The sequence below is a fragment of the Talpa occidentalis genome, unplaced genomic scaffold (assembly GCF_014898055.3).
Source record: "Talpa occidentalis isolate TD23 unplaced genomic scaffold, MPIMG_talOcc4v2.1 talOcc4.10, whole genome shotgun sequence".
NCBI classification, from domain to species: Eukaryota; Metazoa; Chordata; class Mammalia; order Eulipotyphla; family Talpidae; genus Talpa; species Talpa occidentalis.
This window is the reverse complement of record NW_023600993.1, coordinates 8903663-8975540: the sequence shown is the minus strand read 5'-3', so window position 1 is coordinate 8975540 and position 71878 is coordinate 8903663. Positions and strand designations below refer to the sequence as shown.

The 71878-nt window shown below is 43.8% G+C and overlaps 1 protein-coding gene across 1 annotated transcript; it reads left to right on the top strand.

The window, feature by feature from the left end:
* Positions 1–20771: 20771 nt before the first annotated feature.
* Positions 20772–70434, top strand: RAB7A (RAB7A, member RAS oncogene family). Its single transcript, XM_037524035.1, has 6 exons — positions 20772–20958; positions 57028–57088; positions 58802–58928; positions 63790–64008; positions 64995–65123; positions 69929–70434. The coding sequence occupies exons 2-6, from the start codon at positions 57036–57038 to the stop codon at positions 70022–70024; spliced, it is 624 nt and encodes a 207-aa protein (XP_037379932.1). The 5' UTR covers positions 20772–20958; positions 57028–57035; the 3' UTR covers positions 70025–70434.
* The last annotated feature ends 1444 nt before the right edge of the window (positions 70435–71878 follow it).

The window sequence follows — 71878 nt, the reverse complement described above, 5'->3', positions numbered from 1 at the left end:
AATGTTGAAAGCACCTAATAATAACAAGGACTAATTTATTCCTGTGTGAAATGTGAATAATAGTATTAATCTCTGGGTTTCTTTGTGGGAACAGTAGAAGAGTAAAGGCTCACTTCAGCAGCAATAAATGTTGGCTATGATGATATATAGTCCATGGGCATGGAAAAATATTCATAATATGCCACTGGTTTCAAAAAGGAACTTTTGTATAAGTTGAAATTTATATTAAAACAAGTGAAATAAACATCAAAATATGCAAAATAAAGTGCAACTTATAGGGAAATTTTATGCACACAAAAAAGATATTTTTATATAAAAATATTAATCATGGTTACCTCTGGGTGGTAGAATACCATACATTCTCCTTTGATATTTTCTTGACTTTACCAAGTTTTTTGTTGTCATTGATGTTGTTTTGAGCATGTATCTGTTTATTGTGGAGAAAAAACATTAATAGTAAAAAGTGAAAATCTTGAGTCTAATAATTATCCAATAATTGAATCTAATAATTTCTACTAGAAACATCTGAGAACTTCCATGAAATCAGGTTTTTTGTTTTGTTTTTGTTTTTTTTTTTTTGTTTAAAGATTTATTTTATTTTTTTTTTTTAAAGATTTATTTATTTATTTATACAAGCACTGGGTACAGTCAGAAGCGCGGGAGGGTGAGAGAATTCACCAGAGCCAGAGCGGGGAGCAGAGCAGGCAGATTGACGAAGTACACTGCTGAGGGGGAGCAGCGGGAGGCAGGAGAGGTCTGCGCGCCATGTGGGACCCTTGCCCGGAGGTCGGGGAGCAGCCAGGGATAGAACTGGCGCTGCAGAGGCTGCGGGCAGCTTTGCAACCCAGCGCTCAACCACTGCACCACCTGGGAGGCCCTGTTTAAAGATTTAGAGCTGGGGTGTCTGCCAGAGGTGCAGAGGGTGGGGGGTAGCAGGAGGTGAGAAGATTCACCAGAGACAGGGTGGGGAGCAGAACAGGCAGATTTACTGAAATACACTGCTGAGGGGAGCAGCGGTCGAGACAGGAGAAGTCTGCTGTGCCATTTAGGTCAGCGGCCTGGCCCGTCATAGAACTCGTGCTGCAGTGACTGCAGATAGCTTCACACTGCTGAGACTTAACCCCTTGCTCCACCAGGGAGGCCCTGAAATCAGGTTTTATTAAATGTCCCCTAGGTTGCAGGAAAGGGCATGACCGCAAAGCAAGGATGGGTACAGCAGCTGTGAGGGCTCACAATCTCAGTGTTGGCTGGACCCTTTCTACAAGATTGACAATGTCTCACTTCAGAACCAAATGAAATGTTTGGACTAATGGTAGCTCAAGGTTTGCAAGGGCTTTAACAATCACCACACCTGACCGGAGAAGCTCCACTGACCTGGAGTTGCCAGAGTAATGAAAAGCAAGTTTAAAAGGTTAAACAATTTTTGTTTCATGTATGGAGTATTTTACCACAATAAAAAATAAATTAAAAAATTTAAATCTAAGTACTCAGGTTGCAATAAGATCATTTTAAAAACTGGAAGACCTTTGATACACTGTTACCTAAATGGTGTTGAACACAAAGAAAATCAAAAGGGATCACCAGAAAGGAAAGGTAACCGTCCTGCACTGCTGGGTTGTGCAGGTAGTGCCATTTACGAAGCCCTCATAAGAGAGCCATATTTATTGATGTTCCAGCTGTTGGAATCCATCAGCAAGGCAGTAGGTCATGGTTATAGAACAAAGCATTAGTATGATCAAGTGTGGCCACGTAAAATTAAAATCTCGGATCACAGCAGAGAGGTGGAGATGAGGCTCAAGCCAGAAGAGCTGTGTCTCACAAAATTGGGCTCAGGCATTGTCTAGTGCTGGTAAAACAGTAAATAAAACTTTAAAACCTAAAGTTAGAAGAACTATAAATAGTGATTTAAAACTCTATTGGAAAGGGTGAGAGAAGGCAAGGCATAAGTGAATAAATGCTCACATACAGAACAGTAAGCCAATACATCCAGAAATAGGAGAGTAAACATGATTTCCATGGATGTAACTACCAGAAGGACAAACAAACAGCTCAAAGAGTGACCGCTTTTAGGAGTCAGGAGGAGTGGCCAGTTAACTGTTGTGCAAGACCTTCAGTACTACTGTTTTGTTTTTTTTTAAGATTTATTTATTTATGCATACAAGAACTGGGGTACAGGCCAGAGGTGTGGGGGTGAAAGGATTCACCAGAGACAGAGTGGGGAACAGAACAGCTGGATTGACTGAAATACACTGCTGAGGGGAGCAGCAGGCGAGTCAGGAGAGGTCTGCCGCGCCATGTGGGTAGCTCCCTGGCCTGGGATCGAACTTGTGCTGCAGTGGCTGAGGATAGCTTCACAGGCTGCCTCTTAACACCTTGCACCACCAGGGAGGCCCCAGTACTATTGTTTTTTAACCCTATGTGTGTATAGTTGACTTTATAAACTATTTAAAAACTTAAATTGCAGAGTAACATGTAATCTATGACCCATTTTTAAAAAGAGACCCAAACCCAACACACCACACATCTGTGTGTATGTTTTTATATGTTTTTATTTACTCGGGCACAGTCAAAGATGTAGAAGACCGTGCATGTGCTGGGGACGTGGCACATCAATGGCTTGACTCCAGGAAGGCTGACTTGGACCTACCCTTCTTCCATTTGCTGCCTCACACAGTTCTCGCCCTGGGTTCTCACCCAGATGAGTCAGTAGCTTCTAAATAGGAACTCTCAACCTGCGCTCAGACAGCACCCCAGGCCTTCCTGCACCTTCTCAGTTGCTCTTTCTCTTCTGTTTTCCTAAGTTATACTCAGCAGCCCAGAGATAGGGGCAGGAGACCTAGGCAAGAGGTAGAAACCCTCCCTCCACTTTGGCTCTGAGCCTGAAGGCTGCTGCATCTTTCCAGCTGTACCCTAGAGGAGGTAGCCCTGTTGGATGTCTAACCCAAAGGCCTGGCATCAATCCTGAACTCTTTCTGCAACAGACCAGCCCCATCAGAGGGGAACTGGAATCTGGTGGATGACTACAACCACAAAGAAGAAGTGGGCTGGAAGACTTTTTCACTTCTCCAAAGTTATTCTTATTGGTAGCTTGAAGATGACAAATAAGGTAAGAAATGGAATGGGGTGAAGAAGATGCCTGCCAGGAATGAATTCCAGCTTTGTCATTGACCTAGCAAGCATGTCATCTAAAAAATCATTTCAGTTTTTTAACTCTCACTTTCCAATCTAAAGTGGAGGCAAAAAATAAACAATTCCCGTAGATGTCACAAGGACTAAGTGATCCTGCAGTGGGCTTTCCAAATATTAGGAATTGCATGCCATCTGCATGACTTTGAACTCTTACTTACCTAGTAATTTCTCCTTTTTTTTAAGATTTATTTATTTATTTATTTATGTATACAAGAGGTGGGGGTCGGGTGAGAGGATTCACCAGAGACAGAGTGGGGAGCAGAACAGACGGATCTACTGAAATCTACTGCTGAAGGGAACAGTGGGAAAGACAGGAAAGGTCTGCTGTGCCATGTAGGTCAGCTTCCTGGCTGGAGATCGAACTCAGGTCATAGTGGTGATAGTACTGAGACTTAAACTGGAGGCCATCAGAGAGGCCCCTGTGATGATTTGTTTACAAATTTGTCTCCCACACAAGACCAAGAGGGTAGAAACTAGGTCTCATTCATCTTTGTTTACACAGCTGAGCAAAATCTGGGCTAATTCCTTTTAGGTCCTGGCATATAAAAACAAACAACAACAACAAATCAGAAACAGAAGACAAACAGGATAGCAGAACTTCTGGTACAGTTTTAAGGTTTACATTGATCAACCTCATACTTTTAACATAAGAATGAAGCACAGTATAATTGGGATATTTTCAAAATAAATACAGACACTTGTTAAATATATAAGTTTGTGGAAAGTGGGTTTAATCCCTGGCCAGGGAGCTAACCTATATACGGTGCAGCAGACCTCTCCTGTCTTACCCGCTGCTCCCCTTTGAAGTGTATTTCAGCAGATCTGCCTCTTCTGCTCCCCACTCTGTTTCTGGTGAATTCTCTCACCCCTCACACCTCTGGCCTACACCCCAGTTCTCCTACAAAATAAATTTAAAAAAAAACAAGATGTAGAACATAAAGTATCAATTCATTAAAAAGGCATTGAGAACTATTTGAGAGAATGTTAATTTTGCCCCAGATCACCTCTTCTCTACTTTTCATATCATCATGACTTGGTAGCTATGTGTGGACAAGTGATTAAATCTGGCCTGTAAGAAGTGGAACCAGGTGGTACATTGAACCTCAGGTGCTATAAAAGGGAAAAGGCCTTATTCTACTCCCAATAGACAGTTGAGACACAATATCCAGAGGCTAGCCCCCTGATCCTGCAGTGCTGGGCTACTAATAGATGAAAAAGAAACATCTATCTCGTCAAATGCACAAATATTCCCAGTTCAGAATTTCAGATTTATATGTGAGCACTGTTGTCATGCAGGTATCACCTCATTTAGAGACAGCACTAAAATTCTAAATTCAGGAGCTTTTGTGAATGTGAGACCCAGTGCAATGTTGCTTTTGAGTTCTGTAACAGGTACCAAACTAGAGCACGGAAAATACACTTCTATATAAGGAATTCACAATCTTAGAGGTCATTTGTGTTTATTGTGCTCTTTTGCAGTGCGGCCTGTCCCCAGCTTTAAAGAAGTTCTAGCAAGATACAGAAAGCTCATTACACAGAGATGCCCATCACTCTTAAAACATCAGAAATAACCTAACAATAAATCAGCATGGGAGGGATTAAAGAGATAATGATTCATTCATTCAAAGGAAAATCACAGCCATTAAAATAACAACAACTATGTGTCAAGGTATAATAAGCGTTGAAATTATGCTAAATTAAGAAACATTATAAAATAGTACTCAGATTGGGATTCTAATTATGTCAAGAAGCATGTGCTCAAAATGAACAAAAAAATCACAATCCTGCAGTCCACTAGGCCTTCTCCTAAGTATTCAGGAGAAATAATAAATAAAATTCACAATAAATAAAATGGAGTTCTGATGCCACTCCCTTTTATGTCTGTACCAGTGATGTGTGCCTAAATGTTTAATAGCTGCCTATCAATGAGGAGGGGGGAAAATATTTTGTGCTTTTGCCAGATTCCATGGTATAAACATGTCCACCATGGCTGAGTTCAAGTCGCCATTGGAATTTCACTGAATGGGGCATTGGGAAGAGATGAGCACAAGTGGTTCTTGAGCCAGTGCAAGCTGGCTCTAGCAGATTCTCTGAGTCTCCACCAGTCAATGTCTAACAGTGGGAGGCAGCTGTTAAATAAACAATAATATATTCATAGGATGGAATGCTAATCGGTCATGAGAAGATCATGCTTTAGAATAACTGGTCATATTTGAAAAAGTTCAGGGTTTATTTTCAAGTTTAAAATACAAGTAGCGGCCTCCCTGGTGGTGCAAGTGTTATAGGGCAGGGAGAGGGGTACCCTAGACCCCGCAAGCCTGCCTGCTCTAAATAGGTTCTGCCATCTGCTGCAGCAACACAACACAAATGAGACTTTAGTGAAAAGGAACTTTAATACAATTAGTAAACAATACAGGAAAGGCAAAGAATACAGTTTCTAAATCAAGTACCCAAAGTTACCCATCCCCTCATGGGTAAAAGTCCACCTAAGCAGGATTGGCCCAGAACAAGACCCCAAAGCCTGCCACAAGTCTAAAGCATTTTCCAGAGGGAACCCACAGAAAAGGATCAAAAACAACCAGACAAGTCTGGGAGGAAAAGAGCAAAATCAAAATCAAGACAAAAACCACCATTGTCACCTCCCCTAGAGTCTCTCATCCACATCTGTGTCACCCAGTCCACAACCAAAAGGCAAGCGCAGTTTCTGCCCTTGTCTCTCGGCTCCATGTGCTTCCTCCAGGTCTCCTTCTGGCTCTCCATCCTGTTTCCTTCCTTCCCACATCTCCTCTATAGCTTCTTCTCTCCCTGCTCAGCTCCACCCTTCTATTGGGTGGGGCAGGAAACCTGGAACCTCCCCCTTTCCTGGGGACCATCCTGTTACACAAGGGGTTAACATGCAGCACTATGAAGCTACCAACAGACACTGCAGCATGAGTTCAATCCCAAGCCAGGGAGGTGACCCACATGACGCATCAGACCTCTCCTATCTCACCTGCTGTTCCCCTGAGGAGTGTATTTCCGTCAATTGGCCTGTTCTGTTCCCCACTCTGTCTCAGGTGAATCCGCTCACCCCCCACACCTCTGGCCTGTACCCCAGTTCTTGTATGCATAAATAAATCTCTTTTTTAAAGATTTATTTATTTTTATACAAGAACCAGTGTAGGCCAGAGGCGTGGGAGGGTGAGAGAATTCACCAGAGACTGAGCGGGGAACAGAACAGGCAGACGGACTGAAGACACTGCTGAGGGGAGCAGCAGGCGAGGCAGGAGAGGTTGGCCACACCATGTGGGAATATCCCTGGCTGACCGGGAATCAAATCCTCACTGCAGAGGCTGTGGACAGCTTCACAGCACTGCGCTCAACCCGCTGCGCCACAGCAGAGGCCCCCAAATAAATAAAGCTTAAAAAAAAAAAATACAAGTAGGTGCAAGTGATGTCAGTGAAAATGGCAGAGGTAGGATTCCAAAAACTGACTCAATAGAGACAATCAGAAAACTGGCAGGAATGGTCAGAATCAACTTTTTTGAGAAGTGTGGAAATGAGCCAAAGACTTGAAACAACCTGGGGGACATTTATTTAAGAATAAGGGTGAATGTCAGAACAGCGAGTTTTGGGACATTCTAACTTACCCTAGAACCACCCCTGCTTTCCGGGGCTACCACAGCCTTCAAAAATTACTACCTGCATTCCTGGTATAACATGATAACTACACCAGGAATAAGAATGGAGCTAGAATTCTTTCAAAGACTCATTTCCCAGTGATTGTCATTATCTGACCTGCCATTGTTTCTCCCTGAAAGACCTCAGTTGCAAGTTGTTCATATTTGACCTGACTTGGAGCTCACCCCAGGTGCAAAAAGCCTTTTCTCTCAGAGACATTACATATAAAAAAATTATAGGCAAGTGGTTTAACTTGTGAACCTGAGAGGCCGAAGGTAAGTTGGTCAAATAACATACGGGGGTGGGGGAGGGAACCTTAGAAAGGAAAGTTAGGGGATAGATATGCACAGGGTCTTTGAAAGTTTTGGCGTTTTCTGGAAGTAGATCCTACAGGAGCACAGATCTGTATCCCCCACCGAGTACAAGTGGTCAGGAAAGAATCCGAAGGCCCTAAATCCTCACCTTTGGTTGACCTTGAATCACTGCATAAGCAGGAAAGAAGGCTAAGGTGATTGTGAAGTGCCTGTCTGAGCATTGATAGCAAGACCTGACACACTCAGAACCCCAGGGCAAAGACTAGGAGAGAGAAGGGTTCCAAGAATTTATTTTTTTCTTTTTTCTTTTTTTTAAAAGGTTTATATATTTATATATACAAGAGCTGGAGTACAGGCCAGAGGTGCGGGGGGTGAGAGGATTCAGCAGTGACAGTGGGGAACAGGACAGGCAGATGGACTGAAATACACTATTGAGGTGAGCAGCAGGCGAGACACTAGAGGTCTGCTGAGCTATGTGGGTAGCTCCCTGGCCAGCCTGGGATCGAACTCTTGCTGCAGAGGCTGCGGATAGTTTCACAGTGCTGTGCTTAACCCCTTGCGCCACCAGGGTGGCCCGATTCTTCACACTGAAAGTCTGAAGAATATATAGAATATACAGAATGGAAAAGAAGGACCAGCAAAGTTCTCAGGCCAGTGTGCTAGCTTTGAAGTGACTGTGAAATTCAGTTTCCTTCACAAATGAGAATTCCTTCAAGGTGCGGAACTGAGGAATAATCACAGCATCAAAAGCAATCTCTCGGGGCCTCCCCGGTGGCGCAGCGGTTGAGCGCTGGGTTGCGAAGCTGCCCGCAGCCTCTGCCGCGCCGGTTCGATCCCTGGCTGCTCCCCGGCCACCGGAGGAGGGTCCCACATGGCGCGCAGACCCCTCCTGCCGCCCGCTGCTCCCCTCAGCAGTGTACTTCGGTCCTTCTGCCTGCTCTGCTCCCAGCTCTGGCTCTGGTGAATTCTCTCACCCTCCCGCGCTTCTGACTGTACCCAGTGCATGTATAAACAAAACAAACAAACAAACAAACCAGCAAACAAATAAATAAAGCATGCCTCTATTAAAAAAAAAAAAAAAAAAAATTGCATTCAAAAGCAATCTCTCAAACTGGGGGCATAAAGATTTGGCCACAGTGTCTCCAGATGCTCATAAACATGCAGGATTTATATTGTACTACTGATGAGACCCAGCAGAGGCCAAGAGGTGAGCCCCTGCCCTGTCCTTCACGAGGAGAGGCCCTTCACGAGGTCCTGGAACACAGAAGGAAGGACAACTTCTCAGATCTCCCTGTGCAGATGGGGCCAGCCTTTCCTTTCCTTACCTCATAGCATTAGGCCTGGGCAACCTCTGCTCTTCTTGAGGAGCTGCTGTGGAGTTCCTCACTTGTGGCTTGCATGGACGAGCCTCAGAAACTTGGCCAGCCCTTGATTACAAATCTTCCATGGTCAAATTTCCTGTTTCTTGGTCCTCCCTGGTGGCGCAAGGGGTTAAGACGCAACCTATGAAGCTGGCCACAGCCTCTGCAGCATGAGTTCAATCTCCGGAACCTGTGGGAACTGTTTAATCTCCGCCCTCAACTGGCGGCCTCCACTTCCGACCCTCTGACCCTCTGGTCAGACCTACAGGCCCCTCAGAGCTCACAGCAGGGAGTGGTCAGGGCCCTTAACAGAGTTCCCATTCAGGGCATCAAAATACATATTTGCATCTTAAAGATAACCTTCCTCTAAGTCTCCCAGTCTCCTGAAGACTTTGCTTTGCTTCCCTTTAAATGCTGGAAAGCATTTTAAAAAGTGTTTACATTTAGGGCCTCCCTGGTGGTGCAAGGCGTTAAGACTCAACCTAAGAAGCTATCTTCAGCCAACGCAGCACGAGTTCGATCCCCGGCCCGGGGAGCTACCCACATGGTGCAGCAGACCTCTCCTAACTTGCCCACTGCTCCCCTCAGCAGTGTATTTCAGTCAATTCACCTGTTCGGTTCCTCACTCCCTCGCTGGTGAATCCTCTCACTCCCCACAACTCTGGCCTGTACCCCAATTCTTGTATGTATAAATAAATAAATCTTAAAAAAAAATTCCCGTTTCCTGCCTTTCTCCTCCAGCCGCAGCCCCCAGCAGCAGTGGTTGACTTCCTCTGATGCTGACTGAGATCCAAAATAGACAATTTTAACCTTGATCCCAAGTCCATTTTGTGTGACAACGAAACTATGCAGTTCTCTGCAGTCACGACTCCTTCCAGCCTAGAGCAACCCAGTGTAATGAGAATAAAGTGTGAAATGTAAAAAAAAAGGAAGAAGAAGAACTATATACCATGACCAACTGGGATTTGCAAAGTTGGCTCAATATATGAAAGTCAATTAATATAATACACCAAATTATTTTAAAAGTCCAACTTTCAACCAAAAAATTGAGACTATTTTCCAACTCATTCTATGAGGTCAGTGGCAAAAAATATATATAATCATGTTCAGGAAAGCATTTGACAAAACCCAGAACTCTTTTATGATTAAAAAATTTTTAAATAAAAAATCAAAATAAGAATAGAAGGGAACTTCTTCAACCTGATAAAGGGCATCTAAGAAAATCCCGTTGTTATGGTCTCACTCATAGCAGGAATCTAGAAAACTTAAATAAGGGACCAGGAAAATGAATAACTGTAAGAAAGTGAAAATCAAAATCAACAAAAAACTATGAACCAGAGACACTTTTTGGGGGTGGGGGGCAGGAGGGGAGGGACTGGGGTCAGAATGGGGGGGGTTGAAATTGTATGGGGAATATAAAAATAAAATTTATTATTAATTAAAAAAAAAACCAAAACAGAAAAAAAAATAACTTTTTATTCTAAATCTCAAAAAAAAAAGAAAAAAAAAAAAAAAGAAAATCCCGTTGTTAATAGTGAAAGAATAGACATTTTTCCAAGGAAGCTCTACAGATGGCCAATAAGCACATGAAAAGATGCTCCAATCATTAGTCACTAGGGAAATACAAAGCTAACCACAACAAGAAACCACTTCACACCACCAGGATGACAACAATTTAAAAAGGACGGTAACAAGCATTGTCTAGGATGACAAGAAATCAGCGCTCTTAGACATTGCTGGTGGAAAAAAAGTGATGTAGCAGTTCCTCAAAAATTTAAACATAGAGTTACCATATGACCAGCTGGCTTTATACCCAGGAGAATCTAAAATGTATGTCAACAAGAATGATCACAGCAGCATGATCCATTATAACAACAACAACAACAAAAAAATAGTCCAACAGTCCATTTGCAGGTAAACAAAATGTGGTATGTCCATATCAATGGGATGTATTTGGCCATAAAGGGAATGCGTGCTGCTACATGCTATGACATGGATGAGCCTTGCAAATGTTTTTGCTCAGAAGCCAGAAACAAAAGATCACATCATGTAAGCAATTCATGTGCAAATATATGCACTATCCGGATATTGCATGTATGCTAATATGCAATATCCAGAATAGGCCCATGCATGGAGACACAGAGTAGGTTAATGGGGGCTTAGAAGAGGGGAAGAGAAGTGATTGCTAATTGGCAGAGTTCCTTCATGGGGTGATGAAAATGTTCTGAAATAAATGGCGATATTTCCACAACCTTGTGAATATATTAGAAACCACGATGTATACACTTTAAAATTGGTGAATGATAAATTTTGTGGTATATGAATTATATCTCAAATTAATAAATGAACAAAGTAGGCTACAAAATAATATTTTATTTAAATGATAGTAGGCTGTCTCAAATGACCCCTGTGGTTCTTACCTTCTGGCATTCATACCCTTCATAATCTCTGCTTCTTTGGTGTGCTTGGGACTTATTTATTTTTTTCACAATTTATTTTTATTTATTTATGCATACAAGAACTAGGGTGTAGGCCAGAGGTACAGGGGTTGAGAAGATTCGCCAGAGACAGAGTGGGGAACAGAACAGGCAGACTGACTGAAATACACTGCTGAAGGGAGCAGCAGGTGAGATGGGAGAGGTCTGCTGTGCCATGTGGGTCAGGTCCCTGGCCAGGGATCGAACTCTTGCCACAGTGGCTGGCGATAGCTTCATAGGACTGAGACTTCAAGCCTTGTGCCATCAGGGAGGTCCTGTGCCTGGGATTTAGTGACTCACATGTGACGAACAATACAGCAGAAGTGGTGAAATGCCACTTCTGTTATGTTAAATTATAAAAGATTATAGTTGCTGGACTGAAGACTCTCCCTCTCTCTTCCCCTCACTTGCTTTCCTCACGCTGGGCAAGCTCTGAAGAGATCCCACGTGGTGGGGAGCTACAGCCTCCAGACACTAGCTGAGAAGACCAAGGCTTGCCAGCAGCCAGAGCTTGAACTTCAGAGCGGACTCTTGGCCAGGCAGCCTTGAGAGGACTGTCACTTCAGCCAATAACTTGAAAGAGTCTGAGCCAAATACACGGAGTGAAGTGCTCTTGAATTTCTGACCCAAGAAAGCAAAATATGATCAAAAAATGCTAAGTTTTCAGGTGATTTTGACATTTTTTTAAAGTTAATTGGTACAACATGTTATATCAGATATAGACGGGAAAAACATAAATGAGATATGTCCCATCTTACTGGTTATCTCTAGATGGGGATATTAGTGCCTTATTTTCCTATTTACAGATTTCCTGATTTTTCCAAAATGTTCAAGAATGAACATATATTGTTTATATATATTTGTGGGAGAAAATAAACATATATATTTGTGGGAGAAAATAAAAGTGATAGCTACTTTTAGCATGCTTAGGGACAGTTTGGTAGCATAATAAATGTGTTTGATATAACACTGGATAAAATAAGCATTATAAAATCACACATGTACTGTTGTTATGATTGCACAAAATTTCTGCCTGCATTTGGGCAAGACCAGGAAAGCTCAAACAGTTAATTCTTTGGGCTCTCCCTTGAATATCAAATTCGTTGTTGTCATGTTTTTGAGTTATGAAGTTCCACTTGGTTGGAGCACTGAAAAGAAAGAAAGAACCCCCAGGCTGAGTGGAGACCAGGTCCTGGAAGGAGGGACGCTGTGGTGCCATATGAGAGGCTGAGGGTGAGCCCAGGAAAGGGTCAGGAGGCCAGACGGGAAGATCCTGGTCCCTGGCTTAATAATAGGGGAGAGAGATGAGCAAAATAATTGTCCCACACCTGAGATAGTCCCCAAAGAACCCCAAGATGGAAATTCAGCCTTTTCTCTCACAGTGCCAGCGTTATTTTATTAGGTCATTTTGAAAACTTTCCATAACTGTTGGTATTCTATTTGCCTAGTTTCCCCCAAGAATGGGTTAGAGACCTGGCCTTTCAGGGTGTTCACCACTGAACAGGTGGGAGAAAGTTGAGCCAGTATACGATCATTAGCACATATTCAATACTGTTCGCGAATATTCATTCTTCCCCTGTCAGGGGCGGAGTCAGCGTGTGTTTTCCTGCCTGCTAGAGTGAGGTGTGGCCCAAGACAGGCTTGGAGGGAACGTGAAGGGAGGCCACATGTTTCACGTCTGGGCGGGGAGCTTTAAGGGCCAGGTGTGACTGTGACGTGCAGCACGTGTTGTGCCAGGTGGCGGAGGCCATCCCTAGCAGCTTGGGACTCGGAATGAGGACAACCTGGAACAAGATAGAATGTTAAGAACATGAGTCTGCGGTGGTGGTTGCACGAACTACACCCAGGATCCAATTAATTGTACGGTGCTTTGTATGCACACAAATAAGGGAAAATAAAACTGAGGTCCTCTGAGTAAGAGCAAGGTGGGCACCCTGGCAGTGATGTGCCACGCCTTAGCAAATGTCTCTGCTGGGGGGGAACTGGCAAAGCAGACTAATGATCTCTATTATTTTTTTGTACAATTACACGCAAATCTACAATTAGCTCCCCACAAATTGACAAAATGATCGCTTGTTCAGTTCCTTTCCAACCTTGCTGACTACCTCAAGGAGAAATTCTAAATAGGATGGTAGTGTATCTTTAATACTCCTCTGATATTTGCAAGTAACTTTTCAACAAAGGGCAGACTTCATCCTCGAAATCCTCTGGCAGACAACATTTAGCTATAATCCAATGTTTGTTTTCATTACGCTTATTTTGATCGTTATCATCTATACATGTCAAGTGAGTCTCATTATCCCCATATAATGGTGATACAACGTTTTCCTTTAAAAAAAAGCTAAACATTTTTAGATAATAGATTCCCTCTTCATAAATAGCAGTACTGATGGTGTGGGCTATGTCAAAAACAATGACGGTGGAATTTGAGGAAACACAGACACCACCCCCCCTCGGAAAAATATATTTTTTTAATCTAGTATTAATTGGTTGGAGAATTTCAATGTCTTGGAATACAAATATCTGTAGCAGATTTCTCTTTTTTTTGTAGCAGCTTTCTTAATGACAGTCAATATTTTCTGAAGTGTAACATACATAGAGGAAAGTATTCAAATAATCAGTGTACAACTCGCTAAAATTCTCCCCAAGTGGATCTATAAATGACTTGTAATTCCAGTGGTATATTTTGTGGAAATTGACAAGTGTATTCTAGAATGTATACAGAAACGCAAGAGGCCAACAAAAGCCAGGGCCATCCAGGAGTAGAAGAGCACTAAGGGACCTGCCCGGCCAGATGTCAGGACTTACTATGTAAGTACAGTGATCAATACAGTGTGATATTGGCGTAAAGACAGGCAAACAGATCAATGGAACAGGACAGAGTCTGGAGATAGACCCATAAAAATACAGTCATCTGACTTAGGACAAAGGTGACTCTGGGGGCAATGGGGAAGGGTGATTTTTTTAATAGATGCTGCAGGGTAATGACTCCTTCTCTGGCTATGCTCACCGGTCATCAGCACCTTCTGTGGGACCCACATTTCCACACCGAGCACAGAGGAGTTATCCCCCAGGAGGCCCTTCCACAGCTCAGACCCTGATAAAGGAAGTCTCAGCTTGCATCTGAAGGTCCCTCTTCCCTGGCGAGCCATCCTGGATGAGGAGCCGATACATGGGATGTGGCGTCTGACCTCCATGTTCGCCCCAGTGAGCCTCACCTCCTGGCACGCCTGTCCTGAAGTCTCATCTTGCACTGAGTCAGGCTGACAGACATGACTGGTAGAATTCTGCAGAGTGACAGTGCAGCATCTGACACTTCGTCAATCAGACATTGCAGCATCTGCCTCCGTCCTTCGGAATGTTTTCTCAGGGAGTCAGCTGTGCCACAGAGAGGCCGGGGAACTAATTTGCCAGCACCAGTTTGCGGGCTGCATGAGTGAGTCACGTTGCAAGCAGATTCTCCAGCCCCAGGCAAGCCTTCAGATGATTCTAGCCTTGGAGGCTTTCAGCCGAGGCCCCAGATATCACCAAGAGGAGCTAAATCATTTGTGAAATGTTGTCTGAAGTGACCCACAGAAATGATGAGGTCATAAATGACTGGTGGCTTAGGCACAAAGTTTTAGGGTATTTTGTTTTGCGGTAATCAAATAGCTAATGCAGCGACTCAAGTCTGATCCCTTCTGCACCTCCCCTTCATGCTGGGAACCTCCTGTGCAGTCGCTTCTCTGAGAGCACAGCAGGGAGTTCCCCTGCAGCATCCTCCATCTCCATGTCTCTCCTGTCCCCGCTCAGGAAGGCAAAGGGCAGGATCAACACACCTGCTGCCTCGTCAAGGTTCCTGGGACTCATCAATCCTGCCTGTAGCCCCGCCCCACCCAGCTTTAAGAATAAGTCTCAGAGACGCTCCCTTAACTTTGCTGGTGATGGGGTAGGGAAGACGTCCAGGACTCCTCAGTGGCCTGGTGACTGTGTGAACTCCCTCTCCTGCTCCCACGCCTTTGCTCATCCTTGGGGGTGGAGGGGAGGGAGCATGAGTGATGGCGGTGGAGCCAGTCTTGCCACTTCTCTGTACACTCCCAGGGCGGGCCTATTCTTGCCCTGTCTTCGCAGTTGTCCTTAATCATCCTAAAACATGAGGTCCTCAGTGCTCTTTGTCCTCAGTTTTGGACCTTGATTTGCCAATACAGGGAAAACAGGAAAAGGCCCCATCAACATCCAGATCAAAGGCATTCACGACCTACCATGACCTGGTCTTTCTGCTTGGGTTTCCTTGCTGCTTCTGCTTCCTTCCCTCTAACTGTTCTCTCAGAATACTGAACTGTCAGCAGTTTCTGGAATAAGTTATGAAATGTTCTCTCTTCTTTAAACTTTTGCACAGTTGTCCCTTTGCAGGCAATAACCTCCTCTTCCTTTGCTCAGGAGATTTTTACTCATCCTTCATGAGTCACCTTAGTATTGCCTCCTCTGGGAAACCCTCCTCGACTACTTTGTCTCCTAAGCTACATCCGGTGTCTCTCCTGGGCTACCCTAGCTCCTTTGCTTGCTTTCTTTCTTTCTTTCTTTTTTTTTTTTAAGATTTATTTATTGGGCCTCCCCTGGAGGCACAGGTGATTGAGCGCAGTGCTGTGGAGCTGTCCGCAGCCTCTGCAGCATGGGGTTTGATCCCAGCCAGCCGGCGAGAATCCCACATGGCGCAGCAGACCTCTCCTGTCTCGCCCGCTGCTCCCCTCAGCAGTGTACTTCGGTCAATCTGCCTGTTCTGTTCCCCGCTTTGTCTCTGGTGAATCCTCTCACCCTCCCGCACATCTGGCCTGTACCCTGGCTCTTGTATGCATGGATAAATAAATCTTTTAAGAACCAGGGTACAGGCCAGATGTGCGGGAGGGTGAGAGGATTCATCAGAGACAATGTGGGGAACAGAACAGGCAGATTGACCGAAGTACACTGCTGAGGGGAACGGGGGTGAGTCAGGAGAGGTCTGCCGTGCCATGTGGGCTGCTCCCTGGCCAGCCGGGAATCGAACTCATGCTGCAGAGGCTGTAGATTGCTTCATAGTGCATTGCTTAACCCCTTGCGCCACCAGGGAGGCCTGCTCCTTTGCTTTCTTTATCTAGTATTTCTCATGCTGTATTTGTGGCAGGGGCAAAAAGTCGCCTACCAGCTTATACCCTGTCCTCCATCGAATATAGGTATTGTTGGGAGGTAGTTACCTAACCCACTGCCCAGTTCCCCAACCCCCCTTGTGAATAGGTGTTCCCTATGACTGGCTCTTGCTGATGTAATGTGAGCAGAAGTGACAGGTGTGACTTCCACACCAGACATTTAGGAAGCAGATATTCTGTCTCCACACAATTTGTCCTCTGCCCCCAATATCCTTGGAGATATTTCCACATCAGTACATGGAGAATTCCCATTCCCTTTCACAGTTGTATAATATTCCATTGATTGGATGCATCATACTTTATTTAACCACTGCTGCCTTGATGAAAATTTGAGTGAAATTTTCATTTATATGCATGCGTGCATGTGTTTAATTATATGTTCTCTATCAAACAGGACCTCTATACCAAACAGAGTCTTGTTTTTCTTGTTTTTTCAGCACCTAACAATGCCTAGTATATAACAGATTCTTAATAAATAATTTATTGAAAGAATGAAACACTTTCTCTATGGTGATCTTATCCATATCTATTCCCATTACTTTCATTTCCACCTGCTCTCAAATCTCTTAGGCTACTCCAAGGAACCCAGAAATTCAACAACCTCATCTCTGCCTCAGCCCATATATCTAACTGTCCCCTCTCCACTTGGATGTCCCACAGAGACTCTTTCTCAGTATGTCCAGAACTGAACTTCTCACTTTTTGTCCCTCTGACCTCTCAAGTTCATTCTAACAGCACCAGGTTCTGTGCGTGTCCCATTCATGTGACAAACTCTTGAGTGAGTTGTATTTATGGATCAACGTCACAATTCCTGCCCAGACTCACATACAGTCCCAGTTTAGGTTTCCTCCCTTCTCGCCTCCAACAAGACAAGTTACTAGTTGACTCTTAAAGCTGTGGTCATGTCATTCCTTTTACCAACAACTCCATAAGATCTGTTCTCAACCCAAACTTATTCTACTAAAGTTCTTTTACATAACTGTTCCTCTCGCCTTCATTTTTTATAGGCCCTATTCTGGTTATTTACTGTGGTGTAACAAAGCACACCAAAATGTAGTGGCTTAAATAAAAATTTTATTAGCATCTCTTGGTTCTGTACGTTGGCTGGATTCAATTTAGTAGTTCTTACTTGGGACTTTCACACTGACTACAACTGCTTTTGGTTGGGACTGCAGTCATCTGAAGGTTTCATACTGGCTGGATGCTCCAACTGGCTCAGTTACAAGGCGGTAGTTGGTTCTTGCTGCCTAATGGGGCTCAGCTAGTGCTGCTGCTAAGAACACCTACATGGTTTGGGCTTCTCACACAATGGGGGCTTGCTTTTGAGGAGGTGCTGGCTATTGCCTGAGATTTCAAGAGTTATGGGTGCAAGCTGCTCCCTGTAAGACTTTTTTATCATCTAGCAATGAAAATCAGACGATGCCTCTTGTGCTACATTTTAGTGGTCAAAAAGTCCACATGACAACCATGATTCAAAAGGACAGAAAGTAGATAGATCACATATCTCAAAAGGAAAGAGGAGTAAAGAATTATCACCATGTTAAATCTACCATAGTCCATCTTTGGACATAAATTACATTTGTTTTGTGCACAAAATAGACTCACCTCCTTCAGAGGATTCTAAAAGTCTCATCCTACTACATCCTTGCGTCATATGGACCTGTGAGCTACAGACATATTTTCTGCTCCCCACAGGTCCAACATACAGAATTGACATGGAGAAGATAGCCAGATCTGCACTTGTGTCAAAAGGGAGAAAACAGGGGTGACATAGCTATCACTGGGTCATAGCAACTCTGAAACCCAATTGGGTACATGTTTTTTCATTAGTGATCAACCCTGCTCCCTGGGAATGATTCTTAACTCCTCTGTTTTGGCACATGGGTTTCTTCTGAGTCATTATTTCTTGTCCATTAAAAAAAAATACATCTTTGTATCTGAATAGCCTCGATATGTTTCTAAGAGGTGGGAAGGCTCACAGATCTCTATTTTAATGTTCTGCCTTCTCTTGAATTCTTTAGTTGATACTTTATCTTCAACCTAGCATATTTGAGTGGTTGCAGAATAGGATAGAATTACTATAATTTTTGACCCTTGAGACTATTTCCAATTTCCATTCTGCTGAGTACTCAGTAAACTGTACTCATTGGGCACCCACTGTGCCCCAATACATTTTTAAGTATCAGCGCTACAATAATGAATGAAACAGACAAAAAATACTTCTCTCTTTGGAACTGTTGTACTAGTAGGAGAGAGGGACAATAAGAGAATAAGTGGGCAATAAAAAGAAATAAAATTGTAGTAAAGGAGTAAGCAAGCAGGTGTTTTACGTGTGCTATTGATAAGAAAGGGAACTTAAGTTTAAATAAGGAAGGCTATTTTCACTAAGGAGATGACATTAAAGTTAAGACCTAAGCAAAGCGAAGGAGTGGCCCTGCAATTATCTGAAGGAAGAGCTTTCCAGACAGAGAGATACAACTGCAAAAGCCTGAGTTTTATATATACATAAAAATGTGTGTGTGTGTGTGTGTGTGTGTATACACACACATTTTTATTTATATATATATAGTATAAATATTATATATAACATATATATTATACATACACACACACACCTTCTTTCAAACTAATACAGTTTGAGCAGATTGATCAGAAGATGAGGTCAGTGAGGTATTTGGGGACCAACCAGGATAGAACTTTTTCCTTGTAAAGCCTTTTACAGGAGCAGGAGAACGACATGATTTTCACATTTTCATAGAATTACTCTGGCTGCTGTTTTGAAAACTGGTGGGACAGAATGGAAGCAGGAAACCAAGGTTGCTATAATAATCTGGATGAGAAATGATGGAGGTACAGACCAAGTTGTAGCAGCAGAAATAGTCAGAAGTTATATTCTGGGTATATTTTGAAAGCTGTGGATGAGGGGTGCAAGAGAGAGAGAAGGGAGTTAAAATAGTTTCCTAGGACAGGTAAACAAATTACCACAAGCCTGGTGACTTAAAGCAACAGAAATATATTGTCTCAAATTGGAAGTCCAAAATCAAGATGTCTTCTCCCCCACCTCACCTCCCCTTCCAGTTTCTGGTAGCTGTCAACATTCCTTGACTTGTGACTACTGATTCCAATGTCTAAATTTATCTTCTCATGATCTCTGTGTCTCTCTTGTAAGCACACATGTCAGGATTTAGAGTCCATTATGACAAACCAGAATGATTTCATCCTTGAGACCCTTAGTTAGGATATCTGCAAGGAGGTATCTGCAAATACCCCTTTTCCAAATTGAGTCATATAATCAGGTTCCAGGATATTTATCATTTTGGGGGCCACCATTCAACCCAGTATAGGAGTAAAGAATGATTTCAAGGTTTTTGGAGCATACAATTGAGAGAATGGTATTTGTATGAACCAAGATAGCAAAAACTATGAGATGAAAATGGCGTTGAAGATGGAGATAAAGCTATGAGTGGATATTAAAGAATTCAGATGTGGCTGGTGCTTGGTAACGTGCCCCACCCTCCTAAGAGCTCTGCAGGGTGCAACTTTATGAAAGTCTTTGAGCTCTTTTCCATTGTCTTGGACTATCTCTTTTCCCAGAGGAAGTGTTCTGCTAATGTGTAACTTACCTCTGCGTCTCTAGCACCCTGCCACAACATTTGTGCTGTTACATGCAGTGTACTGGAAAGATCACCCACCTTGGCATTAGACATTTGTTGCATCCTCTACCACTTACTGTGTGAACTAGGTCAAGAGACCCGTGCTGGATCTCTGTTCCCTATTTGCAAAATGGCAAATAACCTTTCCTTGCAGAAAGAATAAGTGGAGGGCATCCCTGGTGGTGCAAGGGGTTAAGATGCAACTATGAAGCTGACTGCAACCACTGCAGCACGCGTTGGATCCCCAGCAGGGGAGAAACTCACATGGCGCAGCAGACCTGTCCTGACTCGCCCACTGCTCCCCTCAGCAGTGTACTTCGGTCAATCTGCCTGTTCTACTCTCCACTCTGTCTCGGGTGAATCCTCTCACCCCCAGCACCTCTGGCCTGTACCCCAGTTCTTGTGTGCATAAATAAATAAATCTTTAAAAAAAAAAGTATAAGTGGAGATGATCCAAAGATGCACAGTAGATGCTCAGTAAATATAGGTATCCTTCCCCACCCCACTGTTAGGTTTGTCAAATAACCACTCTTCTCTCTCACTACTCACTACTCAGGAGGTCGCCATTCCTACAGCAAGCTTTGTTGATCCTTTAGAACGCGGGGCACCCAGTAGCACCTCTTGGTTGACTGATCAGCGCCTTCTGGAGAGGAACACTACCGGAAGGGCCAATTTACCTTCGTCCTCTCGGCCTGTTATTTCGGGGGAAACGGGGAACAGCTGAGGTATCGGTCTGTGGGTACAACATGGCGTCGTCCTGCTCCTTGTACGGGACTCAAAGATGGCAACCACCACCTGGGAGCAGACATGTTTGCACCACGTGACGCAGGCCCAGGCCGCGGGCGACCGGAACGTGACGCCAGCGGAGGCGGGGCTCTTCCCCCGCAGCCCTGGCGTCGAGCGTCTCGTGACAGGTACTTCCGCTCGGGGCGGTGGCGGTGGCGGAAGTGGGAGCGGAGCCCGAGTCTTGGCCATAAAGCCAGAGGCGGCGGCGGCGGCGGCGTTGGAGGCTTGGAGCGAGTCGAGGAGTCGGCTGGACCCGGAACTTGGAGTTGCCCCGTGCCCCGGCCTCCCTAGCATCCCCTCTTCGGCGGCAGCCATCGCGACGCGCCCGGCCAGGAGCCCCAAGCGGAGCGGCCGCGGTAAGCAGCGGGCCCAGCCCGGCTGGCGGCCTGGTCCCATCCCCCTCCTCAGCCCCTCGGGCGCCGGGGCCTCTCGTCGACCCTCTCTCGGGCAGGCGCTGGGCCCGGCTCGGGCCTCGCGGGGAAACTGGCATCACTACGGACCCTGGAGCAGGCCGGCGCCGCGCCTGGCCGGGGAGAGGTCAGAGGTCCCCGGGGTAACCTTTGGCCGCGCTGCCGACCCCAGGCCGCGGTCACCGACGCCTTGTTTACTGGTGGCGCCCGCGGCCGGCCTCGGGGGGGGCGGTGCTTTTGACTTGGGTGACCGCTGGGCGCCGAGGGCCTGCGCCGCGGCGGGACGCACTGGCCGATGAGTTCCCTTGGGGTGTCGGAGCCGACCCCTCCTTCGGCGGGGTCGGGCTCGCCGGCCCGGGCGCCGCCGCCCTCCTGGGCTTCGGTGACAGACTCCCGGGCTTGAGCCACGTCCCCATCTGCCTCTTCAGTGGAGCAGCCTGACCCTGTAGCGAGAGAGGCTCCCTGAAGGCAACTGAGTCAGGACTGTGAGTCAGGTCACGTGCGCTGGACTCGCCTCAAACATTTGGATGGGAGTGAGACGCCTCTGGCTCTGGACACAAGGAGCTTTTTTGGTCCTAAGCACGTATGGTAAAGGCTGGAAGAAGTTTTCAAACTTGTTGCGGGAAGGTCGGCGGTTGACTGTCGAGCTGTGTTTGAATATCGTTGCTCTTGCATTCGTTTCGCCTTGGTGCAATAATGGTTCGCAAAAGTGGGAATGCTGAGAAGAATGATAGTGACATTTCAGCGCCTGTTGTATGCTGGGCAGCTTAGGAAGATCTTTACACGGATTATTATGTTTAATTCTCAAAGCAATCTACTCAAGTTCCATAATTGCTCAAGTTCCATAATTTCCCTAACATAGTTAGGGAAATAGAAGAACAGAGAGATAAGTCGTTTGTCCAAGGTCACACAGCTAATAATCACAGAGTGGAAGAGTCAAGCCCACTCAGTCAGACTGGACAGCTCTGCTCAGTCTCTAGCTTGTATTACTTTCAGATGCCTCTGAAACTTGTGATTTAGCTTTTGCCACCCAGTATCTGCTCCTCTCTTCCTCCTTTCTTTCCAGTGATGTCATTTGAAAGCCTCTTCTGGTAACATTAGTTCTACCTTAAGGGCATTAGCTATTCTGTTTGCAGTTGTGACCTTTTTTTTTTTAAGATTTATTTATTTTTATACAAGAGCCAGGGTACAGGCCAGAGGTGCGGGAGGATGAGAGGATTCACCAGAGACAGAGCGGGGAACAGAACAGGCAGACTGATGAAACACACTGCTGAGGGGAGCAGCGGGGGAGACAGGAGAGGTCTGCCTCGCCATGTGGGATTCTCAACTACGGGCCGGGATGGAACCGGCGCCACAGAGGCTGCAGACAGCTTTGCAGCGCTGAGCTCAACCTGCTGTGCCACCGGGGAGGCTCTGTAGTTCTGACTTATAACATATTTTTGTTGTGCACTATTAAACTAAGAACTCTTGAATTCAGGCAAAGTACTGAACTGAGGTTGAAATTTTTTGTTACCCAGATCTTTTGTCAAATGATTTAGACTGGGCAGTCCTCCCATGTGAACCTTCCCTAAAACCTCAGGGTGTCCAGCCAGTTGGTTTTTTGCTGTTGAAAATACTGTATCTTCTCTTTGGATTTCAAAAGAACAGGCTCTTGTCTCTTCCTTGTGACTTAAGCAGCTGATTAGCCGCATGACTTCTCATCCATGGATTAATAAGGTCTCCTATTAGTATGGTTCTCTTTTTAGACTTGGGAGAGTTTATTCAGGTTTGAGTCTTAGAACTGGAAAATGAGTTGGAGTACTTCTGAAGAAACAGCCCATGCTAAAATACAGCTTAGCGCTTGCAACCCTGTTGTATTTGATCCCTTTTTAAATTTGCTATCTGCTCTGATATATGTGAGTAATAAGTATCGGAGTCTTAGGTAGCCTTATGTAATGTTTGAGTTTAGAGGAGAGTAATGATGAGCACCTTTTTGTTCATCAAATGTTTTGAGTAGCTGCCATGTATCAGGCATTGCTGAATATTGACTCAGGGAGATAGGCTTGGTTTCTGTCCTCAAGGAATTTAAAAATGGTGAGTGATCATGGCCAGGAATCCTGCTGTGGAGTGACTTGGAGGTCCAACTTGAAGCTTTTGCTAAGAGAAGTTATTTCTCATCTTTGCGAGTGAATCCATAGTAATCAGACAGTTTGGTGTTCTGGATACTTTAAGGGCATTGTTAATTTTAACAACATTTCTATGGTTTGTGCTTGGAAAGAGTTTAGAAGATAATAGTACAGATTCTAATTGATCATGTCTTTTGAAGAGTAACCTTCAGCACTAAATTTGTTCTTTTGCTCTGGCAACATTTTTTTGTTCACTCAAGAGGGAAGGTGTATGATTGCCAATTTGTACCCCAAATGTTAACTGTTGTAGGGCTGTTGGAGCAAAGGCACATTCAGCATGCTGGAGATTTTTCTTCAGCTGATGAAGAAAGTTTAATGTATGGTCTACCAGTCACAGTACCAAAACCATCCTAGATAAACCCCGTTGATGTCCATCTCCCACAAAGGCTCTCGCTCCCCTTAAAAAGTGGGTGTGTTTTGCACGCGATGCGGAACTGCATGTCATGAGTAAACAAACAAAAGGGTGGAATGTAGAAGACACCTAAAAATAGTTTTATTAGTATTCCCCTCCAAGTTATAGTTAGCAACCTCTTGGGACTGTGTGTGTGTCTGCATGTGTGTGCACGTGTTTGGGGGTGCACCTGTGCCAACTGTGCCTAAACCCCCAAGCCCTAATAGAGCACTACTTTATAGTAAAGTGTGGCTTTGAATCAGATTCCTGTCCACATGCCAAGTGAACCAAATGTTTTGTTTATATGATTAGCTTTTAATAAATCTCCAGAGATATTATACACTATTAACATTTTTGCCCTTACATTTGGTGCTTGCCTTTCTACGCAGAGGCGCGGCAAGCTGAGACCAGTCTGTGATAGCAGTCTCACATACTGCACTGTTCCTCTCTGAGATTCGGTGCAGATATTTAGCATCAACCCTGTGATAAATTGTCTAATTCTCCTTATATGTAATTCAAGAGATATGACTGAGATGACTTGGACTGGGATTTGTCGGCAAGGTTTTCAGGATTTGTCCTGAATAAGGCTAAACACTGGTACCCTTTGGCACTCACGTCACCCTCTGAAGGAAACAGAAACTCTAGAAATTAATTGCTTCCCCCTCCCCTTCCCATAGTCCTCTCAAATTTGAGGCTACTGACTTTTTGCTGACTCTTGTCTCCCTTGTAAGGTTGCCTTTGTATTCTCAGGCATCTATTCCGATGTGTAATCAAACACTTATCTGTTACTATCATCTAATAGAGCTCTGTGTTCCTGTCTGCAGTTTGCTGCAGAAACATTTTGCAGTAAGTTGAGCTCTTCAGTTATTTGTTCTCACATCTTCCATCTAGTCTCTGTTTTTTCCTTCCTGCATAGGATGTCAAAAATCGAAAAAGTAGTTGCATTTTATTTAAAGATTTCTTGAGGGTGATTGTGGTCAGTATGATTTCTGAATCAAAGGTAAAAGTGATGTGATGTGGTAAGTGAAATTAGAACAGGCTTCTTAGCAGTGTCTCTGACTAGTTTCACTTTTAGTACTCCCAGGCTGTGATTTCAAAAAACAAATTTAATAATAGCTACTTGCAAAATGTCTCTGTGGGGGAGGAAGAGAGCTTGGGAGTTGGTCCCCATGGGTACAGTGTTGAGCTGGCCTTGCTCGCATGCCTGAAGATGCGGTGCTTGATGCAGGGAACCTCAAGCCTCGCCCTGGCTCTTGTTTTGGTGATGTCATCACTGCTGTGGAGATCAGGCTGGCTGAGTCTGTTGTCCATGGCGCCGGGGACTGCTTGCTGTGGGGACAGAGCAAGATTGAGGACGCCTATGAAGGGAGCCCTGGGAAACTGGGCAATGTAGGAATTAGTTGTTCGTGTGCTATGAGGGGAAGGGGCTTTTCTGTTTTCCCCGACCCTTTCAAGTGAAGATGGCTGGCTTCTTGGCACTGACTTCCCTGGAGTTATCCTGCTCAGTCAAGGAATCATTTAAAAATTACATTGTGAAGTCAGTAGTACAGCAGTGGTTTCTCGTGTTTGTGCGTGATTTTAATTAAAATTTCATTTCTTTTATAGTGCGCTGTTTGAGAGTACATGACACAATTACTATGAATTAACCTTTAACAAACCCCAATCTTAACAACATAGATTTTATGAAAAATAGCACCTCCCGTATGGTAATAATGAGTATGGCATTTAGTCAGTGTACTGACAATTTTCCAAAACTTCAGATCTGGGGACCCCTCCCCCCAAATAATCCTGGGTCTTCTAGGCAGACCTCTATTAAATCCTCTGACCTGTGCCATTTAGTTGGCAGTTATTAAAGAGCATTAATGTTTTATAGAAACCTTTCTACACAGTATTTGCCTTTAAATGTCTTTTAATATTTGTGTAGTGCTTACAATTTACAGAGGATTTTCATTGGTGCTCACAACAACTCTTACCCTCAAACTTAGAGGATAACCAGTTGTTTATTTCTGCTTCAGATGGCTGAGGCTACTGAGAGCTCCAGCTACTAGGACTAATCTAGGTCTTCTGAAACACAGCGAGGTGCTCTTTTTGAAGCTCTTTTGAGTACACATGATGGCCTTTAAAAATGTGTCTTTCCTCCACTACCTTTATTTAAAATGACATTTCTCTTTTGCTGATTCCATACTACCCAGAGAAACACCTCAGTGCTAACTGGTTGTTTTCTTTTCTTTTTCTTTTTTGTTGGTTTATTTTTATTTTTATTTATTATTTATTTATTTATTTTTTAATTTAAATTTTATTTTTATATTCCCCATACAATTACAACCCCCTTATTTTGACTCCAAGCCCTCCTTTCTTCGCCCCCCACCCCCCATAGAGTGTCTCTCGATCATAGTTTTTTGTTGATTTTGATATTTTCTTTCTTATAGTTATTCTTTTTGCTGGTCCCTTATTTAAGTTTTCTAGATTCCTGCTATGAGTGAGACCATCCGGTATTTTTCTTTTTCTTTCTGGCTTATTTCGCTGAGCATGATCCCTTCCAGCGCCATCCATGTTGCTGCAAATGGCATGTGTTTATCTTTTTTGACTGCTGAGTAATATTCCATGATGTATATGGACCACATCTTCTTGATCCAGTCATCTGTTTTTGGGCATTTGGGTTGTTTCCAAAGCTTAGCTATTGTAAACAGTGCTGCTATAAACATAGGGGTGCAGGTGCTCTTTGGAATGGATGTCTCTGTGTCCTTTGGGTAAATACCTAGGAGTGGAATTGCTGTATCGTATGGAAGCTGTATGTTTAGTAAGTCAAGAAATCTCCACACAGCTCTCCATAGTGGTTGTGTTAGGGGGAAAAGGATGTCCAAAAGCTAATTCCATACAGGCTTTGTGGACTGCGCCCCCACTCCAGACCAAAGCCAAAAGACGCTGGGAACTCCAAATCCCATCACCACCAAAGGGAAGGTTTCTGGAACCTGAGAGTGGGATTAAGCAGCCAGGTTTGGTATAAAACCAGACACGTGGGCTTTGGGGGATTCCCCCATTTTGGCTCTCCGCCAGCTCGCAGCGCAGGCCAGCTCTGAGAGTGCCTTTGGGTTTCCAGGTCGGCGGATCGGGTAGGACGCATTAAAGACTATTTTTCCCTGTTTTCTCCCTGAGTTGTACATTTCCTCAATTCCTTTTCCCTTTTTTTTTTTTTTAAATAGAGGCATGTTTTTTATTTATTTATTTATTTGTTTGTTTGTTTATACATGCACTGGGTACAGTCAGAAGCATGGGAGGGTGAGAGAATTCACCAGAGCAGGGAGCAGAGCAGGCAGAAGGACCGAGGTACACTGCTGAGGGGAGCAGAGGGCGTCAGGAAAGCTCTGCACGCCATGTGGGACCCTCCTCCGGTGGCTGGGGAGCAGCCGGGGATCGAACCGTCGCGGCAGAGGCCGCGGGCAGCCTCGCAACCCAGCGCTCAACCGCTGCGCCACCAGGGAAGCCCAATTCCTTTTCCCTTGTAAATAAACCTTTTATTAACCTTTTGTGTGTGCCTGTAGTGGAGTATTCATAAATCCCTTTTTAAGTGCGTGGGTGAGGACCCACAGCCAGGCAACCCGTTTTATATCGGGGCTGCTCCATAACAGTTGAACCGGTTTGCACTCCCACCAGCAATGCAGGAGAGTTACTTTTTCTCCACACCCTCGCCAACATTTGTTGTTGCTAGTTTTTTTAATATGTGCCAGTCTCACTGGTGTGAGATGGTATATCATGGTAGTTTTTTTTTTTTTTTTTTTTTTTATAGAGGCATGCTTTATTTATTTGTTTGCTGGTTTCTTTGTTTGTTTTGTTTATACATGCACTGGGTACAGTCAGAAGCGCGGGAGGGCGAGAGAATTCACCAGAGCCAGAGCGGGGAGCAGAGCAGGCAGAAGGACCGAAGGACACTGCTGAGGGGAGCAGCGGGCGGCAGGAGAGGTCTGCGCGCCATGTGGGACCCTCCTCCGGTGGCCAGGGAGCAGCCGGGGATCGAACCGGCGTCGCAGAGGCCGCGCGCAGCTTCGCAACCCAGCGCTCAACCGCTGCGCCACCGGGGAGGCCCATATCATGGTAGTTTTGATTTGCATTTCCCTGATTACAAGTGATGTTGAACATTTTTTCATATGCCTGTTGGCCATTTGCATTTCCTCTTCAGAGAAGTTTTCTTTTTAGCTCTTCTGCCCATTTTTTGACTGGATTATTTTCTTTGTTTTTGTTGAGTCTCATCAGCTCTTTATAGATTTTTTTTTTTTAAAGATTCAGAAGACTTTATTTATTTTTTTTTTTAAGATTTTATTATTTTTTATTTATTTATTTATACAAGGACTGGGTACAGTCAGAAGCGCGGGAGGGTGAGAGAATTCACCAGAGCCAGAGCGGGGAGCAGAGCAGGCAGAAGGACCGAAGTACACTGCTGAGGGGAGCAGCGGGCGGCAGGAGAGATCTGCGCGCCATGTGGGACCCTCCTCTGGTGGCCGGGGAGCAGCCGGGGATCGAACCGGTGCCGCAGAGGCCGCAGGCAGCTTCGCAACCCAGTGCTCAACCGCTGCGCCACCGGGGAGGCCCTCTTTATAGATTTTTGTAATCAGTCCTTTATCATTAGTGTTGTGTGCAAAAATGTTCTCCCAGTCGGTGGGGTTTCTCTTTGTTTTGGTTATTGTCTCTTTTGCTGTGCAGAAGCTCTTTAATTTGATGTGGTCCCAGCTGTTTATCTTTGCCTTCACTGCTTGGGTGATGTGTCTGTAAAGATGTCTTTGATGTGCATATCATGTAACGTTTCGCCTATATTTCCTTCTATGTATTTTATGGTTTCAGGTCTTATGTCTAGTTCTTTAATCCATTTTGAGTTGGTTTTTGTGCATGGTGTGAGGTAGTAGTCAAGCTTCATTCTTTTGCATATAGCAACCCAACTAACTGGTTGTTTTCTTTCTGTGAATGTATACTTTAATATTTTCCTTTAATGAAATTGAACCCAATTTCATTGAGAATTTAAGTGTGGAGTGGTGTGGATTCTTTGACCCGTGAAACTTCTCGTAATTGACTCTCAATAATGAGAAGCTGGAGATCATCTCCTGGGAATCATGAGACTGACTGCATTTTTCAAATGTTTAATGTCAACAGGTAAAGAACTTGATGCATTCGCTTTCAGAATAAGGTTTATTTGCCATGTTGACACCAAATTAAGTGTCCCCATATCATTATTATTTATTTTTTATTCATTTATGTTTGCCCTTATTTTAAACTAATTTGTCATTTCTATATTTTAGTAAACTTTGAATTTGAAGTAGAACGTATGTAGAAAAGTGCGTGGATAAAGGACAATTTGGAGAATTGCTATAAACTTAGATGTTCCTTTGTGCCTCCATCAAGTTGTTGCAGCCCCTTCTCCCCAGGGTAATGGGTCTGCTGATGCTATAATTTTGCCTGATTGGGATTTTGTGTAAGTGGAATCATATACTCTTTAGTACTTGTTTTTGTTTTGACTTGTTTGTGAGATTTTGTGTTCAGTGCAGTTACATCCGTTTTAATTGTTCAGTAGTGTTCCGTTATGTGATATACGGTAATGCATTTATTGAATTATTAATGGGCACTTGGGCTGATAGCTTGTGACTGTTAGAAATAATGCTGTATGAATAGTCTTACATTCTTGTCTATGTCTTCTGATGTGTACACATTTCTATTCAGTTAATACTGTGGCGTGGAAACACTGAGTTACAGGGTATGTATCTGTGAGTTTGCTAGAGCTACTGTTTGCCACAGATTGGGTGAATTAAACAACAGAAATTTAATTTTGTCATGATTTTATAGACTCTTGAGTCTGAGGTCAAGGTGTTGGGTGGGGTGGTTTTTCCCCCAAGGCCCCTCTCCATGACTCACGGATAGCATCTCTGTCTTCTCATGGTTCTTCTCCTGGAAATGTTTGTACCCTCATCCTGTCTTATAAGGACATTGGTCGTATGGGTCAGGGTCCACCCTCATGGCCTCATTTAACTTCTTAAATGGTCCTGTCTGCAAATACAGTCCACATTCTGAGGCACTAGGAATTAAGACTTCAACCTGAAGGGGCGTAAGGGGAGCAGTTTGTCCTGTAAGACTGTACACTTGGTAGATACTGCCAGTTTTCACATGTACCAGTTTATACTCCCACCAACAGTTTGAGAATTCTTAATATTCCACATCTTTGCTAACACTTGTTATTTTCTGTCTTGCAGCATATTTCCTTGAGGTGAGGTTTTCTCTGGAGCCAAATGTGCCATAGTTTGAGACTATCTCCTGTAAATGTTATTTTATCTGTTGGAGTTGGGAAAACAGATTGGCTTCAGGTTAAAGTCAGCAGTTAGTCCTCCATAGTTGCCCTGTGCGTTAGTTTTTGTATTTATAATCTGGGCCCATACCTAGTGGTGGAATTGTCCCGAAAGTATCTTTTGTGAGGTATAAATCTAGCCATACAAGATAGTGTTTGCATTCAGACAGTTCTTTGGCCTGACACTTGAGTCCTTAAGATATTGGATTTCTTCATACATGTGCTAGAAATAGGTCTGTTTTACATGTTCTGAAGGACTATTTGGGTATCGGTTGGTGTTTGACCTCCAGCTTTTTCGCTGAGTCATCTTCAGCTTTGTATATCCACTTTAGACCTTAGTTTGGTGGGAATAATCATACATGACTTTCTCCTCTCCTATTTTAAAGTCTTTGAGGGCAGGGATGAATCCTTATTCTACAATAGATCTTGAAATATTATTTAGTATATTTAACAATTATTCCTTTTTTTTTTTTAAGATTTATTTATTGATGCATACAATAGCTGGGGTACATGCCAGAAGTGCGGGACGGGGGCGGGGAGAAGTCACCAGAGACAGAGTGGGGAGCAGAACAGGCAGATCTACTGCAATACACTGCTGAGGACAGTAGCGGGCGAGACAGGAGAGGTTTGCTGGGCCTTGGCCATTGATCAAACTCACTGCTAATAGCTTCACAGTGCTGATACTTAACCCCTTGCACCACCAGGGAGGCCCAACAATTTTTCCATTTCTAACCTGGCTCTTATTAAGTGTGCTTCTGGATCATGATTAGTATGTATAGCTTTCCTGAATGATAAACTTTATGTTCTGTATTCATTGGACAGATTTTAAGTTTCCGGTATAAGAAAACACTGCTGGGGCCTCCCCTGGTGGCGCAGCGGTTGAGCGCTGGGCTGCAAAGCTGCCCGCTGCCTCGGCAGCACCGGTTCGATCCCCGGCTGCTCCCTGGCCACCGGAGGAGGGTCCCACATGGCGCTCAGACCTCTCCTGCTGCCCGCTGCTCCCCTCAGCAGTGTACTTCGGTCCTTCTGCCTGCTCTGCTCCCCACTCTGGCTCTGGTGATTTCTCTCACCCTCCCGCGCTTCTGACTGTACCCAGTGCTTGTATAAATAAATAAATAAATATTAAAAAAAATAAAAAAATAAAATCTTTAAAAAAAAAAGAAAAAGAAAACACTGCTGGCAGCTGGGGGGACAATAAAATGAGAGCACTAGAGGTTTAAGAATAATTGTAAAAAACAGGGCAAATGAGTCATAAAAATAGCTTGAAGAAAATGCCAGAGTTGTTCAGCAACTGAGTTATGTAGGTGCTGGCGGATTTTTGGATGAACTGATAGGAAGGGGAGACTTGGACTTGGAAAAGCCTTTGTAGTCACAAGCAGCTTCATAAGCAAATGCGTGGAGGTAGGGAATGGTAAGGTGGATGAAGGGACTGGTGTCCTTTAATTTGGGAATGACTTTATGTTTGGGGACTGGAGTCGGGGGAGGAGAGGCGGGCAGGCTTCCCATGCCCTGTTGAAGGGTCTGTGTTTCCCGAAGCGATGCTTCACTGGATGGTACAAGGATGCATGGGGCATAATCCTCTCACTTGAACCTCCCAGCCCTGTTGAGTAAGGTAGATGGTATCCCCAAGTGTGAATAAGGGATGGCATTGATGTAATTTGCCTAGAGAAACACACATTAAGAGAAGAGTGGGAGGGTCCTCCCCTGGCGGCTCAGGTGGTTGAGCACAGCGCTGTGAAGCTGTCCACAGCCTCTGCAGCGTGGGTTCGGTCCCGGCCAGCCAGCCGGCGAGGGTCCCACACAGCAAAGCAGACCTCTCCTGCCACCTGCTGCTCCCCTCAGCAGTGTATTTCGTTAGTCTGCCTGTTCTGCTCCCCGCTCTGGCTCTGGTGAATCCTCTCACCCTCTCACGCATCTGGCCTGTACCCTGGTTCTTGTATAAACAAATAAATAAATTAATATTTTTAAAAGAGAGAGATCGATCAGTGGGGCTACCAGTACTGAAATACAATTGTTACGCTTAATGTCTGTAAAGAGGTACTTCTTCAGAAGTGCTTTTAACACACGGAAAAAGTAGAAGCTGGTCTTGGGGGCTGGGATGAGAAAGAGCAGTTAGTTTGGTTTTCCTCTTTAGCCAGCTAACCCATTGTGGGCTCCTCTTCACAGCTTGCGGGCAATCTGTTTCCCTGGGCAAATGCTTAAGATAGTCCAGGGTTGATATCAGAAGTGTAGACCTGTGGAATATAATGCTGTGTAATTGTCTGTTTTGCCAACTATATGCCCTCTAGATAGCTAAAGAAAATAAAAAAGAAAAAAGTCACCATCTCCTTGGTCTCTTACTAAGGACTCTTACTTGGGTACTCTTGCTTGGGTACCTGTATCTAGAAAGCTTTGAGAATATCATATTCAAGCATCTTGTTGATCTGGGCTGCAAAGTTCTCTTAAAAAGAATTGCTCTTCAAGGAGGAGGCCAATGGTAAATGTTGGTTTAGTTTTTTGCCTGCCTCCCATGAATGTGATGCCTGAAACAAAGTATATGTATGAGCAATCTCTTTACATATTGTAGCTTAACTGCTAACTTGCTTAAGCATCACACCTCACACCTAGCAGCATTTGAACTGTCACCATCTTTTTCAGATAAGGAGACAGCTTGAAAGGACAGGCTTAGTGTCAGGGACCTCCCCAACCCTGCCACCCCCATGCAGATGGAACCAACAGTAATATTCCAAGTTGGCAGATGATGTTTCTTCAGCTCTTAACGGCAGCGAGAAGAATAGCATTTTCCATGGGAGAAGAGTCTCTGTGACTTTCATCCTTCATTAAGTGTTGTTGTTTTTTTTTTTTTTTTTTTTTAAAGAGGAAAGCTTTCCCTGTTCTGTTTCTTGTAACATGTAAATTTATAGGTATTGAACTTTAGATGGCCTCAGATTGCGTAGTCTCTGTTACTCTGTAGTAGTAAAGTAACCTTCAAATGACTGAAAACACAGGTCACATGCTCTGCATGGGCTCTGCATGGTTCTCACTCCAGCTGAGGAGCAGCCATGATAGGGAATTGTTGCCTGTCTTGGCCAAGTGAAAAAGGACTGTTGGAGGGTCTTAATTCCAGAAGCTGCATTGCTAGCCCAGAAATGACAAGTCAGTTCTGCTAACAAAACTCACGGGCCAGGATGAGTCAGACTATATAAGAGACCAAGAAATGTGATTCTCCTGTGGACCTGGAAAATATACAGTTGGAAATATTTGGGAAATAGTACTAGTGTCATGCTGCCTTCTTGTAGTTAGGTAGTAGCTGTCGGGGAAAGAGTGCCTCACTTGTGATTCATGTTTCAGTCAGCTGGTAATTCAGATGTTAAGAGGGTACCAAATTGCCCATCACCTTTACTCACAAATCACCTTCCCATCTAAGAAATCTATTTCTTTCAAATAAGTGTGACAACTTCGGTTCAGTGCCGTAAAATATCCTTTGCAGGAAGTTAAGTGTGAAAGAAGTGATTGAATCTGAACTGCCCTCCCTTGGCTTCCACATGTTCATTGTTGGAATTCTGTAAACTTCTTACTGATCCCTCACACCACAACCACCACTGTCTCTGTACCCTCCCCACCTACAAAGCAGATTTTGAAGACCAGATAGTCTTCTCCACCCCACACCCCCAGAACCCGTTGGTTTTAGCACTTCAGTGCCAAAGACCTGGAAAATGTCAGGTCACACAAAGGAGCAGAACCTGATCCAAGACCTGGGATGCACCTCCACCCCTCACGGGTGCGGCTGGCCCCTGCAGGGTTTAAGGCAACAGGCTCAATGAGAGTAAGAGACCAAGCCCATTCCCCAGAGGCCCTACGGGGTCTCAGTGAGCAGGCAGGGGAGATAGAGTTTAAGGACCAGGCATCAAAGCATGTGCAGGTCTTGTTGAGTGTTTGGAGTAGTTCCAGAAGGCTGAGGGAGTCGTCAGTGGCCGGGCAGCCTGTGGACTTTGCCCATTATGGGCCAGCAGAAAGTTCTGCCTGTTCATTCTCTGCTTTCCCCACAAGGAGCTGCACAGGGAGCAGGCTCCTGGGGTGAGGGAGGTTAGAGCTCAGAGAGGAAAAAGGGGGTGTCTGAGTTGGTGACTTTTGGTACCAGCTGTTCCTCCTGAGGCTGGCATTGATGCAGTTGCCTTTACCAGGTAAGGCACTACGTCACCTGAGGGCGTGCTGTCCTGGTGTTGCTGCTTCAGTGAGTGGCCGCAGGCAATAGCAGTGGAACAGCTGTGGCCCAGACAGAGTCTTAGGTACTCCCAGATCCTGTTCCTCCCTTGTCCACAGAACCTACTTTTTTCCATTGCACTTAGTTTTTAGCTCTCCACAAATTGTCTTCATCTGGTCTTCCTGGCATTGTCCATTTGATGAAAGCTCCATATTGAGTTGCTGTACTTACCTGTTCCTTATCATACTTTGCATACTTTGCTGCTTTCTTCAGCTTGGTTCCTGCCTCTCTATGTCGTGTTCTGTCATTGGCATCCTGTCTGACTAAGGTACCGCCAGCCACCACCCCCTTTTTTTTTTCCCTTTTCTTTTTTGAGGTAACATTGGTTTACAACACTGTACATGACTTATGGGACTAAGTTCACACCTCCGATGTATGTTACCGTGCCACACCCCCCATCAGAACACGCATAGTCCTTTACCCTAGGCCATTGGATGCCCTCACGACCAGCTTTATTTTCTGGCCACCTCAGCCCATTCTGTATTCATTAAGTCCCTGTGATGGCCACAGATGATTTAGTATTGTGGATTTTCTTTGCGTCTTACCTACCCTAGGACAGGGTCTTCAGGGTAGATCCTAGACTGATTTGTTTTCCCCCAAAAGTTAACCATTTGAAAGAGCTGAAAAATTCCTTGAGTGACCTTTGAACATATTCACATACATCAGTTGTGTTCCTGCTTAAAAAAAAAAAAAGATACCTGTAAATTCCTCCCACTGTTTGAATCGCTGGTTCAGAAGCTATAGGATTGTAGACTTCCTTAAACAGGGCGGCAGTATGGTTCTCAAGTGAATTACTAATAAAGTTTGGTTTCCACTTCCTAAAATTGAGAGTACTGGACTAGGTATCCTCAAGATCCTGCCATATTTTGACTTTCTGTGGCTCTTGGTCATGCTGCAGTGACTTTTGCAATATCCTAACTGGCAAGATGATATATCAGAAACTTAAAGGATCCTTTCAGCCATTTCAGACACCATTACCTTTACAGTGCCTGTCTTATACACTTGTTTATGGGGAGCAAAGGTGATTTCCCTGCTAGGCAGTTAGATTTTTCCTTAAATGTACTTGTTTCTAAAGCACTGAAACGGTCTAGAAGTCTTAAAGTGGAATAGTTCTGAGTCAGCCTTCTAGATAATTTGGTGACAATACTTTCAACATATTTTTATATGTAAGTGGGATCATACGAAATATACTCTTCTGTATAACTTGCTTTTTAATAATCGTACTTCTGTGTCAGTACATACTGCTTTTAATGGCTGTGTAACAGTGCATTTACCATACAGTCTACCCATCCTCTCCGTGAACCTTTTCAGTTATTTGGAACTTTTTTCTGTAAGAAAATTATTTAATGTCTATCTACTTTTATGATCATTTCCTTAAAAATACAGTGATTGTATGGGCTTAAAATTTGGTATTCATTGCCATACTGCTTTCAGGAAGATTGTGTACTTGCCTTGCACAAAAGAATTCTATTTATGTAGTTGCTGATTGTTAATTTTTTAAATAGTTGTCAGTTTAAATAGTCGGAAAAATTTCAATGATGCCTCATTGCCTAGCACTTCCGTTTCTTTGATAAATAGATTAAGCTTTAAAAAGAGTATTGCTATTTATTTATTTTTTTGGAAATTAACTCTTGTTCTCTAAAGTCCAAATAAGGCTTCCCTCCCCACCAATAAATTTTTATATAGCAAGAATAGTGACACTTCTCCGTGTTACCGATACTCCAGGCTTGGTTCTCTTGAGTTGGTGTGGTTGGTGGTGTATGTTTGTAGTATAGAAATTTTTCTATAGTCACATCTGTCAGTTTTGTTTTCTGGGCTTCATATTCCATTTGGGCTTTCCCCATCCCTAGGAAGTTTTTAAAAAATGTTTTTTCTAGTGCATAGCATATTTGGAATTCTTCTGTATATCAGAATCTTTTCTCAACTACATAGCTGTCCCAGTAATTCATTGTATTGTCGTTCTTTCGCTGACTAGAAATGTAATCACACTAATTTCCCACCTACATGTGTCTTTTTTAAACTCGTCTGTTCCAGTCTTTGTCTCTGGGACAGTACCACTGTTTTATTTGCTTTTGCTTCATACTACATCCTGATAAGCTAGCCAGATTTCCATCTTTGCTTGAACTCTGTTGAAGTTTGGCTCTAATATGTGCTTGCTTCTGATTAAATTGGTGCTCTTTTTACCCATTTTCCTGGCCTATTAATCAGTTTGTCTGATAGGCTTATTCATCAAGCAATTTAGAGGAAACCTTTCCTAAGATGCGCCTCCTCCTCTGGTGTATCTGTATAACTTCTTCCATTTAATAGATTTTATTGAGCACCTACCATGTCCTAGGCTTTGTGCAAGAAACCAGTTCAGCCTGGTTCCTGACCCCAAGGAGCTGTGATGTGGTGGGACAATGGTACGTATTTTTCAATCCATATACTCCTACTTCTTATATAACGGACTGGGAAAAAAAGACTTTAGAAAGCAAGTATTAGGTCTTGAGTTATGTTCACGAAGCTTTTAAGTATTTAATGTTTTACCTTCTTTGATTTTTTTCTTGCAGTATTTGAACATACACTGTTCATAATCTGTGCTGCCAATGTGTGCTGTTGCTAAATTAGACTTATCTGGTGGAGGGTTGTTAATAAAAGATTCTGTAGGATTATCCCAGCTTTGTATGCATTAAAATTATTCATTTTCTGACCTATTATTAATTAATGTAACAGAAAAAGAGGGGACCGGTTAATTTGCACAGGTGAAGGGAAGACCTTCGGACCTTTCTTTTCAGGGCTTTGAAGGAATGTTAGTAGGCAGCATTGGGAAAGACAGGAAAGAACTACACTGGGTCAGCCAATTCTTCCCTTGCCTGTCTTCTTCCAGACGTGTAATGAAATCATTTCTGCGTGTTGTGCTGTGTCCAGCTGCCCCTGCCAAATGCAGTCTTCTCTGGCCTGCTGTTCTGAGAGCCCACGAAGTGGTCTAGAGTTGCAGAGCACCCACCATCTGCTGGCAGAGAGATGGTGTTGTTTCTGTGAAGGCTGGAACCCTGTGGCCGGGCTTGTTAGTCAAGTGAAGAGGGGTGCAACATTTGAAAGATTTCCCCTTGTGAGAGTGGGATGAAGCTGGGGGAGCATGTGTTGACCAGCCTTGTACTGTAACCCCTTCCTGGGCAGATGGTGTACACACGTAGTGAATCACTTCGTGTGGTTGTTTGCATGTCAGAATGTAGAAGCATGTTGATTTTTCTGCTTCCCACGGCTGTGGTAGAGAACACCGAGCGGTTCCCCTGGTGATGCAGGGGAAGTGGAAATGTAGTCAGTCAGACGTGCAAGCACCCATGGCATGCATTGTGCTGGGCGCTGTGTAGGGAAATGCCAATGCAGCAAGACAGTTCCTGTCCTGGAGGAATTTTTCTGTTTGATGGTGTGACATGTAAAGAGCCACCTACAAAAGGGCATGATGTGGTTTGAGGCGAGATTTGATAGGCTTCTGGATAGGTGTTCTCATTTGTGTGTGTGAATAGATAATGATATATTTGACAAATCCAGCTTCATAAAAGGACACCTTGAAAGCTAGTCTTTATCCCATCATCAGTCTTTTCTGCCTAGTGACAACAGTGAACCTGTAAAGTGCTTGGTTTGACCTATAGAACGAAGAACTTCATAGGCTTCAACCTAATCAACACAAATAGGAGCATCACTTGCTCTGTACTTTAAAAAGAAATCTACCTACATTTTAGAATGTTCACTAATAAAACATGCATGTAAGCTGCCTGATGTGTTTTTATGCTCTGAATATGTATTTTGAAGTAGGAGCAAGGTCATTTCTCTTACTCCCTGGGTTTTCTTGGCTGAAAGAGACAGAAAAGCGGGACTCTGTGACCTTGCAAATACACTGATGTGTCAGAACATGAAACAAGAGGGTCTGGATTCTTGGAAGTGACCGATTTTTGAAATGAAGAGTGATTGATACACGATGGTTGTTATGAGGTGGTGATAGGCCTTAAAAATGAGGGGGGAAATTGGGACTAAATACGTACAGCGAGAAAGCTAGCTTGACAAGCGGGTGATTTCAAGTGTGGCAGGCTTTGCATGTTTCAAGAGCTTAGGTTGGAAGTCCTGTGATGTGGCTAAATGACAATTTTGTAGTACTCTTATTTTCACGTAGACCATGTTTTATCATGATAGTGTGTCTACTCTTAAAGGAAATGACAAGAAAATATGAGACTTCTAACTGAAAGAATTTAAAACTAAAATTGTACAGGTATGATGTATGCAAACCTGTCTAAGATGAGACTTTAGCTATAAAAGCAAGGAGTCCTTTTTAACTGGTTTTACACTGATGGGGGTAGGCATAGGCAAGCATAGCCGAGTTGGTGAAAGAGGAAGCAGCGCTAACTGCTCCAGAAAAACAGGATTAACTTGAAGACGCCTGGGCAGTTCTGGCCAGATTATGTCAGTTTTAGGTGATTCAGAATAGACATTCTCAACTGTTGCTGCTCACCAGTGGCATGGTCATGGCCAATGATTAGTCAGTTGTTGATGTAGTTTGACTGTTTTTGGAGAAGGAATTGTTTGGTGGGAATTGCTGTTAGGACATTAATTTCCCAAATATGTAACTCCTGCGTTATTTACTCTGCTGATACAAATTATTTACCCTATGGATATAAATTAATTGCCACGAAAGGGGCATGTTTTAGAGAGAACTTTCTGGAGTGAGAGCTAAGTGCTTTACCTGGATTGAACATTCTTTGTGTCCTTTCTTATGTATGCTTCCAGAAAGGTGTTTCCATTAAAACAAGGGAAGTCAAATATTTCTGCGTATTTCCAAGTTCCTTATGTGTGCTGCACACAGAGTTAGAAGCATTAACTTCAGTGGCAGCTTCTGCACAGTGGGCAGTTGTTCCTGGAAAAGACTCGCGAAGTAAAATTCTGTGTCACCCTCTCTGTCAACTACCTTTCTCAATATGACATTTCACTGCTAGCAGTTTGAATACTGCTTCAACCTAGGAGCCACTGGTTGATGATAAATTAGTTTACCTTTGTTTTCTCCTGTATATTGAATCCTTTCCTGTGGTAATCTCCTCCAATCACAAGAGATTTAAGGAAGAAGTTACATAGGACTCATCATGACCTGCCAAAGCTAGAACACAAATCATATCTTATGTCCAATACTTATATCTACTATGCATGTGGTTGATATTTTCTGCTGAGAAAATGGTCATCAGTTCAGGGTTGGAATGAGTTTGGTCAGAGTCTAAAAAGTGAACTGGGTCAGTTATACTTAAAGTAAAAGACTACAGGCCAGCAGTGATCCCATGCAAAATGGTGGGGCAGGAAGTTTTAAAGGCTGTCCTCTGTGCCAAGTCAACCATTGAACTGGAAAGAGTGATTAGAATTGGTATTTTGGATCTCTGGACCAGGATTGGCAAGAGAGGTGCTTGTGAGGGGAAAGGTGGCTGATCTTTCATGAGTGGCATGCTCACAGCCCCAGCTCTCTGCATGCAACAATCTGTGATCTCTGAGGAGCGGAAGAGTAAGATTTTCAGAGTACTACATTTTAATACTCAGAGTGCCCATTTTTCACAAAAAATTACAAAACATAAAAAGGTAAAAAATGTGGCCCATTCACAGAAAAAAATGAATTTGACAGAAACCCTCCACAAGGAAACCCAGGTATTGGAATACTAGTCAAAGGCATTAAATCAACTGAATTAAATCCACTGGACAAGAACTAAAAGAATTGGGAATATCCTGTCAAAACAAAGTGAGCTGTCAAGAAAGAAATTATAAAAAGTGAGCATACATTCTGAAGCAGAAAAGTATCGTGAACTGAAATGAAAATTTTATTAGAAAGTTTAACAGCAGCTCTGGGCAGGCAGAAGGATCAGCAAACTGAATCAGGGGAGGTGTTGAAAATTTTCAAACTGAAGAACAGAAAGAACAGGATGAAGAAAAATGAATACGACCTGAGGGACTATTGGAACACCATGAGGCTGGCCAAAATACACTTCATAGGCATCCCTGAACAATAGAGGAGGGAACGGAACATTCTTGGAAATCAGTGGTCAAAAACTTCTTCATTCAGATAAATCTACACTGGGCCTCCCTGGTGGCGCAGCGGTTGAGCGCTGGGTTGCGACACTGCCCGCGGCCTCTGTGGCGCCGGTTCGATCCCCGGCTGCTCCCCAGCCCCGGAGGAGGGTCCCACATGGCGCACAGACCTCTCCTGCCGCCCGCTGCTCCCCTCAGCAGTGTACCTCGGTCCTTCTGCCTGCTCTGCTCCCCGCTCTGGCTCTGGTGAATTCTCTCACCCTCCCTCGCTTCTGACCTTACCCAGTGCATGTATAAACAAACAAACAAACAAACAAATAAATAAATAAAACATGCCTCTATTAAAAAAAAAAAAAACAGATAAATCTACACATCTGAGAACCTGGTGAACTCTAGGGATAAACTCAGAGATCCATACCCAAGACACATTATAGTCAAATTGTCAAAATCTGGAGAACTTGCAAGAAGCAAGAGAAGCAACTTGATATACACAAGGAATCCCAAGTAAGATTTTAACAGCTGAAGTCATGGGGACCAGAAGGCAGTAGGACGACATATTTAAAGTCCTGGGGGGAGAGGAATATCAACTAAGAGAGAATTCTGGACCCATGTAGAATATCCAAATCAGGATATTTTCAGATAAACAAAAGCTCAGGGAATTCATTATCAGTAGTCCTGCCCTACAAGAAATGTTAAAGGGAGTTCTTATGACTGAAATGGAAACACTAGACTGTAACTAAAAACCATAGGAGAATGTCTCAGCATAAATAAATGGGCAAAGATAACTACATACATAAAAGTATAAAAGATATTATTGTCCTTTAGTTTGCCTTCTTTTTTTCATATGTGAGTTAAAAGACAGGAACATAAAAGTTACAAATTTATCTTAACTGGCACAATGTATACAGATGTAATCTGTGATAAGACTAAAGGAGGCAGGGTGGATATATATGAACAGAGTGTATACTATTGAAATTAAATTCAATTGTTATTATTCATACTAGATTATTATGAATTTAGGATGTTAGTTGTAATCTCCAAGTAACCACTAAAAAGACAACTAATAAACATACAGAAGAGAAAACAGGCAATCAAAAAGGCATATAAAAATTCAGCTAAGGGCCTCCCCGGTGGCGCAGCGGTAGAGCGCTGGGTTGCGAAGCTGCCCGCAGCCTCTGCGGCGCCGGTTCGATTCCCGGCTGCTCCCCGGCCACCGGAGGAGGGTCCCACATGGTGCGCAGACCTCTCCTGCCACCCGCTGCTCCCCTCAGCAGTGTACTTCGGTCCTTCTGCCTGTTCTGCTCCCCGCTCTGGCTCTGGTGAATTCTCTCACCCTCCCGCGCTTCTGACTGTACCCAGTGCATGTATAAACAAAACAAATGAACAAACAAACAAACAAATAAATAAATAAATAAATAACATGCCTCTATAAAAAAAAAAAAATTCAGCTAAATTAAAAAAAAAAATCAGTAAAGGAGGAATTGGAAAAACAACAGAAAGCCCATAGATATACAGAAAATAAATGGATAAATGACAAAAACAAATCCTTCCTTATTGATAATTACATCATATAAAATGGATTAAGTTCTATTATAAGCTTGGACTAAAAGGGAAATAAGAAGCGGGTATTGGCCCAGCCAGGCAAAGTCAGAAGCTCAGGAAGATCAAGAGAAAGACTTGTTTACACAGCATTCTATCATCGAAGCTAATTGCTTTCCAGACCCTGGGGGGGGGGTGTTTAAGTTTGGAGGTGCAGAGCAGATGCACTGGTCAGGATGGTCCTGGAAAATCAGGGTGCTGGTTCAGCCCTTACACATTCCCAACCTTGGTCCCCACCTCTCTACTGCTCATGGCGTTTTGAAAACTGAATCTCAGACTCTCATACACTGTTGTTTACTGCAGAATTATTCGCAGTAATCTAAAGGTAGAAACAGCCCACGTGTCCATCAACAGATAAATGTGTGAGCAGCTGGGGTATATATATACAGTGATACATTACTTGCCATATAAAGAATTGAAGTTCTGATAAAACATGAATAAATTTTGAAAACATGCTAAGTGAAATCAGCCAGACACAAAAGGACAAATATTGTATGATATCTTACTTACATGAGCTACTTAGAAAAGGAAAATTCATAGAGACATAAAGTAGTATAGAGTTCACCAAGGGCTAGAGGAGACGGAAATGGAGGATTCTTGCTTAACCTGTTTAGAGCTTTTGTTTGCCATGATGAAAAATTTCTGGAAATAGTGGTGATGGTTTCATCACTGTTCTTACAAATGAGGAAATTACTATCTTCTGCATTTGTAATTAAGAAACTAGGTATCTCCTCTTCAGATACACTCTTCCTCCAAAATAAAAGTCAAACTACATCTTAACTGACACACCTTTCTGACCCTGAAAAGTGATTTCAGGGTGGACAGCCACAGGTAAATGGAACCTTTATTCTAAAGCAACTTCCCTAGCCACAGGGGAATAAAATTAAGCTGCCATGTATTACTCCCTCACACTGTGCCCAGCAGGGTGGTGTGTGGGAAAGCTCATGAACCTAACCTAGTAGCTGAGGGATGTTCTGTCCTTTTCCGTTTTAGTGAGGCAGTCGTGTCGTACTTTTCCATCCTGAGTGTTTAGCAGTCACACACACACACACTCTCACTCTCTCACTCCCTCCCTCCTGGACTTAGAAATTTGTCAAAGATATAGAAAGCAATTAACATTCACTAGCGCTTTTATTTTGAATGTTGTGCTTTTCTTGGTCTCCCAGTACGCAGTGTGACACTGGACAGTGACATGCTGGGTAGTGGCAGCCAGCTGCAGCGATCCCTAAGAGATCACTTGGGTAAATAACCAGTACTCTAAGTGGACTGTGTTGCCAGCATTTTTTGAATATCATGTTTGCATTTTCACATTCATCAGTCTACAAAAGGCCCACCTGTGTCTCCTGCTGCTGGTGCGAAGAGGAAGGCGGTTACTCTTGAGATGAAACTCAAGATAACTGCCCAACTGTGGGCTAAGTCTGCTGAGAACGTTTAAGGTAGGCTAGGCAAAGCTATGGTGGTTGGTATTAAATGCATATTTTTAAAGATTTATTTTATTTATGCATATGAGAGGTGGGGTATAAGCCAGAGGTATGGCGGGGGAGGATGAGAGGATTCACCAGAGACTGAGTGGGGAGCAGATCAGGTGGATTTACTGAAATACACTGCTGAGGGGAGCAGTGGGTGAGAGGGGAGAGGTCTGTTGTACCATGTGGGTCAGCTCCCTGGCGGAGGCATTGAACTGGTGCTGCAGTGTTTGCCATCGCTTCATAATGCTGAGACTTAACGCCTTGAGCCACCAAGGAGGCCCTAAATGCGTTTTTGACTTACCAATATTTTCAACTTATGATGGGTCTGTGGCTTAAGTCAAGGAGCATTTGTATGTGTGTGCGTGCGCACGCGTGTGTGTAAAAATTGCATAATCTTATTTATGTCTGCATATATATAATTTGCCGTCTTTGAAATTTAAAAAATAATGGGCACATATTTCTCCCCACACTTTTTTTTAAAGATTTATTTATTTATTTATACAAGAACCGGGGTACAGGCCAGATGCGCTGTGGGAGGGTGAGAGGATTCACCAGAGACAGAGCGGGGAACAGAACAGGCAGACTGACTGAAATACACTGCTGAGGGGAGCAGCGGGCGAGACGGGAGAGGTCTGCTGCACCATGTGGGTTGCTCCCTGCCTGGCCGGGGATCGAACTTGTGCTGCAGAGGCTGCGGACAGCTTCATTGGTTGAGGTTGCATCTTTAACCCCTTACGCCACCAGGGAGGCCCCACTCTCCCCACACTTTATATGGCTATTTTAAAAAATTTTAGCCATGCTGTAGATGGGTAGTGGTATTTCATCATGATTTTTTTTTTTTAATTTTTTTTTTTTTATAGAGGCATGCTTTTTTATTTATGTATTTATTTGTTTGTTTGTTTGTTGCGTTTATACATGCACTGGGTACAGTCAGAAGCGCAGGAGGGTGAGAGAATTCACCAGAGCCAGAGCGGGGAGCAGAGCAGGCAGAAGGACCGAGGTACACTGCTGAGGGGAGCAGCGGGCGGCAGGAGAGGTCTGCGCGCCATGTGGGACCCTCCGCCGGTGGCCGGGGAGCAGCCGGGGATCGAACCGGCGCTGCAGAGGCTGCAGGCAGCTTCGCAACCCAGCGCTCAACCGCTGCGCCACTGGGGAGGCCCTTCATCATGATTTTAATGTGTACTTCCCTAATTAAATAATAATGTTGATTTTTTTCACATACTTGCCTTTGGTGAAATATCTGTTTAATCTTTTGCCCATTTTATTGGATTATTATTTTCTGAGTTTGAGAGTTCATTATATATCCTAATTATAAGTCCTTTATTCGATAAGAGATTTGTGAATATTTTCTTCCAGTCTTTGTCTCTTCATTTTATTAACAAACATCTTCATAAGAACAGAAATTCTAAGTTTTTGTTTAATTATTGACGAACCACTGTTTTTACATCCCTGCCACTGTTTTGGCAGTGTGGGATTCCCTTGTCAGTTGTAGTCTTGGTAGCACTCCTACCGCTGATACACCAGAGTCTTCCCCCGTAGACCATTGTGAGACCATTGTGCCGTAACCTCCCCCTCCCCCAGACTTCTCATCCCTGCCTTGCCCTTTCCCCTGGGAAAGTGGCAGATCTGTGGTCAGCTTTTAAGGATTGCTTTTGAAGTTTGTCTTTGTCTGACTTTTTATTTGTTTTTTTCTACATTCCACTTACAAGTGACACCATCAGATATTTGTCTTTCTCCTTTGGTTTATTTCACGTAGCTCACTCGCTTCTAGCTCTACCCATGCTGTTGCAAATGACACGAGTTTATCTTTCTTGATTGCTTACTAGTATTCCATTGTGTTTATATACCATGTCATCTTGGTCTACTCATCTGTTGGGCATTTAGGTTGTTTCCACGGCTTGGCTGTTGTCAGTGGTGCTGCAATAAACACAGGAGTGCAAATTTCCGTTCAAGTTAATGGGGTTTTTTTTGGGGGGGGGTGGGAGTAGATACCTAGGAGTGGATTTGCTGGGTCTTATGGCATGCCCATATTTAGTTTTTTGAGAAACCTCCACACTGCATTCCATAGGGGCTGAACCAGTTTGCATTTACACCAACAGTGTAAGAGGGTTTCTTTTTAAACAGACACTCACCAGCACTTGCTGTTTCTGTTTTTTTTTTGATATGGACCATTCTCACTGGCGTGAGATAGTGTCTCATTGTGGTTTTGATTTGCATTTCCATGATGATAAGTGATGATGAACATTTTTTTCATGTACCTGTGGCCATCTGTATGTCTGCTTTGGAGAAGTGCCTCTGTAGTTTCTCTGCCCATTTTTCATTGGGTTATTTGTTTTCTTTTTGTTGAGTTGTATGACTTTGTAGATATTTGATAACAGTCCTTTGTTCGATATACTTTGTGCGCATACTTCCTCCCATTCTGCAGGGTGTTTCTTCATTAGTTAGTCTTGCTGTGCAGAAGCTTCTTAATTTGATGTAGTCCCATTTGCTTATATTCTCTTTTGTTTTTCTCCTGCTGGGGATGTATCCATAAAGATACCTCTGAAGCTTATGTCATGTAGTGTTTGCCTATGTTTTCTTCTATGTGTTTTATTGTTTTAGGTGTTATATCCAAGTCTTTTATCCATTTTGAGTTGATTTTTAATATATGATGTGAGATAGGGTCTGGTTTCATTGTTTTCTGTGTTTGCAGTCCCAACACCATTTATTGAAGAGTTTTTCCTTCTTCCAGTGTGTATTCTTAGCTCCTTTGTCATGGATTAGCTGACTATATATGTATGGGTTTATTTCTGGGCTTCCAGTTCTATTCCATTGGTCTGTGTGTCTGTTTCTATTTCAGTACCACGCTATTTAATTATCATGGCTTTACAGTATAGTTTGAAGTCTACATGTGTAGTACTGTTTTCCCCCTTTTTTTGTCAGGGTAGCTTTGACTATTCAGAGTTTTTTTGTGGTTTCATGTGAATTTCTGTAATGTTTGTTCCCTTTCTTTGAAAAATGCCATTGAAATTTTTATTTGGATTGCATTGAATCATCAATTGCTGTGGGTAGCATGACCATTTTGACAATGTCGATTGTCCCAATCCATGAGCAGAGGGTATCTGCATTTCATTGTATATTGTTTCTTTTAACAATGTCTTAGCGTTTTCCTCGTATATGTCCTTCATCTCCTTTGTTATGTTTGCTCCTAGATATTTAATTATTTTTGGGTGTGATTGTAAATAGGATTTTCTTTTTTAATTTAGAAGTTCTAATTTTGGTGAGGTGCAGTTTGGTTGTCCTTCTATAGATTGTCCTTTTGGTGTGAGACATCATAGATAAGACATTTTTGCCTAACCCAAGGTTCTAAGTCAATCTTTTGAGATAGGATTAGGTTTTAAACTAAGCTAGGGTACCCAGAGGACATTTATATTTGTGATCAGTTTCCCTCAGCATATATGCTGGAGAAAATGTGGGGAAATAAAGAAGTCAGCTCTCAAGTAATCAGTTGCACAGTCATCTGTTAGATTAAGATGATGAAGCGTTCCCCCCTCCCCTACATCTGTCTCCATATTTTTCTAGCCTAGCTTTTTCTGCTGTCAAATGAGTGCATAAAGATAAAGAACCAATGTTGAATTAAGAAAAATACAGTTTATAATACAAATTCCCCATCTTTCGCTTCCTAAAATATTCTTCCTAATTTTTTTTTTTTACATAAATAAATCATTATACGACTCCTCTTTTCCATGAAGTATTTGAGAACTGGCAGCTTGTTATGAAAAAAGCACTGCCTTGGCATAGATCCTGCCCTTGCTTGCTTTGGATGAATAGCATCAATGGATGAACAACTTTTTTGTGTGATTTTAAGATGTTTCCTGGGTTACTGGCTTTTTTTGTCTTTGGGGCTTGAACTATACATATCTTCCATTGTTGGGTGTGTGGCTGGACTCTGTGTAAAAGGTGTCGTGGCTGCTCTCCTGGCTTGCACTGTTAGAAAATGAACCTGTTGTGCTTTGGATGAGGAAACATTTAATCAGTGGCTCCTACATAACCATTTCTATGTCTCTGCTGTGTTCTTGCTCCAGTCATCCAGCTGTTCCCAATTTTTAGGATTGTCTGCCTTCTTCATTTTCTTTCTAGCCTGTGTTGAGCTCCCGTATTTGAGAGTCGTTTTTGAGCACAGATGTCTTGGCTGAGGTACGTTGGGTCTCCCTCAGGGCTGTGTTTGTTTATGGTCGATGCTCATTTCTTCATTGGACTCTTGTTGCTGTTTCTTGTTTTTAAGCTAAGAAAGAATATGTTTTGTTATTAAGTTGTTTTACTTAGTGGAAAATTTCCTCAGTGGCGCTCATCTCACCTGAGCAGTGGAGCTTGACAGGAAGAGTGAAGGCTGTAATAAGTTCTGTAACTCTGCTGGTCAGAGGACACCAAATTGCACAGCACACTGAGTTGGGGAGGTTACTCTGGGCTAATGAGGGGCTCGCTCCATTTCTCCAAGAACCAGTAGTGGCTGCAGGGGGTGGAGAGGTAGTGAGAGACTGAACTTACTAGTAATGTTACTGTTTAATAGTAATTACTAGACAGTGTTCTGTGGCTCCTTTACATCTTCTTTCTCGTATCTTCACGGGCGACAAGAAGATAAAACCATCCATTTGCCTTTGACAGTTGCAGGAACTCAGTAGAAGGCCCAAGAAGATGTTATTTGAGGACCTGGTTTCCTTATATATCACGTCTAAAGTTACGTTTCCAAGAACTTGTCAAGGACTTTAAGTGAGAACTGACTGTACTCCTGCACTCCAGGTGTCTGACTCCAGGACAGACGGAAAGGTTTAGCATCAGTAGACCCTCAAACGTGGGTTTACTGCTATAATGTTCCGTCTCCCCGAGGGGTAACTCCCCCTCCTCTCTCTGTCAGAGATCCAGAGAAATTGTGGCTAGCCACAGGTCTTTAGTTCTTTGATCTTATTCTTTGGAGCGGTGGATGGATTGACAGGGTGCGATGGTGCAAAAGTTGAACTTGTCATCCTGTTGGGCATCTTTGGAAATAAAGGGTTCTTGGATACCCTGGAGATCCAGTAGCCATTGAACGTTCTCTTATGTCCTTCTCTTAAATGTGTGAGGGGAGGGCTGCCATGCAGAGAGAGTCCTGGTGGGGAAATAATATGGTGCAAGGGGGGAGAAGTGGAACTAATGCAACCTTGACTTTCAAATCCATCTGTGGATTTGACCCAAATCCATTTGTGTTAAGATGGGGGCTGGGGGAGTTAGTGAGGCTCTCCACATTGCCCTTGCTTACACCTTGTTTGTCTTGGTCAGCTCTGGTTGAATCTGTCTTGCATTAGCCTCCACTGAGAGGGGGAAAGAACACATTTGCTGTTCATCTGCTGTAACTCACCTGAAACTGCCTCTTCAGCGGTGCCCACTTTACCTGGACTTCCTTCTGCGCCATGTAGCTCATGAGTGATGGTAGTAACTAACATATAGCAGACATGGCGTTACGTTTTGTGTTGTATGCTATTCTTGTCTTGGAGCTTTAAAAAGAATACAAATGTGGAGACGATCATTTATTTACCTGACTGGGTTTCTTTCACTTTGGCATCTTCTTTCAGCATGAGGTCAAGAAGAAATTGCTTTGGAATATAAATTTAGCCAATGAAAGACCTGAATTGAGGTTCTTGGAAGAGTACTTGAGAATAAAATACTTGGATCTGCCTTTTAAAATTGCGTATAGGGCCTCCCCCGTGGCGCAGCGGTTGGGTGCTGGGTTGCGAAGCTGCCCACAGCCTCTGCAGCGCTGGTTCAATCCCCAGCTGCTCCCCGGCCACCAGAGGAGGGTCCCACATGGCGCGCAGACCTCTCCTGCCGCCCGCTGCTCCCCTCAGCAGTGTACTTCGGTCCTTCTGCCTGCTCTGCTCCCCGCTCTGGCTCTGGTGAATTCTCTCACCCTCCCGCGCTTCGGACTGTACCCAGTGCTTGTATACATAGTAAATGAATAAATCTTAAAAAAAAAAATAAAATTGCATACAATTCCTAAAGAAGGACCTTTCCTGATCTGATGAAACTAAACTGTCACTAACCATGTCTCACAGTAAATAGAATGATCCTAAGACTTGGAGGTTTATAACTTTGCCTTACTCAGTCAAGGTAATATGTAAAAGCTGATTCAGTTCCCGAGTGAGATGCGTTTCTGGTTTCCTTCGCTTGTTGATGGTATTGCATGTTTTGATTTGAACATTCCTTTGTTCATGTGCTTATTTACCTCTCCTGAAATCCAGTGATGTAGAAACAGTTAAGTGGAACTCAGTCTCAGTGTATTACGAAGGACCCCCCTGTTTCCTCCATGCTTCACACCGCGGTCTGCTAGGAGAAATGGCTATAAATATTTAGAAGTGATTGTGGTGCACTCTTGTCCTGCTGCTCATTGTGTGGCATCTAATGACAAATTCAGATGTTAACCCACACCTAATGTTTGCCCTTGAGAAACTAATATCTTTGTTGTATTTTCAATAGTGAAAGAAGATGGGTTAGATAACCAAGTAATAGCCATAAACTGGGGCTTGAGATGTTTGAGGACTGTATATTAATCCTACTATAATGTCTGGGATTGTTTATATCAGCACTGTACAATGTAACTTGCTGTGATGATGGGAATGTTCTGTATCTGCACTGTCCAGTGCAGCAACTACTAGCTTTTGGCGGTGCTTACTGAGCACATGAATGTGGCTAGTGTGACTGGTGTGGCCGTGGAACTGTATTTTTTTGCTTAATTCGTTGCCTGTGGCTAGTAACTGCTGTATGGGGCAGCTCAGGTCTAGAACAGCATTTCTCATCTTTTTTTCATTATCACACCTCCCTACTATCCCCTGAGACCTTTTTATATTTTTCCATTGTCTTATGACTCATAGAGGGCCACAAACCATTGTAGCTGTCATTGGGAGTGCAGTATCTGGACTCGTATAGGGTTGGCATTGAATATGGAAGTAGTTAAAAGTGGATTTCACGAGATCCTTCAATTTGTCCAAGCAATGGCATTATGATGAAGCTTAACTGAATGTCAGTTTACTTCCTAGACAGTCACAAGTACACTTTGGAAAGACTGTGGGTTTGCTTCCAGGCTGCCATGATAAAGCATATGCCATCATAAAACAAGTCTCACAAATTTTTGGTTTTCCAGTGCATTGAGGTGTGTTTACTGTAGCCTATTAAATGTACAATCACAATAAACACACAAGCCTTAATTAAACGTGACACAAAGACGTGAAGTGAACATACACACAATTCAAAAAAAATGGTGCTGGTAGACTTACTCACAGGGTTGCCACAGCGGTCAGTTTGTAAAAAGCACCACATCTGTACTGCACACAAAAGGTGGAACATCGTAATGACTTGGTAATGACAGCTAAGGCTAATGGTGTCTATGAGTGCAGTTCAGAAGTTCAAACTTTAGTGGAGTTTCAGAATACAAGTTTTAGGGTTTTGTCAGATTCTCAGTTGTCTTTCCTTTTTGTCCTCAGGTGACATTCTTATGGCATCAGCATGTTTTAGAAATGATTGGTATTGGTGCAAAGATAGATGTTTGGTTCAGTATAACTCATGAACGTAACCCAACCAGAGCTAGGCAACTAGTAAGTTACAGGATCTGGAAGCCACGTTACTTGGGAAGGAGTTGAGAAGACCAGAGATATTTGTAGTGGGGAGAATTATATGGGGGTGGGGGAGATGGATTCACCAGAGACAGAGTATCTGAGAACAGAAAGGGCTGTTTATTGAAATACTCTGCACGGGAGTGGGAGATGAGACAGGCGAGATCTGTGTGAGAGGATTTGAGACTCTCTCTTATACTCTGTTTTCTTGGGATTTCTTCCTTGGGGCGCCAGTTTGGGCCAGTTATTTGCTGGGACGTCAGATCTTGGGTATTGACCTTTGACACAGATGTGTCCTGGCTTTGCTTCCACAGTCAGACAGTGATCGGGGCTTTTTTTTTTTTTTTAAAGATTTATTTATTTATGCATACAGGAGCTGGGGCACAGACCAGAGGTGGGGGGGGGTGGTCAGGGGAGAGTATTCACCTGAGACAGAGCGGGGAGCAGAACAGGCAGACTGACTGAAACACACTGCTGAGGGTAGCAGCGGGCAAGTCAGGAGAGGTCTGCTGAGGGTAGTTCCCTGGCTGGGGATCAAACTCCTGGCAGGGGCTGAGGATAGCCTCATAGGTTGTGTCTTAACCCCTTGCGCCACCAGGGAAGCTCAGTGATCTGGTCTTAAGGCCTAGTTCCTTTAGCAACATTATCAATTCCCTTATTCAAGTCTCCCAAACCTGCCTGCTGGGCAAGGAGTGGGGACTAAGTTTTTTTTAACCTTATTAAATGGTACCTGACAAAATCATCAAACTTCTATTTGTCTTGTCTAATGTTTTTTAGATTTTTTTGGTTCCTTTAATTTTAACTGCTAAAGGATTACAGACTTCTGTGCACCAGGAAGTAATTCTTCTCCCTTTTAAATTTCAGTCTAACATTTTCACTGTTCTTTCGGGAAACTTCTCTGAAGTGTGTACTGGAAACAAGCAAAACATCCTAATTAGTTTGACAGCATTCAGTATTTCTCCTGGGAATATTCTCTCCTTTACTTTATTATTCTTAAAGCACTGTGTTTTATGCCGCCCTACATGGTGATTCAGTCATCTTACCTGCCAGATACCAAACCTCTAGAAGGCAAGACGAGGTTCCATAACTTTGCGCTGCCCCTAGTGTTCAGTGAATGCTGATGTGCCCATTTTATTTGTTTTTTTTTTTGGTTGGTGGTTTGTTTGTTCTTTTGTGGGATCCTTGCCGGCAGCTAGGGAACGAACCGAACGAACCGGCGTTGCGGAGGCTGTGGGCAGCCTTGCAGCCCAGCGCTCAACCGCTGCACCACCAGGGGAGGCCCTGATGTGCCCATTTTCACACAGGCATCTAGACTGAAGTCATAAAATTTTAGCACAAACAGGCACTTCCCCAATGAACAGTGACATTTAAGATACAACTAAGTAAAATCTATTATCAAATCTATTTTTAATAGAGGCCCTGCAGTGTTGGAGGAAAGAGCATCCTAGTCTGGGAAGTTTTCTGTGAACTATAACATGGAAGCAGTTAAAGTGGATTTCCAAATACCCCGGAAGGAAAAAATTTTAAAATGTCTAATCTGTTGTAGACAATTAAAATGTCTAATGGTCTGAGAACACTCAGAATGACTCAGTGGTTCACCGTTGGGGTCCGGGCTGATAATTCTTGATCACATGTGATAATTTCAACTCTGCCACTTAGTTTCATTCCCTGAATTTTGCACTATTGTCTTGATGGTTTTACAAACACTTACAACTCCTCGTCACTGCAGCACCCTAGAGCCTTGCCTCCTCTGGAGCATCGTCATCCTCTTTTTCTGATACCGCGCAGAATTGTTCTGCCTCCAAGAATTCAGACTGAACTGGCTGCTGAGCCCCCCATACCCCAGCTTCCTACCCCTTCCTTGTTCTTCTCATCCCTACCATACGACTCCTTTGTTCTCATAGCCCTCCCCTTATATACCCCATTCACATCCTCTGTCCGGTTCTTTATGACCTCACTGAGCCTGCTCCTCTCCCCTCCACCCAATGGTATTGTCCCTGACCTTCCTTACTGCTTGGGGTTTCCTTATTTTGTGTGCCTTTACAGTTAGTTGGCTTCCACGTTTCACAGGTGAAAAAAAGTGGTAACTTCAGGCTAATGAAGGAAACATACAGCTTTTGATTTTTCACATGAGAAACTTTATACTGGAGGGAAAGAATCAGTTCAGCATCGGAGTACTGTTAGTGTTTGCACTCCCAAAATGCTCATTCCAAAGCACACTGATGAGGTTTGGTTGGGTAGCAAAAGGAAGGAAATGTTTTCCTGAATATACCTTGTTCTGGAAAGGTTTTAAAAGATACTCATGTAAACAAATGAATGGATGTTCTCTAAAGTGGTCATTTGTAAGAAATAGGTCAGGAGCCTTGCACACCTCTCTCTTCTGCTCGCTTTCTGCGCTTTCTCCTGTAATAGAAATGGTATGTGTTAGATAGAGAACTATTTTCCAGTTAGGAATTTCTAACTTTGCAGAATTTTAGGAAGTATATTGAGCTTCTGAAATTCGTGGATGTGGTGGACGTCCATAACAGCACAGACACAGGGAGAGGATCAGGCCTCCACTGCTCGGGCACCTTCCTGCAGCAGAAATTGTATGTTTAAGCTCTTTTTGCATTTGTCTTAGCCCTTTTCTAGAAGTAGCGTCCCAATCTTGATCCTGGACAACATTAAGTACAAAAAGGTCTCTATGGAGATTTACCCCTGTATCCCACAGGTGAAAGTTCAAAGACATGCTTTCACAGCATTACTTTTTCCATTCCCAAATTTTTGGCATATTAAATAAAAGGTAGGAATGGTTTCTTACATGTTTAATTTACCCAGAGGAGTACTGGGCATTAACACTGTCATGGAAATAAGGATAAACAATGTGGGAGGAACAGAATGCCAGGTTGTGTGCTGGGGATGTGCATCTGAAAACTGCCTGAGGCTGCATCCTCAGCTGTTTCCGTGTTTACCCCTAGCTTTGTAGATGGGGAAAGGCTGGGGGGGTATCCTTGACAAGTTGGCCGCCTGGGCTTGCTTTCAACCAATGTGAACAGAAATGCAAAAGAAAACATGAAATCTGTCATATGGGAGCAGGGAGGTTGAGAGTTTATTTGCTTTCTTTTTAATGGAAAGAATACTTGGTATACCAGTGAAATTTAACCGTTTTGCAAATCCCTTTTCCCTGTCTCAAAATTAGTGAATTAAAAATATTCAAGAAGGGGCCTCCCCGGTGGTGCAGCGGTTGAGCGCTGGGTTGCGAAGCTGCCCGAAGCCTCTGCGGCGCCGGTTCGATCCCCGGCTGCTCCCCGGCCACCAGAGGAGGGTCCCACATGGCGCGCAGACCTCTCCTGCCGCCCGCTGCTCCCCTCAGCAGTGTACTTCAGTCCTTCTGCCTGCTCTGCTCCCCGCTCTGGCTCTGGTGAATTCTCTCGCCCTCCCGTGCTTCTGACTGTACCCAGTGCTTGTATAAATAAATAAATAAATCTTAAAAAAAAAAAGAAACACCAAATCTTTAAAAAAAAAAAAATATTCAAGAATTTCTTTGTAAAAGCTTTCATCCTTTCCCTTAATTTGCCCTTCTTTGGATTTGAAAGTTGTTCTAACTCTTCATAATCTAATCTCTAGCCCAAAAGTGTGGGCCCAGGCTTTGGACTGACGCACCTTGTTCAGGGCAGTCCCTGGGGTTATGGGAATCCACTGATAACCATGACTCGGGGTATTCCTCCCTCTGTGTTACAAACAGACCTCTTGAATAGTTATGATGGGAAAATAAAGGAAATGGGCTTTGCAGAATTCTAGCTCATCTTACACTCTCCCCTAACTAGTAAATGCTTTTAAGACAGTCAGTCCACAAAGATGGATGGACTGAGATAGGATGTCTTCATAGTCCAGCCAGGGGCTGAGGCTTCAGGCAGAGAGGCCACTTAACCCTTGGAAGGTTATTAGAACCTGTGGTCTGTCTCTGCCTTCACAGTTTCTGGAGCCATCCACTGGCAGAAGGCCAGTTTGAGAGCATTTGGTTCAGGTATCTAATCCTGCCCTGTGGGACAGTAGCCAGTTCTGAAGTTTCTTTTCACTTTTTCACCTTTGGTGTAATACCATCTGTTGAAAGAATAGTTGACAGGCATCTGGAAATGGAGGGAATGTAGCTTACTGAGATTACCTTTCCTAGGTCTGTGACTTACTGGGTCTCTCATGGCCTTCTGGACTTCATGTTCTGTTATTTATTCATCTCTGCCTTTGGCAAATATTAAAAATGAGAGTAGCCAACATTACTAACCACTTTACTATATTCCCAGTCACTATCCTGAACATTTGACTCCTGCAGGCCTCATCACACCTAGGACATAAGAGCTTTTATCCCTATATCCCTATCTCAACAGAGAGGTTAAATAATTTGCCCCAGGTCACACAGCTAATAAGTGGCAAAGAAGAATAAAAATCTAGATAGCCTGGGATCAGTCTTTGCATACTTAAGTAACACCCACTCTGGGCAGTACTACCAGCCTCTGCCTCAGGAGGCTAGGTGGTTAGAAGATGAAACTAAAAGATAGCCTTTCTGAAACCCAGTCTGACTGTCTTAGTCTCCCAACTATAAAAGAGTAATAGCAGCGGCTTCATTGAGCCCACTTTGCTACCTCCTTATTTTATTTTTTTAAAGATTTATTTATTTATGCACAAAGGAAGTGGGGTACAGGCCAGAGGTGCAGGGGGTGAAAGGATTCACCAGAGACAGAGTGGGGAGCAGAACAGGCAGACTGACTGAAATACACTGCTGAGGGGAGCAGTGGGCGAGTCAGGAGAGGTCAGCTGCACCATGTGGGTAGCTCCCTGGCCAGGGATTGAACTCATGCTGCAGAAGCTGCGGACAGCTTCCTAGGTTGCCGTTTAACCCCTTGCACCACCGGGGAGAACCTGTCCTTATTTTAGGTTTACACACTTCTCCCGGCTCCACAGAAAGCCAGAGCTAGATGTTGACCCTTGCCTAGTACCTCATAGTGTCTTGCCTTGAGGACAGTGGGCCAAAGCTCAGAAGATAGAGGTGTTATTTTTGAGGACTCCCCCATGCAGTCTTGAATACCGATTCTAGAGGCCAGCAGCCTCCTGCTGTGATTTCCAGCTCTCCAGCAGTCTTAAGGCCACTCTTGTCGGGGTCCAGATTTTAGGACTCCCACCTTTCTGAAAACTGTTCATCTTCTGAACATCCGTGACAATCAGACTATAGTGTGGCAAGTTCCAGAAGGGAGCAGAAGGAAGTTGAGCAAGGATTTGGCATCTTCAGGTTAATTACAGGGGGTAATAAAGACTACTCAAAAGATTTTCTGGAAAAAGATGGTCCCAAGAGCAGCAACGTTAAGTATTAGTCACAGACTAACCCAATATTTGACAGTTCTCTCCTTGGCAACGAGATGCAGTGGGGAATACAAGTGTCTTCATGGAGATTATTAGAAAAAGGAGAAGACAAACAAAAACATTCCATAAGAATGTCAAGTGCAGCAGCCCTCATCCATGGTCATGCTTGTCTGTGGTTTCAGTTACTTACTTGCCCTTTCAAAATACTATGGCAGTAAGATATCATCTTATGCAATAAGACATACCAGATTAACAGAACTTTAGTTACAATACATTGTTATAATTGTTCTATTTTATTATTGGTTATTGTTGTTAATCTCACTGTCCCTAATTTATAAAGTAAACTGTACCATGGGTAAGTGGGAATGGGGGAAAACAGTGTATGTAGGGTTCAGTAAGATCTAGTTTCAGCCAGTCTCTTGGGGACTTGGAATATAGCCCCCATGGATAAGGGGAGAGTACTGTGATGGTTAGTGCACCCACAAAAAAATGAGGCAAAAGGGGAAGAGTGTGCATATAGGGATAGGGTGGGGTACTTGATAGAAAGCCATCCTCAAGGAAGTGGTATTTGAGCAGAGACTTGAACGAAACAGGAACAAACTGTTACTGTAATTTGGGGCATAAATCCACAAGTGCCATGCCGTTTCGCCTGACTCTTGGTCCAGAGTTCTAATGATTGTCAAGGACCCCCTGAATGGTAGTGAAATTGCTAGCAGGGAGACTCAGGGCACAGTGCACTTGGTGCTCTTTCAGTATGTGTGCCAAGAGAGGTGGTTCACCTTGGCACTTCCCATTGTGCTAACGGTGCTGTTTTCTTTCTTCGTTTAGTTTGAAGGATGACCTCTAGGAAGAAAGTGTTGCTGAAGGTTATCATCCTGGGAGATTCTGGGTAAGTGTTTCTCACACATTTGAGCCAAAAAGATTGGCTTGGATTTAAACTTCACCTCTTTAGAGCCCATGCCATCCATGCTGACGTCTGCCACTTCTTTTTTGAATAGCTGTGATGTTAGGGGCCTAGATCTACCTGCTGTTTGGGGGCACAGCTGAAATTTTGAATGATGCTTTATTTTGTAACCCTTTGTTCCCTGATTTTTGGCATGGGTTGTGAAACAGCTTCAGTATTTAAACTCAACTAATAATAGTTTCATGGAATCCTTTTTTTCCAAGCTTGTGAATCAGGGGGTTCCATTTATGTAGATGTTTTGCCATTGGCATCATACCTACCAGGTGTGGGGTTTGGGGTTCACTGTATAGTAATCATGCTATTGCTCTGCCTGATTCAGCCCTGGGTTTGAAAGAACCTGGACTAGAGAACTGGGTTTTGATCCTAGATCTGCCAGTAACCAAAATCTAACTCTTTAGTAGCTAATGAAGATTATGTGGTAGGCTTTTCAGACTCAATGTCTGAAGTGACCTCTGAAAGCTTTGACTAGAATCACTACATAATGCAAAATTAGTAAGTTTATTCCAAAGTTTTTTATCTGGCTTATAAAAGGCAAGTGATTTCCTGCTGTTACTGCTGTTTCCGTCACCTCCATTACTTTTTAAAAGTCAGCATCTGTCCGGACGAGTGAGATGTAGGTCTTGTTGGTGGAATTTATTTTTTTATTTTTTAATTTTTTTTGTTGGTGGAATTTAAACTCACACTCTCTCCCCCTCCCCACCTCCTCTTGGGTTGCTTCTCCCCATGTTCCCCTTTTCCTCTCCCTGTTTGCCCCCCCCCACCCCCCCATTCCTGGTGATACTGATATGCGGTCAGAATGGAAAGTTTCTGCTGTTAGGCCTGTGATACCCAGACTTGCCTAAAAAGAATCACCAGGCCCTTGTTCAATTAAAGATTCATGACTTTTTCCCTTTAGACATTCTGATTCAGGTAACTTGTGTTAAAGAACACCACCTTAGCTATGTATCTTCTTCTAGTTCCTCTGTGTATGCAGATGAGTATGTTTCTTTGTGGGAAAGAAAATCATTGACTTTGAGGAAGGCTTTTGTATTTTCTTTAACCCTGCCCTCACTGACCTGATTACTAAAAAAAAAAATCACGATTGACTCCTGCGGAGTTTTCCTACTGAAAAACATCCCTGGAGGAGCTTATGTTGAGGTAGATTCTAGTTTACTGTTATATTGCTGCTTTTTCTGCTTTGGATTTTAAATGTTGAAGCAGCAGGTTGGCTGCCTGGTATAGAAGTCTGCTCAAAGCCAGTGGCCTCCTGTTATTACTTCCTTGAACTAAATAGCAACCGCGGGATATTTTTAGAATAGTGGAGTGATCTTACTGCTGAAGCTTCTTTTAGAAGGAGACTATTTGCTGGCATCCTTCTGGAGGGAAAAATTATACCATCTGAGTTGCCTGTACTAAAACAGCTTTTCAAATAAGAAAGTTCTCAACATCTGGCGCACATCTGTATCTTGTATTTTTATCCCAAGAGAAAGTACATGCTCAAATGAGTAATGCTGGGGAGTTTGCTGGCACCGCTCTCTGTTGTGAGGGTAGTTCCTTGTTCTCTTTCAAGACATGCAGGTTCCTTCAGAGCTATAAATGTCAACCAGTTTTCATTTCCTTCCTAATTGACTTACACTTGTGGATTTTCTTCAATTTCAGAGTTGGTAAGACATCACTCATGAACCAGTATGTGAACAAGAAATTCAGTAATCAGTACAAAGCCACAATAGGAGCAGACTTTCTGACAAAGGAGGTGATGGTGGATGACAGACTAGTTACTATGCAGGTAAGCACATGTTTCTACTTTGCCAACCAACCTGTGTTAGTTCATTCAGTATGAACCTTATTTCATGGCTAGACATTTTCCCTCCCTGATTTTCAGATCCCACTATTATATTCATGCATAATTGGCTCCAGGTAGTATACTAGATAAAATACAATACACTCCATTAAACTAGAATTTCAGGTAAACAGTAAATAATTTTTCTGTAAGTGTTTAAATATTTTGTAGAAGTACATCTCAAATATTGCATGAGACATACTAAAAAAAATTTGTTTCCCAGAGTTCAAATCTAACTGGACTTCCTGTTTGCTTGCTTGTTTGTTTGTTTACCAAATTTGGCAGTCTACAAGTCTCTGTATTCCGTGCTTTAGGCCAGAAAATCTTTGTGTCTCTTCTAGGTGGTTATAACATCCATTAAAGTATCTTCCCTGTTTTCTGACTTCTTTTAATCTGTCCTATCTGTAGCTGCCAAAGTTTTGTTTCTGTTAAGCAGGTCTAGGTTTTTCATGTATCACCTTATTTTTTCAAGGGCTTCACTTTCAACAGTTAGGATGAAATACAGATTCCTTCATAGAACTTTTTGAAAACTTTCACGTTCTGGCTACAGACTCTTCCCTTACTTTTTTCTTCTGACAGTTCTTCCAGATCATGTGCTGCTCATACAAACCTATTCTTCCATGTCACTACTTCCAGCATCTTGAAGTCTCGAACTTTTAGCCAGATGTTGTCTTTTGAAATTACTCCTCCACAACACTTATTCCTTCCTATTAAATGACAGGAGGGTAAACCTCTAGAGACAAATAGAATCCTTATCCCACTGTCGTCCTAGTAAGCCCTGGGCTCACTGCAGTGATTGAATGATACAGGTTACAGGTAGAAGTTTTTATGTGTTGACCTCAAACCGTGACAAGGTCCCAGAGTAAAAGGACTCTGGACACTTGAATCACATGTCCAGGACAGACCTAATAGGGACACACACATATACACATACCACATACATAGACATGTTTAAAATATAACCAAAGCAAGACTCTCCCTGGTGGTGCAGGGGATAAAATCTCAGTGCTATCAAGCTGTTGCCAACCATTGCAGCATGAGTTTGAGCCCCAGTCAGGGAGCTGACCCACATGGTGCAGCAGGCCTCTCCTGTCTCACCCACTGCTCCCCTTAGCAATGTATTTCAGTAGATCTGCCTGTATTGCTCCCCACTCTGTCTCTAGTGAATCCTCTCACCCCTCACACCTCTGACCTACACCCCAGCTCTCGTATGTATAAATAAATAAAAATAAATCTTTAAATGAAATATAACCAAAGTTTCAATAATCCAAGTTGACAGAAAAGGAAATTTCCAGATTACAGGAAAGATGGAACTGAAGTAAGTTTCAGGGCTCTTACCGTAGTTATTTGCAAGTTTATAACAAGGACTAGGGTTTTGTTAATCAATATGGCAGGGAATGTGCTCACACAGAGGAGGGAAAGCTGGAACAGAGAATACCGTTGGAAAAAGGGGCGTGCACAGACACTCACACTCATGTAAACCTTGGAAAGATGTGAAACCAACACGAAAAACCTCAACCCAAGGAAGTGGCAAAGCTTTTGTGTGAAATATTGGCCTGGACTTTGTCTCTTTACTTCTTTGCCGGAGAATCCCAGTCCCAATAAGCTCGTATGTGGATTCTCCGTTTATACTCTGCAGGTACAGGAGAATTTAATACAAATCCTGTTCACTCCTGGCAAAAAGTAAAGACTGAGCTATAGAAGCACTTACAACCTCAGGACAGAAGTTGAGCTTATAGCCACATGAGGAAATAAGGTACCACAAAAAATGTTCACAATGACTAGACTTTTAAAAAAAGGAATAGATACCATAACAAACAGATCACTATAAAAAATGAGGATATTAAAAACTTAGACTTCAAGAAGTGAAAAAAATCAGTCACTGAAGTATACTAAGTGACCAGTAAAAGTACATGCTGAGGGCCTCACTGGTGGAGCAAGGGGTTAAGCACAGCACTGTGAAGCTATCCGCAGCCTCTGAAGCACGAGTTCGATCCCCGGCTGGCCAGGGAGCTACCCACATGGTGTAGCAGACCTCTCCTGTCTCTCCCGCTGCTCCCTTCAGCAGTGTATTTCAGTCAGTGCCTGTTGTGCTCCCCACTCTGTCTCTGGTGAATCCTCTCACCCACTGCACCTCTGGCCTATACCCCAGTTGTTGTATGCATAAATAAATACATCTTTTTAAAAAATTAATTAATTAATTAATTTGGGGGACTTCCCTGGTGGCACAAGGGCTTAAGTCTCAGCACTATGAAGTTGTCAGCAGCCCCTGTAGCACAAGTTCGATCCCCAGCCAGGGAGCTACCCACGTGGTGTGGCAGACCTCTACTGTTTCCCCTCAGCAGTGTATCTCAGTGGATCCACCTGTTCTGTTCCCCACTCTGTCTCTGGTGAATCCTCTCACCCCCCGCACCTCTGGCCTATACCCTTGTTCTTGTATGCATAAATAAATAAACATAAATTAATTTAGGAAACTCCCCCCCCCCAAGATTGATTGATTGATTGATTGATTGATTGATTTATACAAGCACTGGGTACAGTCAGAAGTGCGGGGAGGGTGAGAGAATTCACCAGAGCCAGAGGGGAGAGCAGAGCAGGCAGACTGGACAAAGTACACTGCTGAGGGGAGCAGCGGGTGGCAGGAGAGGTCTGCGAGCCATGTGGGCCCCTCCCCGGTGGCCGGGGATCGAACTGGCGCTGCAGAGGCTGCAGGCAGCTTCACAACCCAGCGCTCAACCACTGCGCCACCAGGGAGGCCCAATTTTGGAAACTAAGAATAACCTCCCCCCCAACTTTTCACCTTTTCAATCTAAAATGTAGAAAAGGTTCTGTGTCCATGTTCATTACTAAGTTATTTATAATTTTAGAAAATTGGCAGCTATATATATTTTTAAAATCAGGAGTGAAGTGGTTTTCTGAGTTTGTTGGGCAACAATAAAGTTGTGGGCTGTTGCCAGAGTGTGTTGTGGTGTTTTGCAGAGGTGATATGGGCAAACATGCAGACTGACCTGTGGTATAAGATATTTCAGCTACATAAAACCCTCCGATGTGCACACCTCGAATAAGCCATGAGTTAATGATGATCTCAGGATGCCAGGGTTGGGTGGGTGGATGTGTGGCCTTTGTTCTGCTTATCCAACTGTTTACGTAATGTTACTTCTCTAATGAGATTTTGTTTTAATTTAGCCTACATTTATTTTTAAAATTTTCTTCCCTGCTTTCTCTTTGTAGAGTAGTTGTCTATGTCTGCTATATTTTATGACCAAGTTATTGTTGATTGCTCTTCCATGTTGGCCCCTTCTTAGGAGAAAAGGCTCGTTTTTCCACGTAGAATTACCTACTTGCTATAGGGCTTTGGAAAACTGAAGCAGCACAAAGGCAAGCATTGCCAGCCCTGCTGCTTCGCACCTGCAGTCTCAAGCCCATTTTCTCTATACTTAACATACTTTGCTTGTTGTACGGGGACAGCGCACCACATAGTCCTCCTGCAGATAGAATAAGTGACGTTGAATTGGTTTTATTGCCCTTCACCCTTCCTCACTGCCTTCTGGTTCTCCTGACTGGCTGTTTTCTTTACCCAGTGGTCTGAGCGCTGCCGTGCAACATGTGGACATTCATGATAGCCTGCTTCTGCAGTCAGGACTGACCTCCAATGGCCACTAGGACACATTCTGTTTCAGAAAGCTGCTTCCAGGCCTCCCTGGTGGCGCAGCGGTTGAGCGCTGGGTTGCGAAGCTGCCTGCAGCCTCTGCAGTGCCAGTTCAATCCCCAGCTGCTCCCCGGCCACCGGAGGAGAGTCCCACATGGCGCGCAGACCTCTCCTGCCGCCCGCTGCTCCCCTCAGCAGTGTACTTTGGTCCTTCTGCCTGCTCTGCTCCCCGCTCTGGCTCTGGTGAATTCTCTCACCCTCCTGCGCTTCTGACTGTACCCAGTGCATGTATAAATAAATAAAAATAAATCTTTAAAAAAACAAACTAATAACAACAACAACAAAAAAAAGAAAGCCACTTCCTATAGTGATATTTGCAGGTCGTGGGTCGCATTTCCTGAGAGTGGAATGGGCTGCTAAGATCGGCGTCCTGCCCTCAGACCTGTGTTCCTTAGTCTGTCCCGTCAATCATGTTGTCCGGGACTGACATGTGCTGATTGTGCAGGAAGGAAAGAACTAAAATGGGTTTCTCAGAACTGCCCCTGGTGGAAGCAACCTTTGGGCTTTTGGAATCGTTATTCAACAAAAGGCTGAAATGTGCACACTCTGCTTGACTGACAGTGGGACCACAGATGGCTCCTTCCAGCCTGTCCTTACCTTGGCCTGTTCTTGGCTGATTGGTCTGTGAGCCAGAGTTTCGTCTTTGTAGTCACACTGTTTTAATAGATGTTCTTTAAGGGGCTCTAATGCTGCCATTTCCAGGCTTTTATACAGTTTTTAAGTTCTAACTCTGCTCCTGCTCCTGTTTGTCACTATGTCATTTGAACTGGCCCCCAAGAGTAAACAAAACCATCTGGGTTTGCATGTTATGTTTTCGTATTCCTTTTGGAAAACATTTTGGGACATGTTTTAGACAACTTAAATTTTACATAACTGTGTTCCCATATGGCCTTCTGGATCAAAAAAACCAAAGAGATCTAACACCCCAAAATTCAAGACTCCGTGTCAGCCTCCTCACACACTGACAAGTTCTTAGTCAGGGTTGTTTTGGATGCTCTGGTGTTGAAATTCCTGAACTGAAGTTACTTGTCTGTGTGTGCCCCTCATGCACCCCATTTCGTGCAGCACCTCCAGGAATAAATGCTTTGTCTCACACAGATCTGGGACACAGCAGGACAGGAACGGTTCCAGTCTCTTGGCGTGGCCTTCTACAGAGGTGCAGACTGCTGCGTCCTGGTGTTTGACGTGACTGCCCCCAATACCTTCAAAACCCTTGATAGTTGGAGGGATGAGTTTCTCATTCAGGCCAGTCCCCGTGATCCGGAAAACTTCCCCTTCGTTGTGTTGGGAAACAAGATTGACCTCGAAAACAGACAAGTAAGTGCTAATGATGGCAGGAAGCATATATTAGTATGATTACTGAGTCTTAGAATGGGCCTTCTTTTAAAAGCAGCCGCTGACTTTCAGGTGACAGGTGCTGTTTTTAGCTCTGATTTGGTAAAAAGCAGCTGCCTCGAGTACTTGGCTGCTTGGCATGTCTGCAGTGTGTGCCATGTCTGACGAGGCTCTGAAGGTGCACGTTTGGGCCAGCTGCCTTGGAGAGTCCGGACCCAGGAGGCCCCCAGCCAGCTGTGACTTTGGGCCCTTGCCTTTGCCCTCTGCGCCTCAGTTCTCTTTCTGACTTGAAAGAAAGGAGTTAGGTTCCTTCTTTCTCAGGTGCCCACTCAGCACCTAAGGACTGGTTTGGATCTCCACGTGTGCCAAAGATCGCTTCAGGTAAAGTTGCTCTTGTTTACGCTCAAATAACATTTCTCTCAGGAACACAGCCACTTTGATTAATTATAGCCAGAGTTTTTTCTGCTGACCTTTTTTCTCTTTTCCTAAGTGATTTAGGTGAGGGAAGGAATTACAGTATGAGAGGCAGGGGTGCCAGTGACAGCTGCAGAATTCTGTGGTGACAGGCTGTGTAGCACAGGTGATGTAATGTTAGCAGCAGCATGGAAGGGACTGCAGACTTCAAGGTCAAGCTGCCAGGCGTTTGGACCTCTGAGGCCCCAGAAGAGAAGATTCATTTCTTACTGGGCTGACTTTTCCCTTTACATGTTGCTGATAAATGTAGGTTAAGGTCAGATGTGTAAGTGTAGGTGAGAGTCTGGGCTTGCGTCCTAACTATACTACACAGCCCCACTAGGTGTCCTTGAATGGGTCTGCAGCTCTCTCCCTCCCCTCTAGGGCCTCTCGGCTATGTCTGCCCCCTGCAGGTAATGCAGGTTACATGGGGGGGGGGGGCTGATTCTGAGGTCCAGGTGGCTAGCGGTACTAGCTCTGTTATGAACACCCATGCGCCCTGCTTTTTCTTCCAGGTGGCCACAAAGCGGGCACAGGCCTGGTGCTACAGCAAAAACAACATTCCCTACTTTGAGACCAGTGCCAAGGAGGCCATCAACGTGGAGCAAGCGTTTCAGACGATTGCACGGAATGCACTTAAACAGGTGGGTCTCTGACAACTGTCTGGCTCCCTCTGGTGATTGACCATCGGCACAGTTTCTGCCTGATTTCCTTGTCCTGAATCTTCTTTCCAAGCTGACTCTTCCCATGTAGCCAGAAAAACTATGTTTATCTGGGAAGTTAACTTCCGGAAATGACACTTGTTTGAGAATCATCTAAAAGATAAAGAGGCAGGGAAGACTTGAACTGGCGCCACCCTTCTTGACTGGGTTTGTTCTTAATTCTGTGCAAGCTTACTGGAAGATCAGGCCATTAGGAAACCCTGGTCAGATAGTTCCTTCTATTTACGGAGGGAGAAATTTGTATCCAGATCCCACCTCCAGTCCTCATCCTTAGATAAAGTTTTTTTTTTTTTCATCACATCCGTGCCTCCATCCTCTCAGCAGCAAAATAAGAACACCTGCTTTACAGACAAGTTGTAGAGATTAGGTGAGATGGACTGACTTTTGTCGTTCTCATAAATGGTTACATCTCATCACCAGACACATTAGCTTGACTAATGTATGCCGAGAATAAATTTTCCTGCATCTTCTCTAAAACAGTTACTTGTTGGTACACTTGAATTAAAGTCTCTTGATTCAGCACATTGAGGCCCTTGAGTTAAGGCAAGGTACACCAGGGTCATTAGTGCCCTGTGGTGGTCCATATGTGTGTGCTGGGGTGGGGTGCAGGTGAGGTACACATCAGGTGGATGTAGAGAACATTTGAAGGAGCACATGCCTGGTGGCTGTAAAGGGCCAGGCAGCTTCTGCTAGCTACAGAAACCTAGGTTTATGGAAGGAAGTCCCTCTGAGATACATTGATAACAGTGGTAAGAAAGTGACCAAGCAGCAGACCTGGGGCTTTTTTTTTTTTTTTTTTTTTTTTTTTTTTAAAGATTTATTTATTTATGCATGCATGCAAGAGCTGGGGTACAGGCCAGAGATGCAGGGGGTGAGAGGACTTTCCCCTCTCCTTTTAGCCCACCCTCACAGCTAGATGAATAACCTAGTGGATTTCCTAATATAAATTGCATGGGAATCAAAATCTGTGTAGGGAGTGGTTTTTCACCAGTTACCTGTTGACTGGTATTGGAGTTTTCCTGTCTGTTGCTCTCCCTATAGCTTTATTATGATGTCTTCATTTCTGTGAGCTAGCCTCAGGAGTAGGATTGTTAGATTGAAAGGTATATGTGCCTTGTTGAGAGATGATGCCACATCCCTTTCCCCAAGGGCAGCGTTGCTCCAGAGTCCTCTATAACCATTCTACCAGCAAGCGGCGGCCTCATCTCTAACTCCACCGACACCCTGTGGTCTTCAGGTGTGTAGCAGTCACCTTCACAGCTGCTGGTCCTCTCAGCCCTCTTTCCTCAGGCTTGGCACTTCGTGCTTCCTCTGCTGCAGACGGCAGTACGCCGCACTGGCGTAGACACCCAGTATTTTCTCTGAGCTACTTGTGAATTGACATGAACCTCACCTGCATTGCAATTGAGTTTTTCCAACTCTGCCATCTGGTGAAATAGTCTTAGGCATTAAAAAAAGAAGGAGAAAAGGCAGTTTTAGTCAATTATGCCATTTAAAATTTCTGGGTTTCCTGTGTGTGGATTACATGTTGTCTCATTGAACTGGAATTTATTTTGGTTTTTATCAGAGGGGTTTTCCTTTTTCTTTCAGAGGGAAAACCAGTTGTTTCAATTAGCAGCTAGTGGTTAAACCGCTTTCCCTGTTGGACTGAAATATTACCTTTGTTGTATTAAATGTCCGTGTTACTGGGATCTAGTTCTGGTCTCCCCAAACTGTTTTAGTGGGTGTGTGTGTTCCTTGCCTGGATCATCCTGACTTGACTGTTTTCAATTTTATGGTCTTAATTCTGGTAAGATGTTTCCCTTCACTACTCTTTTTTGTGTTTTTTGTTGTTGTTGCTGCTATTTTGGTGCATTTTCCATTTAGAATCAGAGTTCCATTAATCCCAAAATAAAACACTATTGAGATCCTGACTGGCATTGCATTATAGCTGTTATATTAGTCAGCTCTGGCTTCTATAACAAATGACTGCAGATTGGGTGGATTAAACAACAGACATTTATTTCTTCACAGTTCAAGGGGCCAGAAGTCCACAATTAGGTTGCCAGCAAATTATTTTTTTTAGTGAAGCGGCTCTCTTCCCAGCTTGCACACTGCCCCCTTCTTCCTGTATCCTCATGGCCTTTCTTTTTTTTTTTTTTTAATGAGGCATGAGTTTTTATTTATTTATTTATTTGTTTGTTTATACATGCACTGGGTACAGTCAGAAGCGCGGGAGGGTGAGAGAATTCACCAGAGCCAGAGCGGGGAGCAGAGCAGGCAGAAGGACCAAAGTACACTGCTGAGGGGAGCAGCGGGCGGCAGGAGAGGTCTGCGCGCCATGTGGGACCCTCCTGTGGTGGCCGGGGAGTAGCCGGGGATCGAACCGGCGCCGCAGAGGCCGCAGAGGCTTCGCAACCCAGCGCTCAACCGCTGCGCCACCGGGGAGGCCCCTCATGGCCTTTCTTTTATGGATGTATGCACACAGACTCACACACACCGTGAGTGAGCACGCACAAGCTCTCTGGTGTCTCACATAAGACTAATCTTGTCATTTATTTATTTTTAAAAAGATTTATTTATTTATGCATATAAGAACTGGGGTTCAGGCCAGAGGTGTGGGGGGTGTGTGATAGGCTTCACCAGAGACAGAGTGGGGAACAGAACAGGCAGATTGACCAAAGTACACTGCTGAGGGGAGCAGCGGGTGAGTCAGGAGAGGTCTGCTGTGCCATGTGGGTAGCTCCCTTGCCAGGGAACAATCTCGTGCTGCAGAGGCTGCGGACAGCTTCATAGGTTGCATCTTAAGGCCTTGCGCCACCAGGGAGTCCCTCATTCATTTATTTTTAAAGATTGATTTTTATTTATTTATGCATAGAAGAACTGGGGATGTAGGCCAGAGGTGCAGGGGGGTGTGGCGGTGAGGGGGTTCACCAGAGACAGAGTGGGGAGCAGAACAGGTAGATCTACTGAAATACACTGCTGAGGGGAGCAGTGGGTGAGACAGGAGAGGTCTGCTTCGCCATGTGGGTCTCCTGGCGGCGGGGGATCAAACTCATGCTGCAGTGGTTGGCAATAGATTCATAGTGCTGAGACTTTAACCCCTGCACCACCAGGGAGACCCCCAGGGCTGATTTAACCTTAATTTCTTTATCCAAATATAGCCACTTGAGGGAGGGTGAGTTAAACATAACAGCTATCATTTCAGGTCTTGTGTTTGTTGTTTTGTTTTATTTTATTTTAAAGATTTATTTATGCATATAAGAACTGGGTACAGGCCAAAGGTGTGGGGGGGTGAGAGAATTCACCAGAGACAGACAGGGGAACAGAACAGACAGACTTACTGAAATACACTGCTGAGGGGAGCAGTGGGCGAGTCAGGAAAGGTCTGCTGTGCCATGTGGGTAGCTCCTGACCGGGGATCGAACTCCTGCTGCAGTGGCTGCGGATAGCTTCATAGGTTGCATCTTAACCCCTTGCGCCACCCGGGAGGCCCCGTTTGGTTTTGTTTTTTTTTTTAAATCCTTCACTAGGATCTTAAAATTTTTCACAACCTTTGCCTTTCATATTAAATATATTTCTAGGTGCTGATGGGGATGTAAAAATGGTGCAGTCACTTTGGCAAATAGGCCATTCCTTAAAAATGTAAACATAGAGTTTCCATATGACTCAGCAGTTACACTCTGTATACCCAAGCAAAATGAAAACTTGTTCACACAAAAACTTGTTCATGAGTGTTCTAGCAGCATTATTCATAGGAGCAGAAAAGTGGAAATAACCCAAATGTCCATCAACTGAAATGTCCAGAATAGATAAGTCTTTTGTGACAGAAAGTAGACAAGTGGTTGCCGAGATCTTGGGAGGTGGAGTGGTGGCTGCTGTGGGCACAGGGTTCTCTTTGTCATGATAAAAAAATGTTCTGGAATTCTGAGTTCTTCTTCAACAAAACTATACTGTAAATTATGTATTCATAGAATATTTTTGTTTTTGTAACAATTGTGAATAGAATCACTTTTCCTAGAAAGCTTTTAATGAATAGCAACATTCCCTGCTTTACCTCCAGGCGCTGGAGCATTTCCTGGCACGCAGGTGCTCAATGTTGAAGTACAGATGGGAGGTAGAAACCCACCCTTCACTAGAAAGCAGACATCCTTTTAAATTGACCACACTGCCCGTGACCTCTCTCCCCAGAGCATGATAAAATTCACCCGCAGCTGGTTTCTTAGCGTGCTGCATTTGCAGACCGAATTCTCCTAAACCTCTGAAAGAAGAGAAAATGGACCCCCAGTCCAGAAAAACGAGTGGCAAATAGGAAACTGGAGGGCTGTTTTGGGAACTGAGAGGGTAACTAGTGACCTTGTAGAAATGTTAAATAAGGGTTGTCCAAAATCCAGGCCACGTAAGGTCTGATTTCCTAGGCGGCCCATACAGAAAGCATCTGTGAGCTGACAGGGCCCCAGCCCCGCCATCTGATGGCAAATGTGAGTTGGATTCTGTCCTTCCTGCTCACTGTCTGTTGTTACTCTTCCTGCTCATTTTTCTCTTCAGGATCCCCGGGGCATATCACAAAACCTGTCTTCCTCTCTTGCTCAGCCTTTCAGGGTTGAGCAACCCTGCCAGAGCCCTCCCTTCTTTGCTCTGTCTGCCCCCATGATCCGCACCCACCGAGCCAGGTGCCACTCAGGACTGGAGCGGAGTGTAGGAATGCTTCCATGCCTTGAGTAACGACCCTTTCTCTCCCTGTCCAGGAAACGGAGGTGGAGCTGTACAATGAATTCCCTGAACCCATCAAACTGGATAAGAATGACCGGGCCAAGGCCTCCACGGAGAGCTGCAGTTGCTGAAGGGGCAGTGAAAGCAGAGCACAGAGTCCTTCACAGACCAAGAACACACTTAGGCCTTCCAACACAAGTCCCTCTCCTCTTCCAAACAGAACATAAAGTGATCTCTCCTTTCCAGTTGCCAAAAGAAACCCCTCCACACAGCACACATGCAGTGCACACACACAGACCTGACACAAGCAGACAGACTCCAGTCCATACCCACGATGGCTGCGTTGGGGTCTGTCCACCACGTCGGCCTGGCATGCGGCAGGACAGCCCACTGTAGAAATCGCTCTGGTGTGGAGTTGGCATCAGAAGCTTATTCTTTTTGTCCACTGGAGAGAGAGAACTGTTTACAGTTAATCTGTGTCTGATTAGTTACCTGATTTTTTTAACGGTCTTGTGATCTTTTTACCCCTTCCCCCGACCCCCCCCCCCCCCCACCGTGAAGGCTGCCACTTGGGAAGGCTGGTGCCCCATGCTTCATTACAGGCTCACACCCAGTCTGATCAGGCTGAGTTTTGTATGTATCTGTTAATGCTTGTTACTTTTAACTAATCAGATCTTTTTACAGTATCCATTTATTATGTAATGCTTCTTAGAAAAAAATCTTATAGTACATGTTAATATATGCAACCAATTAAAAATGTATAAATTAGTGTAAGAAATTCTTGGATTATGTGTTTAAGTCCTATAATGCAGGCATATAAGATGGAGGGTTGAACCCTGACTGGATTGCAGATTGTTAGCAACTCAGAATTCAGAAATCCAGCTAGAGGCAGTATTCTGTACAGTAGACACAAGAATTATGTACGCCTTTTATCAAAGACTTAAGAGCCAAAAAGCTTTTCATCTCTCCAGGGGGGAAACTGTCTAGTTCCCTGCTGTATCTAAATTTTCCAGAAGGTTGATTTGCATAATACAGTGGTATGTGCAATGGATAAATGGCTGTTGTTTCAGAAATTAAAATTCATTTTTCTTTTTTTTTTTTTTTCCTGCTCCACACTTCAAAACACCCGTTAGATCAGCATCCTACTTGTAAGCGGGAAAGGAAACTCCTAACAGACCTGTCCTTAGTGATTTTACCTTTGTTCTAGAAGGCACTCCTTTTCAAGGTTGTGGTATCCTTAGGTTAGCAAACCTTTTTCTCTTTTTCCCCTCGATGGCCCAGGATTGCGCCTCATTGATTAACCTGTTTCTTTGGTATGGAATCCGGCAGCAGTTTTGCCGCCTCCCTAGGATCTGCCCCTACATTGTAGCTTGCTTAATGGAGCACTTCCCCTTTTCCAGAGGTCTGCATTCTAGGGTGTGGGCCGAGTTCTTCTGTAAAGAGATGAGCGTGATGCCAATAAAATGTAACAAGAACAAAGATGATCTGCTTTTGCCCTGTCTTTTTTCCTTCTTCCAGACCCTTGGCTCAGTAGAGACCATGTTAGGTAATCAGAGCCATGCTTCATCAAGCAGAAGAGCCCTTCATAACTGGGCAGGTGCGGGGCTTTGAGGCAGAAAGGCTTCTCATAGCCCCATAGTTTTTGGTTTTTGACTGAAACAAATTTTATAAAATTGGTTCTAGGTGGCACCTATTCATTTCCAGCTAGTGACTTATATACTGGAATACAAGGCCCCACTGCTAAGTCTCTCTCGCGTGAAAAATCAGCACAAAAACCTGTCCCTAGTTATTGTTTTTTTTGAATGAAGTGTTGGGGGAGGTAAATAGGAACCCCAAACAGAAAGCATTGTCCTCATAGAGGAGCAGCCACAAACTGCTGGTGACCTATGGGCTATGCGTAGCCTGTAAGTATAACTGTAACTTAGCCCTTGTGTTATTTTGATTTTTAATAGATCTAGTTGCTCACAGTTAGATATCACATAGTT

Bases quoted from the DNA above. Each gene is read 5' to 3' on its own strand.
- RAB7A (XM_037524035.1), top strand. From the start codon at position 57,036: ATGACCTCTAGGAAGAAAGTGTTGCTGAAGGTTATCATCCTGGGAGAT. The intron at 58,929-63,789 runs GTAAGCACATGT...TGTCTCACACAG, and splicing joins ACAGACTAGTTACTATGCAG to ATCTGGGACACAGCAGGACA. The intron at 65,124-69,928 runs GTGGGTCTCTGA...CTCCCTGTCCAG, and splicing joins CACGGAATGCACTTAAACAG to GAAACGGAGGTGGAGCTGTA.